At 45.2% G+C, this 71,409-nt stretch overlaps 2 protein-coding genes and 1 non-coding gene across 3 annotated transcripts in view; 1 reads left to right on the forward strand and 2 right to left on the reverse strand.

The window, feature by feature from the left end:
• Positions 1 to 2,806: 2,806 nt before the first annotated feature.
• Positions 2,807 to 40,439, reverse strand: Gad1 (glutamate decarboxylase 1). The gene is made up of 16 exons (XM_051184511.1): positions 40,167 to 40,439; positions 36,945 to 37,007; positions 31,670 to 31,828; positions 30,198 to 30,440; positions 25,287 to 25,377; positions 18,637 to 18,749; positions 16,954 to 17,069; positions 16,790 to 16,869; positions 16,505 to 16,559; positions 14,558 to 14,674; positions 13,287 to 13,351; positions 10,359 to 10,437; positions 9,045 to 9,194; positions 6,303 to 6,410; positions 4,310 to 4,399; positions 2,807 to 3,557 (listed from the first exon to the last, which is right to left on the reverse strand). The coding sequence occupies exons 1-16, from the start codon at positions 40,243 to 40,245 to the stop codon at positions 3,384 to 3,386; spliced, it is 1,782 nt and encodes a 593-aa protein (XP_051040468.1). The 5' UTR covers positions 40,246 to 40,439; the 3' UTR covers positions 2,807 to 3,383.
• On the forward strand, positions 15,353 to 15,425 carry Trnas-uga (transfer RNA serine (anticodon UGA)). The gene has a single exon. It is a non-coding gene; the product is annotated as a tRNA-Ser (tRNA).
• Positions 40,440 to 56,593: 16,154 nt separating the features above from the next.
• Positions 56,594 to 71,409, reverse strand: part of Erich2 (glutamate rich 2) — a 25,663-nt gene continuing 10,847 nt past the window's right edge. The window contains exons 5-10 of the mRNA XM_051183840.1: positions 69,970 to 70,065; positions 65,358 to 65,506; positions 63,368 to 63,549; positions 60,978 to 61,035; positions 57,738 to 57,809; positions 56,594 to 56,789 (exon numbers count right to left, since the gene is read on the reverse strand). Coding sequence (XP_051039797.1) covers positions 56,665 to 56,789; positions 57,738 to 57,809; positions 60,978 to 61,035; positions 63,368 to 63,549; positions 65,358 to 65,506; positions 69,970 to 70,065 — 682 coding nt within the window. The 3' untranslated portion in view covers positions 56,594 to 56,664. The remainder of the gene's footprint in view (positions 56,790 to 57,737; positions 57,810 to 60,977; positions 61,036 to 63,367; positions 63,550 to 65,357; positions 65,507 to 69,969; positions 70,066 to 71,409) is intronic.

Genomic DNA, 71,409 nt, shown 5'->3' on the forward strand with positions numbered 1-71,409 from the left:
TAAATAAAAACAGTAAAATAAATCTTGAAAGAATTATCAAAGGAAACTTTAAGAGGCTTCCACTGAAAGTTGTGTTTGACATCCATGGGCTAAGGAGGAGCCCAGAGCTATTTCTTACAGATTTTGTTTAATTAGTTCAACAGTTCCTTTTATAGTATGTTCACAGTGTATGATCTGGGAATCCTACACCCACATAGCTATTTACCCAAATTAAATGAAATCTGTGTTTATACAAACATCTACGCGCTAATGTTTATAATAATTTTTATAATTTTATTTAATTGACCAAAACTGGAAACTCCTTACATTTCAAATAATTTGTGGTTATCCAAATAAGTGGAAAAGCATAGGGAGGTGATATGGACACTTACCAAATGCTTTAGGTAAAGCAATAGAAGCACACTTGAAAGCTACAGAGAATAGCATGAATATGCATTTGGGGGGGGGGCAGAACTCAAGGGGCCCTCATGCAGGACTCCAGAGGCTTTGAGAAGAGGAAGACACAAGGGGTGGGCTTTGGTCATGCCATCAGTGACAGACAAAATGGGTTTGTCAACAGCACACAGAACAGTGTAAAGAATGAGTTTGCCTTAATTTTAAAATGTCTCCTTAATTCCACTCCTAAATTGTCCCACTAAAAACCAAACAAAAACATCCTTTGTGGTCCAGGAGACTTAATGCCAGATGTCATTTTAACAGCTTGCTAAAATTATGGCTTTGTTGGCTCGAAGATGGCTCATTGGTTAAGAGTGAATGCTGCTTTTCTTACTAGTTGGGTGCCCAGCATTCACATACTGGGGCTGGGGGGCGGGGCTCACAGTTATCTGCAACTCCGGTTCAGAGGATTCTGTGCCTTTGACTCCCTGGTGCATGCACACTCATGTGCACAAACTCCTCCCTGCCCCCACACCTACTCATAATTCAAAATGATTTAAAAACATCTTTAAAAAAGTATTCCTTTGTCACATTAGCCCTCTCTTCCTACAGGCCTGACCTATAAGAGAAAATACACCAGCATCCCCTATCACCTTTCTGCTAGGAGCTTGCAGCCTGAAACAACGGCAGAATGGGGGAGCAGAGAGTAGCTCTATCCTGCACACCACTCTAAAGACACTTTCTTTTTATTACATTTCTGGGTGTGATAGCACACACTCTTTCCTATTTTAATTTATGTGTTTTGATGTCTTGCCTGCATATATGTTCGTGTGGGTGTGTCAGAACTAGGAGTTACAGACAGTTGTGAGTTGCCACGTGGGTGCTGGGAATTGAACCTCAGTCCTCTGGAAGAGCAGTTAGTGCTCTTAACCACTGAGCCAACCCTCTAGCCTTTTGAAGGCACTCTTCATGAAACTGGACTGTTCTTTTAAAATAAGGCCCTTCTTGTAGAAAGGCCAGAAAACCTATGGGAATGGCTTGAATTTAAGTCAGAATGCAGAGGGAGGAAACCCACAGGCAGGATTTGAAAAAAGAATAAAGTGTTTTTCTGATCACTCCCCGTGGTCCAGTTTGTTAAATCAACCTCTGTACTATGTACAAGGGTCACTTCTCTATCTCCCACATGTGCCGTAGACAAAGCCTGTGTTCTAACGAGTAAGGTACTGTTTGTAGCTTAACAGAATAGTGCAGTAATTGAACCCTTTTTCCTTATAATCCAGCAACTAAAAATACATTTTTAGGAAGTAAGTTGGAACCACTGTACAAGCACAGATAACAAGAAGCTGTGATTGTTTGACTGACAGGCAAAGATGACAGATGATCTAAGGTCCAAACTAAAAGGGATATTTGTCTGCCACACTCACCACGGCAACCTTGGGGCCCATAACTATCCCTGAGGTAGAGGATGGAAATATTAATTTACTGATGAGGCATGCAATTCCAAGAAGCAGCCAGGAGGGTGAAAGACAGGGTTTGCCTTTCCTTCTCTGGACACAAAGAACAAATCTAATCCATCTATAGACCCGGTGACTTTCTTGATGAAGGGCATAGGAAGCCAAAACAGAAGGTTAAAGGTTCAGCTTAACCAGGAGACGGAGCATCCTGTCAAAGTAGCTAGTGGGAAATGAATGGGCCATGGATGATCCCAAGCAGCGGTTCCTGGAACTCCCTTTTTTAATATTTAAAACACAGACTGGAAGAAAAAAGAAACGGTTTAAGTTTTCCATGGAGAATATTTATTTATTTGTTTGTTTGTTTGTTTATTTATTTATATTTTCTTGCATACTCTAAAACGCACAGTGTGGGTTTCATTTCTTCAAAAACACTTGTGGGACTGGCCAGTGTATCGGAGATCTTCGGAAACATTGCCTTAGGTTTCAGCTAAGCGAGTCACAGAGATTGGTCATGTCCTACTACAAAATCACAGGAGATCTAGTTATTATTATTCAACAGTTACTAGAAAAGCATTGAGAACACCTGACATACAGCCAGACAGGGGAAGAGAAGAGCGGAGGTGACTGAAGCATGATTTCATATACATGACTCTATGTACAGTATCAGAGTTCTTCCCCAGACAGTACACACAAGTTTAAATCATTATGTTAAGGGCACTCTAATATAAATGCAAGTCTCACTAATTTTCATCTTTTTTGTCTTTGGCTCACAAATGCACGAAAATACCATAAACAGTATTCAGAACTTACTTCCTTAATATATAAATAAGATACATTACAAATGGGAAGAAAATACAAGATGCCTCTTCAACATGGTATATATTTGAATATAAATAAGCAAATATTTCACTGACATACAATTAAACCATTATAAGTGCTTCCCCCCACCACCACCACCTAAGACAGACAGTGGTAGGGATACACAGTCTACACAAATTAATCTCTAAAAACAGCAACAGCACGATTGTGACAGACTCTGCTACTATTTCCCCTAGCAGGGTACTAACAGGGAGGGTGTGACACTTGTCATCTACTGGTACTTTCTGTCATTCATCATCCATCCCTTCAGGTGGGAACAGCTCTAACAGGGAGGTAGGCTCCCACCAGCAGCATACCCCTGGGTCCCTAGGACACAGCCGTGCGGGTGCCATCTGTCCTGCAGTTAGCCTCTTAATAATTTCAGGAGGTGAGGCTAATTCTCTGGGGGACGGGAAACATGCTGTGGTCTAGGACTAAGCCACGCTCACTATACATACATATACATGGAGAGAGGTATATATATATAACTGTACATATATACTGTGTTCCTAATGTGCAGTTTTTTAAAAGGACATTATTTCCTGCTAATGCTAACAAACAAGCTTGTGTGAGTTTGTGACAAATATTCTTCAAGAGATTACCATTTCCTTCAGCGAAATGGCTGGGGTGTGTCAGCTACTGAAGGGTGCCAGACGGGAAAGGGCATGGCTGAGGACCCTGGTTTGGCAAAGGGGATTACAGGTCCTGGCCCAGCCTCTCTATCTCCTCAATGAGGAAGTCAATGTCAGACTGGGTGGCGGCTGGGTTGGAGATGACCATCCGGAAGAAGTTAGCTTTGTCCCCCTGAGGCTGGTAGCCAACCATGGTTGTCCCCGACTCCATCATCAAGGCTTTGATCTTGGGAGCCACCTTGTGAAGGAGAACATAAAGCCAAACTCAGCACCACACCAATGGTGACAGTTTACTTTGTGCTATTTGGCTAAAACAGCAAAAGCACCTCTAGAACCAAGTATTTTTCACAGCTAAACCCACACAACTATGAGTTCATTTGGAAAGCCCTGGACAACTGAATCTTGAATGTCAGTCTTAGTGATAGTGAAAAAAAAAAAAAAAGATCAAAGACAGACAACACTACAAGTTATGGTTGTGCATGACCTAGAGTCCAAAATACTGTCTGGCCCACAGATTGGGTTTATCAAATATCTGTTCGATGGTTGCATGCCTAACGTGTTACATAAATATGCCAGCAACTCTGAATAGACAAAACTTGATGTAGGACTCAACAGAGATGAGTCAGCATTCGAGTAGACCTTGACTTAGTAAAAATAACAGACACAGTAGAGTGTAGAACATTCCAAGAAGGATGTTCATCGTTCCTCTACTGCACATCCAGCCTCGATGAGGAGGAACACCCTTCTAGGCGGGAATCCATGTTTGAGAGGTCCCTATCGTGTATGAATCGCAGCAAGGGGGCACTGCAGACCCCAGAAGTATAAATCAAGGTGCACCACCCCATTACACAGAAGCCCATCCTGAGGCTTTCTTTTTTTTTTTTTTTTTTTTTTGATCCTTCCCCTTTGAGAACAGCACAGGGGCAGGAGGACAGTCTGCCCAGCAAGGCAAGCAGCATGGGGCAGTTGAGACCCTAAGCTTGTCCTTACCCTGTGCAGTTTTTCTCGTCGCTCAGGGCTGTCTGGAACCCCTCGGAGGCTTTGTGGAATGTACCAGAAACAGACATTTGTGTGCTCAGGCTGTAGAAATTTCAAGAGACAATCAAGCAAACAAAAGTAAGAAGATTAGAACTTGAGCAAAAGCCAGAAGCATTTTTGGAGAAAGTTGACTTTTTCCTCAGTCCAAAAGAAAGAGGTCTAGAATGATGTCTTCAAAGCAGCTGGGTGCACAAACCCACCAGGCAGGAAGCAGAGCTCACCAGACTCACCTGTCAAGACTACTCACTCCCCAGCCCCCAACCAACCCTCTAGATCCCCAAACCTACTGCCTTTGTGCCTTGAAACGCTAAAAACAAGGGCATTTGAGTCATTCAGAGACGCGTGGTGCTTTGATGTTGGTGCAGGGGGAAGCTGCTTGCTTACTCTATTGATTCCGAGTTTTGGGGTGTGTGTGTGTGTGAAAGAGGTTTGCAGTTTTCTGCTTCAGTGTCAGCAGCACTGTGTTTGCTTCTAGGTAGCTGGTGACATCACAGTCCTCATTTCAGTCTTCCACTAGAAAGTGTAAACCCACACATAAAGGGCTAAAGGGAAGCCGGGCAGAGGAGGTGCAGGAGCCGTCCAGGTTGACCGTGCCTGCCTGGGACTCTGGTGATCTTTGGTGACTCTCATTGTTAATCTCGCCAAGTGTAAAGAGACACATGCCAGCTGTGGGTGGTGCTGGGTTACAGCGGGTTATGAACAGGCCTTTTTTTTTTTTTTTTTTAAATCAGGACTGGCACTGATTCCGTATTTCTTTATTCAACTATGAACTCGACCAGGGCAGACACAGTATTTGTTCTGGCTAGTGATGTAAGTCAGTGTCTGGCACTCAGGAAGCATTGGGCTGACAGGTACTCTACTGTGTATAAAGAGGGGAGTGTGTGAAACTAGGCAGAGGCAGTTTATCTGGCTCTCTTCATAATGAGTCCATGAACAGCAAAGCCTCATTTAGAGCCAGGCTTGAATGGTGAGGATGCACCTGACCTCCAAGCATCTTAGACCAGGGAGATACTTAGCATGGGTAGAGTCCAACTCCAGATCGAGTGGAGAACTTTGAAGGGTTAGGATCTGCTACAGGACACATTCCAGGTATGAAGGGCTGGCTGAGAGCTGTGTACTTCAGAGCTCGGCATCTTTAACTGTGCGTTGTCACAGGGTTGTATGACTGAGAGTACGGGAATTTCAAGAGACTTCTGATGATAGAACGATCAAAACTTAACTCTAAATTAAATATGTAACAGATCTGGGGCTTGCTGGTGATGCTGTGTTACATCATGTCACCCCGCTGCAGACTTGGTTTTAAGCATGCATCATTCATAACTGTGGTGCTCATGCTGTATGGTGCCACAATGTCAAGGGAGGCTGCCTGAAACAGCGCCACCCAGAGTCCAGACTGTGAACAGCAGTGTTTTCGCTGGACACATAAAGTGTTCTGTGCCTTTAGAATATGGTTCAATTACAGAAAACAAAGGCTTTTAGTATTTTCCTATTGATGTTCTGCCATTTTGTACTACATATACCATATGTTAATGCAAAGCGGGGTTCTCTGCGTTGAAGATTACAAAATCAAAAGCTTATTCAACTCTGAAAAAAAAAATGTTAAGGATCCTCTGCATCTTGCAATATCACATATTCAGCCAAAATTTAATTCTTTGTGTAAAAATACACAAAAGCACCCATCTCATTAGTATGAAATTTTACGTTAGTCTTTAATAAATAACAAAATTTTCTACCAGAGAGTTGCTTTAAAATAGTTACCTTTACTATTTATCCTCATTATGTCTACAAAAAAGTCTATGTCTGTATGTCTGCGGTTGTGTAAAGATATGTTGAGTGAAAGGGGCCATGAGTGGGGGAAGTTTAAGTGCTGTTTTGGGTGAGATGATGAGACCCCCAATCCCTAAAGCTCTGGAACTCCCCTCCTGGTTTCTCTAGGAGCACCTACCTCACCATCAAAAACCATCTCAAATTCTTCTCTGGTTTTAATCTTGGCATAGAGGTATTCGGCCAACTCCAGGCATTTGTTGATCTGGTTTTCAAATCCCACAGTACCCTGTTTCAAAGAACAAAATTGTGTTGATATCAAGTTGCACTTCCCCATGAAGTTTATTTGGGAAGGCTATGCAGTCCTTGATTATGGGTTATATAAAGAAGTGTTGTCTTGGAGACGGTTAGGCAGGACCATCTAATCAAATGTGCACAGCTTCTTCAAGCCTTGCATGCAAGAAAACGCTTTCTCTTTGAAACCTGTGCTTGGTCTGCTGGAAGATGTTCTCAGCAGGGTTTTAGCTTCCTACAAGTTAGCCACTAGCTAGTTTGCTTGTGGACCATGGCACTCGAAGTGCCATACCTGGACTGAGGCCAGTCTACAAACTGTAGCAGGTCCAGGGTGGAGTGAGTACAGAAGTTGAAATTAAGGACTTAAAAACTTCTTCATTCTGTCTGTCTGTCTCTCCCTACCCCGCCCTCTCTCTCTCTCTCTCTCTCTCTCTCTCACTCTGTGTGTGTGTGTTTGAGTATGCTCGCATCCCGGTGAGTGTCTTTTGTGTGTGCCTGTGTGTGAAGGTCAGAGGACAGCTATTGGGAGTCAGGTTTTATTTTCACCATGTTACTCCCAGAGTTCAAGCACTTGGTGGCAACACACCCCTACCTGCTGAGTCGTCTCCTGGTTCCATTAACAAACTTTAGAAACAATTACACATACCCATTGATGGTAATCGAAAATAATGACTTGGGTTTTGTATTTTACATTTCATTTTTCTAACACTTTTATGTTGGTCCATGGTAGGTCAAAGGATTTACCGACTGATTCTTCATCACAGGTATTTTGAAAGACACTGCCACAGAAGGCATCTTCCCCAGCCATATAACCTGGCTAAACCTGTCCCCAGTCCTCACAGGCAATCCACCTTTCACAGAACAGTGTTGTTCCCTTCCAGCGACAGGTCAGCAGGCAGGTGTGGAAGCCATGGGTCTCAGCCTATGCCCCAAGACTGCATTAGCTCTAACTACTGACAAACTGGCTGAGCATGAATTTCAAAAGCCAGCATGGCTGATTGGCAGAGCGGCGTGCAGGCTGCTGAGTGGGTTGGTGTTAGTGAGAACACATGCATGAGGCCGCCTGTAGATGGCTGATGAGCCTGGCGGAGTCCAGAGCTGGTGAAGCAGGAGGCCCTGTAGGTGGTGGCACTGGGGACTCTCCCTTGTGAAGGCATCCCACCCCAGGATCTGACCTCCACAACCCAGGGGCTGAGCCTCCAGGGGACAGTTCAAGAGGCCACTGTTAAACAAAATGACACTGTAATTATGGAGACAGGCCATGTGGTCATTATAGCAGTGCAAAATGACAGGGCTCTTTCTCTTACGCTGGTGAAGGCATTTATATGCTCAAAATGCCTACAATTACTTCATGGGAGAAATCAAATCCAGACTTAAGGCAAGATGACTCAGTGAGGAAGAAAACTAGTCACCTGCCAGTTTTTCCTATAGATGAAATAAATATCTGACTAGATATTACTGGAAAGCATGATTGTTTGGAGGGAAAGTTAGTGCGAACCTGTACTATGTAAATTATTAAAATTGACAAATATAAGGTAAATAGAAACAACAGGTGTGATGCAGGCTGTGAAATCCAAACCACCTTTAACGGGGCTGCATAAAAATACTTTAGAGGCAGGCATTACTTCCTTTCTCATATTTTTTTTAGCTTTATCCTAGACACAGAAATGTAACCCAAGAGGGCAATTATGTAATCTCAGTGTACTTCAGTCCAGTGACATGAGTCCCCTGAATCAAGTATCAAGTTCTAATCCCAGCAGCACCACACACACACAGTTCCGCAAACACATGAACAGACAGCACCACACACGTACAGCATCATACACATATGTACATATATACTGCCACATACAAAGCACCACATATACCCATCTACACATGCACCACACACAGTGCACACACTACACAGCTCCCAGAGTAGTGCACGGAGTGCTAGCAAGGAATAGCCATTATTTAAGAAGAACTTTAAACTGCAGTGTATGTATGTATGCAAACATATGAGTATATGAATTATGTATGCACACATATGCCGATATATTCCTTGATGTGGTGCCTCATGAAGGAATTCTGAATTCTTTCCAGACTAACATGGTAGTTTATATCTTTTTTTCTATATCTGTACTAAATAATTTTAGAATTCTTAAGAATAAATTGTGGAGGACAGGCAAGGTAGCTCAGTGGGTAAAGGTGTTTGCTGCCAAGCCTGACAGTCTGAGTTTGATCTGGGAGCCCAGACAGTGAAAGGAGGGAACCAGCTTCTGCTTGTTTCCTTCTAGCAGCCACCTGCACACCATGGCACACACACACTCACACGCATACACAAAATAGAAAAAAATACTTTTTTAATTTACAAAGAGATGTTGTGGAAGACATTATCTTGGCAAAATTTTAGTAATAAGAGAATTGTAAGAATAAGAAATGTCCATGTTAATTCAACCTAAGAGAAGAGAGGGTTGACACAGGGAAGAAGCTACTCCGTTCACAAAGAAAATATAGTTAACTCCATTTTCTAGATCCAGTTACACGTGCAGTGGATTACCTGCGAATATATCACTGTCTGCCCTTCACCAGCCAGTCTGTGCTAGCCTGTGCTAGCCATGGTTCCGGCCCCTGGGTTTCCCCCTCATACCTTTGCTTTCCACATCAGCCAGAACTTGAAGATGTCTACATGGCGGCCACACTGAATTGCCTTGTCCCCGGTATCATAGGAGACATCATATTGCTTGTCTGGCTGGAAGAGGTATCCTGCACACATCTGGTTGCATCCTTGGAGTATACCCTGTCATGGAAATCAAGACACAAGCAACTGCATTCACCAGTCAGAGGTGTGGGTGCAAAGATGGGCTTGGGGACAATGCCTGCTTTCTTCGGAGGCCTTTCATGAGTTCAGATGTCCTTTAAAGCCACTCTGGGAAAAAAAAAACCTGCATGTCTGCTCCCCACCCTGCCTGGTTAGAAAATGTCCTTTTGTGTTGGATGCCCACAAGGGCTCCACTGTTTCTAAGGGACATCTGGAGATGGGAGTGGGTGCTCTGAGGTTTGTCAGATTCCAGGAGGAATTATGTTGTATTTTGGGCAGGGAGGGCTTGGAGTACAAACTTCAGCAGGCGGGAAGGCTAGTGCTGTGAAGAACTTCCTCCACTCCCAAACACTACCCCACAACTCTTCCAATTTATGCAAGACATCCTATGAAGTTACGGTAAGTAGAGGAGAGCCTGTGTGGGTTCTGACTCCCACAGAGACAGGCTGGAGTGAGTGCCTCTACTGCAGCAGGTTTATGAAGCATCAGTGCACTGGGTGTGGGGGAGGAAGAAAATCTGTCTCCAAAGCATTTACAGAAGCTTTCTTAAAAATTACACTTATTCATTTTGCATGTGTGCACACATGTGTACAACAGCACATATGGTGGAGATCAGAAGACATTTGAGGGAATTGGTTTCTCCTTCCATCACGTGGGCCCCAGGGATAGAACTCAGAGCTTCATGCTTGTCAGCAAGCACCTTTACTCACCGAGTTGTTTTGCTGGCCTTACAGAAGCATCCTGACTAAGAGTCCCTGATGCCCTAAGCCAGGATTTGTGTTTATTGCTCCATCTAATTTTTTTTCAGCTCTTGAGACTACAAACATCCACTAAGAATTCAAAGTAGGTTCCAGTGAGCATGGTCTGTTTTCATTGATTCGGTGGCTCATGCAATCATGCTCAGGTCTGTGCAGACATGAATACTCAAAGAATTTCACTAAAGAGCCTGTCACCAACAGGGACCCAAGCACTGAACAAAGACAAAGGGCAGCCGACAACAAGAGCTGAAGAGGAAAATATAGGTTAGGTTGCTGGAAGGGCAGGCAAGGACAGTCTGCAGGCTCATAATGGGGCTACCAACCATTCCTTTCTCAAGTTTTGAGATGCGTTTGCAGCCAGCACAGCTCTGGAGGGAGTACAAACCTTTTCCTTGACCAGAATGGCCGAGCACTGTAGCAACACGCCCATCATCTTGTGAGGGTTCCAGGTGACTGAGCTGGCCCTGGAAGACACATAGGAACCTCTGAGAAGACTGGAGCAAGGGAGAGAAAAGCCTATTATCTTGAGGTAAACCCTACCCATCTCCACTGAGGCCACAGATGCTTTCCTTGCCCAGTCTTCTAAATTGACCCTCAACAAGCAATGCATGCTGGGCTGTCTCTCAAGGCACTGCACTGCTGAGTTCTATATACTGGCTATTAACAACAGCTGCACTTGCTTACTTTTTATGTGTCCTACTGTCCTCAGAGCTCTAGCTGCATATGACTGGAAATGTGGCTAAGGACTCGGGCTTTGCAAGTGTACTGTGCAATTCTGAATCCTAGTCCTGACATTTCCTAGCTTGTGTATGTTACATAACTCATTTGTGCTGCAGAATTCACATCTGCCTCATCAGAACGGAGTAAAGGATAAAACACGTTCATAAGACACGTGATGCCATCATAGAGCCCTCATCTAGCAGCTGATAGACACCCACAGCTAAACACTGAGGCAAACTGGAATCCAGATGCAGAGAGGGAGGACAAGACCAGGCTACAGAAACCCACAGAGACAGCTGACCTGAACAAGGAGGAGCCAATGGGCCCCCAGACTGATAGGTGGGAAACCAGCATTGGACCGACTCAGACCCTGAACATGGGTCTTAGTTAGAAGGCCTGGGAGAACCAGGATGTATCCCTGGTACACAAAAGGACTTTGGGAGCACATTCCTCATGGAGGGATACTCCCTTAGCCTAGAGGCAGGAGGGAGGGCCTAGACCCTACTCCAAATGACTTGACAGATTTTGTTGACTCCTTCTGGAAGGCATCACTCTCCCTATGGAGTGGGGGGGGGTATTGGTGGGATGGGAGGGTGGTCATGGGGCATGGGAAGGAGGGAGAAAGGGAGAGAGGGATAGGGAACTGGAATGAGAGCAAAAATAAAAAATAAAAATCTAAAAATTAAAACAAAAACAAACAAACAAAAAGCACGTGATGCTTATCCAGGGTCTGGTAGATGTAACTCACACAGTAACACTGTGATGCTATTGCTTCCAGTTTACACAGAGAAACTGATGCACTGATAGGTTAATCACATTGCCAAAGTCACATGGCTGGTTGGGGCTGGACCCAGGGTCCAAGCCCAGGGTTCTCTGCAGAGCCAACACTCACAACCCACACACCGGATTGCCCCTCCTTCTAGCCAATAGCCACGGACTTCTTCCTAATGTCCTGATTTAAAGAAGGGCTGGTGATGAGGAACTACCTGCTGATGGCGCTACTGAGTGCCGTGATCAGCCACACTGCCAGAGACTCGGACTAGCTAGCAGTGGCGATTAAGTGAGAAACGAGCATGGTTTTTTGCCAGTCTCGGCTGCAATGCTCACTTAACAAGTGTGGTCTCCTAGCAACTGCATCACTCTGTCAGACACAATTAGATGACTAAGAAGCACACTAGCTAGGACATTACAGAAACAGCTGAGTGTGATGTATAATGATTCAGACTCGGGAAATTTGCTCCAGTGAGTTGCAGAGCCTTTTCTTGATGGCTTTGGCCACAGCTGGACTGTGCATTTTAATACCTGAGAAGAGTGTTGCCTCTGATGACACAACTGCCTTGGAATTATACTGTCTGTGCTCTCCCGGTGCTAAGCCCTTGCTGTGGGTTTTTAACCTCTTCCTTTGGTCCTTTGTGGTGTGCGTGCGTGCGTGCGTGCGTGCGTGCGTGTGTGTGTGTGTGTGTGTGTGTGTGTGTGTACTGAGTTTCAAGAAGGGTGCAGAGGTTAAAGAACATTTCCCTTACATGCACAAAAAGGAAGCCTCATGAAATAGAGAAAGAGACCTGGGAGGAATCCCTGGTAAGGTTGGCCAAGTGCTGATATCATAGAAAAGAGTCCCTGTCAAGCCACATTTAAAAGGCATGAATGAACTTAGCCAATTTCATCATTGCTACTGCATATCAAGCCATTAAGAATTATACTTAGATCTCATAAAATGTCTTTAAAAATGATTTTCTGAATGTCCTGAAGCTGGGAAGCAAATGGTTCTCTGCTGCTGCAAGTGGAAGGAAACAGGACATGATGTAGCTTTGGGTCCCCTTGGAAGACATCTGTGCTTTAATGTAAAAAGAGAACAAGTCTCCTGTCAGTCATCTGTTCCTGGATCCAAGGATAGACTATAAGGACGCTCTGAGGAGTCTGAAGTACAGTTGGGCTGGCTCATCTACATTTAGTATATTTTCCTCTGAATTATAGGGCCCTACCTTTCATCTTTCCCAAGCCAGTCTCATGTTGACAATGGCGTTCCAAAAGAGACAGAAGGGACAGGCTCAACAGCAGCTACGACTCTGGAGCTGTTGCTAGGAGAGTGTTCTGATGAGCTTGCCTGGCCCAGTTTTCTTACTGGCCTGCTCTCCAACTCTCTTGCTTTGCTCCATGCCCATTGTCCTCCAGATTGTCAGGAGTCATGTCTCTGGGTCTCTGAATTGACCATGCCCACTGCCTGAGACATTCTTTTCTACACTCTTGCTTCCTGTCTTTTGCCATAGCTACTGAGATCAGTCAGAGGAGCTGGGTATGTCAGTCATCAGTTACCTTACTGAGGAGGAGCTGAAGGAATCAGAGGCTGCCTGTCCCCTCCCTAGGCACCTGCAATTGTGAACTGAGGACTCATTTGACTAGGAAATAAACCAGGCAGGAAACACTCAAAAGGTCCAGGCAGGCTAAAGTTTGCCTAGTCGGATTGAGTTCTACCACTGAAAAACATCAGGGCTGGGGGAATTAAGGCTGATGTCAAGGTTGGAAGTGGAGGGGCTGGACCGAGGTGGATAGTGTATCAGACGCAGATGAGGGAAGGCTACCAAGTCCACTGTACCTGTCTATGCCACTGAGTTTGTGGCGGTGCTTCCGGGACATGAGCAGTCCACCACCCCAGGCAGCCTGTAATGACAGAAAAGAGTCAAGAGGAGCTGTGATGCTGAAGAATCTAAAATCAAGCTGGGCATGGCTTTAATTCCAGCACTAAGGAAGCAGAGCAGGCAGCTCTCTGCATTTGAGGCCATTGATGCCTACATGGCAAATCCCAGGCCAGCCAAGGTTACACAAAGGATAACCTATGGAATAAGTCCACACTGACAGTTCTAGTTGCACAGATGACAGGCTCTCCATCACTTGCCATTTCTTCATATAAACTTCCTCCAGAGAATGTCTTAGTGATCTAGAAAATGTGGGTGGAGCTTGTGGTGGCTGCAGATCAAGTCCCAAATGGCTTAAAGTACTGTGGGCAGCCAGGGATTCTCTGAGCCCAATACACATCTCTCCACTGCCATGGAGGTACTGAAGGCTGTTTAAAAGGCTACCTGCTTCTTCCAAAACAACTCTGAAAAACTCAGAAAGCACCAACACCTGCTGAGTTTAGAGGGTCCACAAAGCTCCCGTCATAGCTAGACACTATTATGGGTACCACAGTATCTGTTTTACTGTATAGCCTGGCATAGCATGGGGCACAACACAGCCTTTGCCAGCCATTTGTTGAACAGTGGGACAGATTCGCCTATCATCTATTTCCAAGAAATTACATCCAGTAAGAGAAAGGACGGGGAGAAAGCAAGAAGAAAACAAAAGGTTCCCATCACATGTGTAGGAGTGCACGCTTGGCTGTTGCTTGGAAACTCTGGAGCTAACCCTCATGATTGCTCATGTCTTCTGTGTACGTCCTTATTTTCCCACATGCAGATAGGCAACCTCCTTAGAAGCGTTACAGATGGGGATGTGGGCAGGTGACTGAGTGTTCAGACTCATGGCCGCTTTCTGTATGTTATGTCTCACTGTTTTCTCTCTCTCTGAAAATCAGCTATATTTTACTTTTCATCCATTCATCCAAATAAAAAAGAAAACCAGGGGAGGCACTGCTCGTCACACCAGACAGCTATCGGCCAGTAAGGACCCGGGATGAATCCCAGAGGGTGACCAGGTTCTGTGGCGGGTACTGCTCATGAATGGCTGGCTGAGGAGTGGGGGCAAGCAGGGGCAAACGTGTGCAGAAAGAGCCAGGGAGGGTGTTCAGAGCAGCTGGAGGTAAAGTGGAAAGTGGTGCAGTTTCTGCCCCTTGACATGACAGGGCTGTGTATGAACGAGGACACTTACGTCTACATGGAGCCAAAGGTTGTATTTCTCACAAATGTCTGCAATCTCCTGTATTGGATCAAAAGCGCCATAAACGGTTGTGCCTGCAGTTGCATTGACATAGAGGGGAACATATCCCTATAGGGGAAAGAAATAGATGATTTATTTCTTAAGAAAAGTTTATTTATTTATTTATTGGTGTGTGTGTGCGTGTGCGCGCGTGCGCGCATGCGTGCGGCAGTGCCCTTAGAGCATAGAAAACGATTTCAGACACTCTCGAACTGGAGTTATAGGTGGCTATAAGCCTGGTGTGGATGCTGGGAGCAAACCCTTGTTCAGTGGAGGAGTGGTATGGTATGCCTTCTTAACCAATGAGCCGTCTCTCCAGGCCCCTTTTATGTGCTTTTTAACCTTCCTCATCTGCTCATTTCTATGGGAAGTGGAAGGCAACAATATTCATTTCTAACAGTGAGCCAAGCTGCTGTGGATCAGAGACCACAGATAGAAAATTTATTCATTCATTCAACAGGGTTACTTTGGGCCATTTTTTTTGGGGGGGGTGCTGGGAACAAAATATGGAGCAAGTAGAAAAAGAATTCTAACACAACAAACTTAAAATTAAGCAAAATATATAAAATACATCATGTGACAAAAACCAAAGGAAAAATTAGTATTTGGATTTACCCATCTACTTCACTACTGAATGTCATCTGGATGCTGTTCTCTATGGGGGCCATGTGTTGGTCTAAGTGTTTTGATATTGCAATTAAACTCGAACATTGGGTTTTTTTTTTTTTAGAGGTGGATATAAGGACTGGGGAATTAGCTCAGTTGGTAAAGTGCTTGCCTTGAAAGCATGAGGACCTGAGTTCAAGCCTCAGAATTCCCACTGAAAGAGCCAAGCATGTTGGTGCATGTTTGTAATCTCAGAACTGGTTAAGTGGAGACAGCTGGATCTGGAGGCTTGCTGGTCCGTCAACCTAGCCTTGTAGATTTCAGGCCAGGGAGAGACCTTGTCTCAGATAAACGTGTGTCTAGGAAGGACACTTGAAGATGCATGTCCTCTGGCTTCCAGACATACATGCATTCAAACCTGCTCATACATGAAGATGCACATACATCCACATAATTATAGTAGTAGTCTACAGCTGTGAATGCTGACATACTGACTTGTGCCGAGATGTTGACATGAAAAACAGGAGAGCAGAGAACTGAAGGAAAGAGCTGGGACAGGGCGAGGAGATCTATCAGTGTCAGAGAGTCTGAGAGCTCAGCTCGTGGTCAGTAAGACTCCATCTGTCTGGTTCTTTTGAGGCCTCAGGAAGCAGCTTCAATCAGACAAGAAGGTAACCAGACTTCTGTGTGGTGGTTCATGGCCTGGAAGCTGCATGGCAGGGCCCTGGGGATTCATCTATTCTAAGAAATTGCTTTCTTTAATAGAGTTTTGGGGTTTTTTGTTTGTTTGTTTGTTTGTTTTGTTTGTTTTGAGCTGGATTTGTCAAGTACTGTGAGCCATCTGTGGGGCATGGAAGCACTTCCCTAAACAGAGTCCCAAGATAAACTTGTACTTATTAAAATGAGATTATATCTAACAAGAAACAGACAAAAAGTTCAATTTGGCTGAATTTTTCTGAATCCCAGGTAGCTGATTTATTGAAGAACATCAAACTAATTGCTTGATATATGGTGATCTAATGACTGAATTCTTCATTTTACATAGACAGAAAGACAGACAGACAGACAGACAGACAGACAGACACACACACACACACACACACACACTCACTCCTTGTAGACTCGGCCTTGAGGCTAAAGGCTGGAAATAAGTTGGAAATAAGGGAATATCTGAGATAGGAGTCTTAGAAATAAAATTATCCTATTATCAATTTTTTTTCATTGTGTAGGTCAGAAACAAATCACTAAAAAAAAAAATTTATTGAAGTTTCAGATGTACCAAATCACACATACCTTTTGCTTGGCTTCAAGGATTTTGGCCTCTAAATCAGCTGGAATTATCTTCCCCCTGTAATTGTTATAAAAGGAAAGAAATTAAAATAAAGAATCAACAAGATTATACAAGAAAAAAAAATCCATTATCATCAGCAGCAAAAAGTAATTTAATTGGATATTTTCAACAGGCCATTAGCAGCTTGGCACACTGTACTGAGTCAGTCCTTAAGCACAATAAAACAAATTTAACAGATGAGCACATTTAATACATCAAAAACCCAACGCTCACTTCCCGCTGCCTACCTTTCATTGCACTTTATCAAAATTACATTGTCGGTGCCAAAGCCAAGTGCAGCCCCCGCTTTCTTTATGGAATAGTGACTCTACAACAAATAGAGACTTGAGGTTAAAAGTTAGATAGTCCCTTAAGAAACACCACATTCCCTGAGCCAGAGTCTCCAACTCACGTGTTCTGAGGTGAAGAGGACGAGTTTGGGCACAGCTGCCATGCCCTTTGTCTTAACTTCTGGAAAGTACTTGTAGCGAGCAGCCATGATGCTGTACATGTTGGATATGGCTCCACCTGTCAACAAGTAGACATAGTGTGAGGTTGCTGGGGCTCTGTTGTGGTTTTGTTTGTTTTTCGAGACAGGGTTTCTCTGGTGCTTTGGAGCCAGTCCTGGAACTCACTCTTTAGACCAGGCTGGCCTCGAACTCACAGAGATCCGCCTGCCTCTGCCTCCCAAGTGTTGGGATTAAAGGCGAGAGCTGGAGAGATGGCTCAGTGGTTAAGAGTACTGACTGCTTTTCCAGAAGACCCGGGTTCAATTTCAATTCCCAGCACCCACATGGCAGCTAACAACTGTCTGTAACTACAAATCTGATACCCTCACACGATACGCATGCCTAAAAAACACCAATGCAAATAAAATAAAACTAAATTATTTAAGCTGTCGGTGGTGGCCCATGCCTTTAGTCCCAGCACTCGGGAGGCAGAGGCAGGTGGATCTCAGTGAGTTTGAGGCCAGCCTGGTCTACAAGAGCAAGTTCCAGGACAGCCTCCAAAGCTACAGAAAAACCCTGTCTCAAAAAACAACTAAACACCAAGCTCTGTTGTGTCTTTAACACAAAGGTTGAGCTGGTATTTCAGGACATGAAGAAAGGAAAGGACGGTATCCTGAAAGTCTTGCTGGCTTCCTCACTCTTAAGGACTTCCCTCTGGCCCTTTGCCATGAGACTTGAAGTGGTTACACTTATTTCCAAAGCTATGTAGGCAGTTTTGCTGGAGATGATTCATGTATTTCAGTGCCTATCCAAAGCCTATATAGAATATCAGAGGCAGTAATAGCGCTGCAAAGACACAGTAAGTCACAGCCTCCCAGCTCCCATCTTCTGTGTAATCTGTTTACCGAACAAAGCTGAATCTGCTCCCTGAGTTCAGACAGACAGGGCAAGAGAGTAATGGAGCTCGCAGAAAGAAGAAGTGCATCTCTTGGTTACTGACTTTGGTATTCTCTTCAAAGAAAAGCCCGACTGAGTTAGTGAGTCTAGGAGAGGTCTAAGCTTATTTAAACGGACAAAAACTCACTCATGTCTTGCTGAATAAAGATACAAGAAGAAATGAGATAACTACCCAAGTCTAGACAGCACAGACTAGTCACTTTGGCATTCCCTCAGTTCCCTGAGAATGAAATAGGCAAATCAGTGGTCTGCTTGAATTGCCTGGACAACTGAATTCTTTTTTCTTCTGCCCTACTCCCCATATGCCTTCAACACTATTTATAACTGCTCCTTGCCTCCCAAAATAGCTGTCTTTATCCTAAAGATTTTTATTATATCTACCTGGAGTTAGAGACTAAAGTAGATACAATATTTGGGCTTAAGTCAGTTAATTGATAATCAGACTCACTGGTCCCTAGTTTTGCTATTGTCAGAACAGCAGCATTTTAGCATGACTCAGACACAGTCTTGGTTAGCTGGTTCACAGGCAGAGGCAGAGTGTTACAATCTATTGTAATATAAGCATATATGCAAATGTCATAATGAAACCCATTAATTTCTATAGTTGACCTATGTTAGTAATTTTAATAAAGAAGAAAGGATCCACATTGACAGTATTGAGGGCAATCAGTTACAGAAAAGAAACCTACCAGGAGAAAATATCCCATCACCATCTTTACTTGACCATCCAATGATCTCTCTCATCTTCTTAAGTGTTATCTGTTCCATGAGAACAAACACAGGTGCAATTTCATATGTAAACCTGGAGTGGTGATGAAAGGAAGAAGGAAAACAAAGAAATAAACTTACTTATTTGATGAATACAAACCACTGGTTCAGCAGTTGTAGTTGGGTCCTACCAATGGATGCTCAAAACCACTGAAATGATTTGTTTCCTGAAATCACATGTTGTCAGTCCTAAAGTGTCAAAAACCAGCTTGGGTTACCAAGAGAGGTGGTGGAAAGTCTTCATGAGCTATTTTACCAGCAAAAGAGTCACACCTGTCTCGGATATGGTTCGCCCAGAGGAGAGGCTTTGCCATTACTATTAGTAGGGCGGTGCAAATGTTAATTTGAAAAAAAAAAAAAAACTGCATTTTAGCTTCTACTTACAATTGGTTGAACCATTTTTATTTTTATTAAAGGACTGCCAGCTTCATGCTCATAGGCAGGGCTAATGTCTATCTTTCAGAAACAATGTAAACATCTGAAAGCTGGCTGTGAAGATAATTGGGAATATTGACCCGTGTTTTAAAGATCTCAATGTAATTATCTACATGTTCTTTCTTCTAATAACCCCTAAGGACAACTATGTATCTATAACTCTCTGGAGTCAATATCTGTCAAAAATACTTAGTAGTGGTGATTTTTGTAATGACAAATTATAAATAATAAGAAGACAGCCAACTTGCATACATATCTGACTGTGAGTATCAGATCTTTTGGCAGGTTGCATTTGTCTTCCAACAAACAGATGTAAATGAAGTGATCCTTGTTCTTAAAAAAAAAAAGTTCAAAGCAGTGGCTCTGTCTGGTAGGACAGTCAGACAGTCATGGCAGCAAGATCAGGGTACTAAACAGGGTCCAAGACAAGTCAAGGAAGACCATTCACAGAAAATTGAGCCTGAAGACAGAATATGTTTACTAAACTCTGAGGCTCTTTTTCTTGCTTTGGCTTGAACTTCTTTGATGTCTGCAGGCTGAGCCAAGACCATCCTAGCTGAAAAGAGATGCCTAGGCTAACCTAGCCAAGTGATACAGGAGGCATTGCCACCATTTAGGGGTTTGGGGTTGAATACCAATGCCAAAGATTAATGGGAATCTTGCTTCATGATTTAGAAAAGCTATTTGCAAGAATGAGATAACCATTGCTATACGTAAAACACAGGTGAAGCCACTAAGCTTTAATCAGGAGGAAATAAAAGCAGTCACTTTAATCACGTGACTGTACAAGAGGACAAAAAAGACCCAACAGGATCCTCGGGGGATGTGTCTGGTGGGAGGAGAAGGATTTTGTTTCAAAAGGAGTACGTCCATTTTTCTTGATGGGGAGTCCCCTGAAAACTCGGGAGGAAGACCCTTGGAAAACATGTGTTCAGTTACCATCACCTCTGGAGGTCACACTCATGCTTTGGTTCTGCTCTGAGCCCCATCACCGTAGCAACCAACACTCCCTCATGTCTGATGGCCTGATAAAGGAAGAAGAAGAGAAGGGTTCCTGGTTTAGCCTGGGATGCTGAGTGTAAGAGGCAAACTCATGGGTTGCACCTCCACATTGTTGAACAAATGTATTATCTATGGTTCCAGTGACTTTTGAAAATGCTGGGATGGTCAAAATGTTTGCATGGTGAAGAGGTACTGGTGGTAGTTTGTGTGCTCAGATTTCACAATATCAAATACCATCAAGAAATCTCCCTAGGTCAAGGAAAGGAACAGTGGAGTCACACACTACAATAGCAAAATCATCTCAAGGACTGGATGAAAGTTGAGTTAAAGACAAGTCAGCATTAGATGGTCAAGTAGGAACCATATTGGGGAAGAAGAATGTGTGGGACCTAAAACCAAGGAGTTGATGTGACGTGTGTTCCAGGATAGAATCAACTCAGCCCTCACATTTGTATGAATCATCAGTCTTCCTTGCTAAGGACCAAGAACATGGCCATTGCTTTCAGGACAGGTAAGAGTCTAGAGCTCCGTCAGGAGACCAACTTGTCTCATGTAATTCGGAGTCCTTATCTATGTTGGGCATGTGATTCCTAAGCTTTTGTTCAGCTATAGAGTTCTGTGCTTCACAGTCCCCTAGGGTTGGAGGAGACAAAGATGATATGAAACACCATTCTCAAGCCTGAGATGGACACTTACTAGGGTGAATCCAGCAATCGGACCTTGCTTTGAGATGCATCTTGTTTGAGGGTCTCTGCCTTGGCCTGGGGGACCAGTTATCTCACAGCTAATATTATACTGACTATCAAATTTTTGCTTATTTCTTTTCTTTCTCAGAAGTTGAGAGAAACCTTTTGAAGGACAAATGTAGTATATGCCAGGAAAACTATACATTTGCAAAGTTTACTGGTCATGGATGTTGATTCATAATCTGAGAAATGAACAAATGAGATGGTTTGTTCCAGATACTTCTGAGCTTGCTTTCCATTTTGGGTCATATTTGTAATTAGAGTGAGAGGAGTCTCCCTGTATCTGTACTCTTATGAAAGGCTTTGAGGGTTACCCTAGATCTTGACTTAATTGGATCAGAGACCCCTTTAGGAATCCTAGGGAAAGCTATAGTCCCGCTCTCCAGGTAAAAGGTGTAGATATACACATTATTTTGTATACAATTGTAAGAAATTCTTCCCCTTACAACTTGTACCCTAGATTACAAGTCCCTTCCCTAAATGCCACATGAAAGATGAAGTCAAGAGATCAAAGGTCAGTGCAGATCCAGAAGAAGTGGGGGGGGGATGCTAAAGTCACAGTACATGGTTATAGTTTGGGATCCAAGATCAGTATAGTAGCTCCGCAAAAGGCCTGGAGCTACAGCATAAGAACGTGGATTGGAAGTAAGGGTTTAAACCAGCAAGATTCAAGGATGCTAAGGGAGGGTTCTGAGTAGGGAGGCAGGTCGGCCACTTGGCTGTCCACCTCTCCTTGCTGGTGTGATGTACTCAGAATTAAAGTAAACTGATTGTCAAGATGCTGTTGTCAGTCATTAAGCACACCAGTTGTCTTTTCCTTCACTATAATCTGTTTAGAGTTGTGCTTCACCAAGACCAGAGACTGTCTTTACTAGATCTTTACACATAATCATGGGACTAGCTATGGCCCAATAATAGCTATGGGAAGTATTTTGTGTGGCTTCTGAGAATTTTTCTAAGATGTAACACTATGTCCCTGCTTTGCCTGCCTCTGTTGTGTCTGCTAGTCCTGCTTCCTTCCCTTCCTTTCTTTCTCAGCCCCTCAGTCCATCATGCTCTCCTGCTTCCCTGGGTTTTGAAACAGAAAGTAATGTCTAGGACTTCAGCAATCAGCATGCAATGAGAAGTAACTTTGTAGCTGAGAGCTTTATGGTATAACACGAAGCAGAAAGGCACAGAAGAACCTGGAGTTCTGGTGACTTCCAGGCCAAGAACTTTAATGACTTCCACACTGGCAGTTGTCACCATCCTCTTAGACCTCCTCTCTCTGCAGATGTGGCAGGTGCCATAAGTAAGATACTTCAGGGGACCGTGGGGAGATGTTCTTTTGTCCAGAGATGACAAGAGTTAGAAACAAGAGCCAGGAGGCTGTGTGTGCCTACCTAGCCTGAGGGTATGGGTGTCTTGTATACCATAGGCACTTAGAACTAAGCCATTGTTAAATCTTCAGAACCACTCTGTAGGGAAGACATCATTATCCCTGCTTTCCTGATGAAAGACAGAAACTCAGAGAAACGCTTTGGTTTGTGTGAGGTCTCAGTTATTGGTTTCAGCGTCAGAAATCCCCCGTCCTTCATGCCATAGCTGTTGCTTCATGACAAATGGGAACTGCTCATTGCAGTTCTAACAACTTGCCCCCCACCCCCAGTGTATGATGACTGATGGCTCCACTGGAAATTTCTCCCGTGTAACTTCCATGAAAACAAAACAGTAGATGTGTGAGACACTCAAGTTCATAGCAAAAAAGCGAGGCAGATCTTGCTGTAGCAATTACATATTACACCAGGTGCTGTGGCTTACACAACCTGCATAGTCATTCTTGGCTGACTTGGAGGGGTACGTGCCAAGAACAGCTACACATTCACAAAGTTTTTGTTGTATCCTCATTGACCCTTGCTTGGGAGAACAGGTCCCAGAGCTGCATGCAGGAGCTGATATAAAAGCATGGTCATGAACAATGTTCTTTCTTTGCTAACCAGTCAGATGCCCTGTACTTTTGTCTGAATGAGGATATGGAATCATTCTCTGAAAGGACTTTCCAGAGATAGTAATTATGCTCCCTCACCAGTGCTATCCAAACTCAATGGATGTGGGAGGGAGGGGATGTGTGAGCATATCAGTAATTAAATCACAACTGGCTAGAATAAAGCTCTTCTGCCAGTCTCTCCCAGGCTTACTGGGAACAGTGTTCCCAGCTGTAGAAGGGAATTGTCACAAGGAAACAAATGTATCTGAGTGCCCCTGATACTGCCACATGTCATGATCTTCCAGGGCACCTGACTGAGGAGACCTAGAGAATAGTTATCATTTACTCACACAACGCCGGTCTCTAGAGCTGGCAGGAGATCTTTCACTATTCTAAATAACCGTCTCTATCGATCTGTTGGAATCGAATCATATTTTACAGATACCTCCTGTTCAGCAGAGAGGCAATTACTATGTGTCATTTAGCTGGCTTGGCCTTGACCTCAGGTGGCTGGGACATATTTTAGTGTTTCATGGCTGAGCTGAGCTAAGAGTCAAGGACTTTGATTTTATGAATATAGACCAAAGAAGGGGGGGGGAATCCATGAGAGTTTTATGGTTCAAGAAAAGCTTTAAGGATTTAAATATAAGTGCTTCAAAGGGTGAACTCTTTTTATTTACCTTGATATTGGCTACATATCAGAGGCCTGTAGAACACATACTTAAAGATTGGTGAATACAGTGCCTATGTCACTGTGGATATTTGGATCTTGCTGAACGTGTACTTTTGGAGAGGAGGGTCAGGAAGGATCAGACCTATGGCCTTGAAGACACTTAGTAAGTGATCTACCTCTGAGCCACACCCCGGCCCAGATGCATGCATGCCCTTTACTCAGCTTTTCTCACTATTTCCTAAATTGCTGGGTTCAAACAAACATTTTCTAATTTAAGTTGTTCCTTCCCATTAGATGCTACAATTATGCATTAGTGCTTTTTCTTCAAGTTATAATTAGTATGTTATGATGTTTGCACTCGATGATAAATATTTTAGTCTACAAACCATAATAGGGCAAAGATGGCAAGAGGGGGACTTTGTGTTTGAGGAGATCCTGGAGGCAATAGCATCTCTGAGCCGAATTCAAGCCGTGGAGATGCCGTGACCTGCGAGCAGGTGTGAAGCCACTTTTATTTTCGAATCAGTTGAACTTTTTAGTCTTTTAGCATGTAAGGCTCCACTTCCCTATTTACTTTTAAATTTTTTGTATGAATTGCTGAATGCAGTTTTCGCATTAGGCAGCCTTGGGATATGCAAGAGCAATTCATACTTTAAAGATGCTCTTCTGGCTTTGTAGCTGCTGTGGTTTAAGAAAAACAGATTGTCTTGAACTGTAATAAGCAGATATCTGCCTGCTCTCAAGTGTCACTCCTCACAATCCCACTCATTCCCCCAAGTTCACTTCTCAGAAACTGTTTTACAACAAACTTACCAAGTGAGTCTAATCCTGAAGGGGAACGCAATGGCAGAATGCATGCTAAGCATGCAGTGGGCTTGGGTTTGCTCCCCAGCACCACAGAATAACTGTCAAATAACGAATACATAGCTTCTCAACAAAGCAGTAGTGACAGGCACCACCACCAAGGTTCTTGTGCAGTTATTAAATTATTGTAGTAAATTTGTTTCATTAATTTCCTCTGGATACTTTAATTGAATGCTATGCCACTGTCTGGATGCATCGATGGTGGTAAAACACTGTGATTAGTGGGGAGGAAAGAGATAATTATCCTGAAGCTATGGTAATCCCCCTCCCCCATATCGTGTAATAATTTTTACCCCCAAAGATGACACACATGTGTAAAGGAAACTTTGGAGTGATTGCTGAGACTACCTTGCTTGTACTTGAACCTCTAAAATCTTGGAATAAGTTTCATATAAATTTAAAAGACTGTAGAACTAAGTGAAAATGCTGTCTGCATAAGCAAGTTGAAGTTCCCAAAGCGTTAAATTCAGCAAAAGCTATCAGTTATTTTGAAATGAATACATGCTGTATCTGCTGTCAATGAATGTTGCTGTGGGGTTTTTAGTTAATCAATAGGTTGATCAAACTGATTTGTGGCTAATAATAGCTTAATTATGGAGTAAATACAGCCTAAGTGGTAAAGTACCAAAATCACAGCTCAAAGTATGTGCATTCAGAGAAATGGGCTGTTATGAAGGTGCACATAGAGATTTCAAAGCTAGCTATCATTTTCTACAAGCATGTTCTTATTACATTATTCAAGAATAATTTTTCACCTTGTGAAAAACCTAAAAGGTGTTGTGGGAAAAAAAAACTAAAAAATAACAGAGCCATCAGCGTTGAACATTTTAACAATAAGCCATATGCATCATATATACTTGTAGGAAAAGAATACACAAGACTTACATATTGGTATTGGCAGTTGATGTCAGCCATTCGCCAGCTAAACCAATGATATCCAAACCAGTAGAGAGCTGGTTGAAAAATCTAGGATGACCTAGAATGGCAACAGGCAAGCATTAAGGCAAAGCCAGGCTTTTCAAACTATCTTCAGAGCAAAAGAGCTGGGTCACACAGATGCAATCTCCATCTTGTGGTCTGATAGAGTTCTCCAAGGATACTGGAGAAAGAATTAACACCAATGATACCCTCAGATGTCTATGTTTCTAAGGCAGCGTGCTTTTTAAATTGAAAATTGGGTCTGGGATGATGGCTCAGTGATTAAGAATGTTAACTGCTCTTTCAGAGGTCCCAGCACCCACATGGTGGTTTATAACCATCTGTAACTCCAATCCCAGGTGATCTGATGCCCTCTACTGGCTTTTGTAAACACTGCATACACATGGTATACAGGCATACATATACAGTGTACCATATGCAGCAAAATACCACCCCCCCCACACACAAATAAAACAAAAAGCACACACCCCAAAACTGAGACTCATGAAATGAACTATGCTTTCCAATATCTTATTTATTGACTTTCAGCTGAGCTCTTCTGTCACACAGATTTCTTCAATTATGTGGTCACACCCTGCAAGGTGATTTATATCTGTGATCTTGGCACTTGGGGGTTTGTGAGCTTGAATTACAAACTAAGATCCTTTCCTAACTACCCACTGAAGGGTGTGCTAGTTCTTACTCTTTTTCATATCTATTGCAACTGTCACTTCACTATCCCAAGGATTTTAAGTGCCAGGTTGAGATTGGCTAATGGATAGGAGGCTGTGGGCCTCAGAGTTCTGTGGCTCAAACCAAGCCTGAGGCGGAGACCACTCACCACTCTCTGGTCTCTTGGACAAAAGTGATGGCAAGCATCAGTGTTCTTTGCCCACCTAGAGTTAGGTGTCCATTAAAGTGATGGAGTTAAATGGATTAAGAGCTGAGCTGACCCAGCATCTCCTCTGTGAGTAGGCAGCTACTGAGCACAGAAACCCTTACATTCTGCGACTCAAAGTCCCATGCAGCCACAGCCCTCAGCGAACTTATGACTATTGCCAAGGTTTTGCTAACTTGATGTTTACCAAAAACTCAAGTCCACGTCAGCAAGCTTGGCTCAGCTGTCATGAAGGAGGCACCACTATAGATTATCTAGGGAATATGTGACAGAAGACAGTGTTGGGGAGATTTTGCTGACTGCTGTGTTTCCAGTGGAAACTGCCTTTGTCTGTGAGTAACTGTCTGAGAGCTAGTGGCTGAATGTTCCTGGTCTAAGTCTCCTCCCTGAGAATCTGCTCTTCCCTCAGTGTCCTGGGAGAGGAGGGGCCCTTTCCTCAGGAACATGGCTGCTGGTACCCAAAGTCAGGTGATAGGTCCCGCACCCAGGCACAACTAATTAGATTCAACAGTTTATAAAAAATAAAAAAGATGCTGTGTGGTGGTGGCACATACATTTAATCCTGGCACTCAGGGAGGCAGAGGCAGGTGGATCTCTGTGAGTTTGAGGTCAACCTGGTCAACAGTGGGAGTTCCAGGACAGCCACGACTACACAGAAAAACCCTGTCTTGAAACAATAAATAAATAAAAAGACAACTTGAAGGTAGGAGAAGGACTTTTAGGGGAGCCAGGGAGAGTGGGAGGGGGAGTTGGGCGGTTGTAATCAAGACACATTTTTTATATGTATGAAACTGTCAGATAATAAAAAGATTCTAAAGAAATACTTCTGTTGAAATCCATTAAAGTATATACAGTACCCACTTGAAAACTTTAAAAAACAATTATTTCATCCCGAGTTAGTACTGGATTGTAAATAAAGTCAATCACACTTTATTTGATAGGGCATCAAAGCCACACAGCATGACAGAGACTGGTACAAAGTGAGGCAGTCTGTCCCCCCAACACCCTTTATCAGATGGCCACAGCCTCTGCCTGCAGAATCCTCCAACAGTTTCTACTGAGTAGACCCTATTGAGATTCAGTTCCTTCTTCCCTCACTTCCTCTCTTCTCATCTTTTGCTCCATATTTTACTTTATAGCTAGGTCTTGTTATGTAGCCCAGATGACTGTCCTCAAACTGGGGGTCTTCTTAACTTCACCTTCTAAGTACTGGCTTTATAGGCACATGCTGCCAGGTCCAACCTCAGATTTTGATTTCAGTTGACAAGACTGGATAATGCATGGTTTGATTTCAAGTAAGGGAAGAAAGTCATTTTCAAGTAAGATTTTCTAACAAACTGCAAAGAAGAAAGAGATGCAGGGAGAAATCTATTGAATGGGATGTGTATAAACCAACTGCAGTATGCAGAGATTTAACCGGATCCTGATTCAAGAGAACTGAAACAACATGCAACAAAAGCTCTGATATATTCATGAGGCAATTGAAATATTTCATAGTATGAAGGAATTTGGGTTTTGTTTTTTGTTTTTTTTGTTTTGTTTTGTTTTCAGCCGGAACACTGACATAATTTTTAAACGAAATTCTTGAAGGTGCAGATAGGTGTTGATACAATAATATTTTGTTGGGGACTTGCTTCCATACAATGCAGAGAAGGGGTCAGGTGAAGTGACACCAGCAGGAGCTGGCGATAGTTAAAGCTGGGTGTTGGGTGCATGGGTTCATTATTCAATTCTACTTTGGTATAAATTCAAAATTTCCATAATGAGAAGTTAAAAAAAGAACAAGCCAGCAATCCCTAAGTGGCTGCTCTGATTGAAGGCTGCCTCATCCCTGCAGCAGTCCTTGGAAAAGCGTGTGCTGAGTCCTTTGTTAATTCCTAGAACAATGCCAAATGCCCCATATCCTTCTTAGACTGTACTTGGAGCAGTTAAGAGTCATCATGAGAACCCAGTTCATTATTTTGGCACTAATATCCTTCAAAATGTTTCTGATGTGTGTCAGGGGTTTAGTCTATCATTTGAATGTACACTCAAAATTATCAGCCAGCAATCAGGAGCTGGCATTTGATACAGCAGCAATGGTGTCCTTTAGCCAGTGCCAACACTGTGAAGGGCAGCAGAAAGTTCCATGTGGTGTGGAAGATTATGTACTCTGTAAATGCAAATGTCTGCCTCTGGAAGCTGCTGTGCCCATCAGAAGTGACACAGACTAAACATCTCAGTGGATTCATACAGTGATCTGATGATATGCAATGGGATAATCATATGCTTTCTCTGACCACAGGCATGGTTCTGTGTTTTCTATGATAGATAGATAGATGATAGATAATAGATAGATGAGATAGATTATAGATAGGTAATAGTTAGATGATAGATAGATGATAGGTAGGCAATAGCTAGATGATAGGTAGACAATAGATAGATGATAGATAGATAATAGATAGATGATAAATAGATAGATGATAGATAGATAGATTGCCTAACACAAAGAAAGTGTGTAGAACAAACGGACCAGATGCAAGCATTGGACAAAGCGAGTCAAGCTGAAACAGGGAGCTGTGATTCTCTTGTGAGCCAGCCAAGCAGCACTTCTTCCCCTCAGGAATGGGCTGGCCGTCAGACCAAAGGGGGGGAGTGGAGCTGAACCGATGAGTGCTTTTCCTCAACAAACAAGACAGACTTTGTGCGTGTGATCGAGTCTGGTCTATCCAGTAATTACAAAATGAGACTATACTTAGGCCAGAGGTGTTGGCTGACCTCAAAAGCTACTTGGGATTCCTGATTTAAACAGCTTCTTTGGTTGGCCTCATTAGTTCATTACAACAGTTTGTGCCCCACACCCAGTCATCTTACTCAGCTTTATTGCCACCAGCCTCCCTGATCTTGATGTCAATCTAACGCCTAGGGATTTAGATGAGAGGAAATAGAGGCAGAGAGAGACAGACAGACAGAACATGCCTCACCCCCAGGCTTCTCCCTGTGGTGGTGACTGTGCCCAGGACCCTTAAGTCCTGAAGATCTGTCTGCCTAAGGCCCCTCTAGAGCCAGGCAGGGTGGGGAAGAGAGTCTCCAGGCAGAGAAGCTGTTCTTCATTTCAGGACTAAGAAACAGCTCCTACAGAGGTTGAAAATGTCTTTGGACTTGGTGTGATTTTAAAGTAACCACTTGAGCCAGGGTCGCTGATTAGAGAGGACCTGGGAAAGGTGAAAAGGGGGCGAAAGGACAATCTCTAAGTAGGAAATAGGACACGGTGACTCATTTGGAATATGATGTAATTGGGGGAGGGGGAGGGGAAGGAAGAGGGGCTTTGGATTGAATTGCGTTCCTCATAAAGGTGAATTCAAGGCCCGATCCCTTGCTCCTGTGGCTGTGACTCTACTTAGCAACAGGGTTTTTGCAGATGCAAACAAGAGGCCACAGTGAGGCAACTACAAGCCAAGGAATGCCAAGGAAAATGCCCAGGAGCACGAGAAGCCACAAAGGCAAGGGTGGGTCTTTTCTGAGAGCCTTCGAAGAAACCATGGCCCTGCCGACACCTTGATTTGGAAGGCTCTGGCCTCAACAACTGAGAAAGAATAAATCCCCATCATTTGTGATCATCTGTAATGACAGCCCTTAGAAACTGACACCAAAGGAGAGGGAAACGGGCCAGTGCCCCAGTGCCAGTGCCAGGTAAGGGAGGTTAGGGCTCCCCAGAATGAGGTGGACCTGAGAAAAGACAAAAGGAATGCGCCTCTCTATCTCTGTAGACTATGAACGGTGTGAAACAAAAATAAGCAATAGAATGACCTATTACCATGTACCTGTACCTTTTAGTTCTAAAAGAAATGGGCTATTGCCAGGGTTACTGCTCCAACCACTGTGGCCCAGCATGGCCTAGTGGTCACTGAGCGCTGGGTCACTGAGCTCATAAGGACACAGCTCTTCAACCTGATTTGGCTATGCTCCTGACCAGCTAGGTGAGATGTCCTCACGCTTACCTGTACGAACCCCGTACTTTAGGGTGTCTCTACAGTCAACCAGGATCTGCTCCAGAGACTCAGGGTGGTCAGACAGCTCCAAATTAAAGCCCTCCATGCCTTCAAGCAACTGGTGTGGGTGGTGGAAGTCCAGCACCTTGGTGGAACGATCAAACGTCTTGCGGACGTAGTTGAGGAGTATGTCCACCACCTCCAGCAGGAACTGCACAGTTTGTTCCTCCCCATTCTTAGCCGGAAGCAGATCTAACCAGAGAAGGGAAGCCAAAGAGTGATTGATTACCTCCTGCCTAGTACCCGTGTCTCCCCGGTCAGCCTCCAGAGGGGCTCAGTTGCTTTCCAGGATAGGGATCTAGTCTCCAGATGCACTTCTGCTCACAGAGTCATTAATGCATTCCTGGGGCGTTGTACACTTCCTGATAGTCAGGACTGCTCCTATGGGGGAAGAGTGGAGTGCTTAGAGAAACCTTGAGCAGCTGACCCTGGCAGCTGTCCATTTGCTGAATGGACACCTGGGAGGAACACGGTGTAAAGTACTTCTGTGGCCTCCTAGGGACCAGGTGTCCCTGTGCATCTGGTTTGGTATTAATAATTTGCTTGATCTGGGATAGCAGAAGGTGGGGCTGCTGTGGATATGGGCTCTAGAAGGGGACAGAGGGACCACCACCTTTCTGTTGACTTCATCCTTTGGGGACTATATATATATACACACATACATACATACATATATACATATATGTATACATACATGTATACATATATATGTGTATGTATATATATTTTTTTTAAGTGTCTGGAGGTGACTTGGGCTCTCAGCTTTGTAGATCAGAATTAGAAAGAGGGGTAAGCAGGAAAGAGAAGAGCTCTTGGGGCCCCTGAGTGATGTTTCCAGGATTGCACAAGTGCAGGTTGTGTGGCCATCCACTGCATGACTGTCTCAGAGGTTTAGAAGCTGTGCTTTCTGTGGTTGTATAGGAGCTAATGGAGGGAGGAGTACCTGTGAGCTGCCAAGGAGCCTGGTAAAGCACCCCCAAGGCCTGCATTGTAGGGCCAGCAGGGGGCGCTAGCAAAGGAGCTTCAAGAGAAAATGAGTCTCCCATCCTGAGCCCCAAAGTACATGTTTGGGGGTTGGTAATCTTGGAGGATAAATGCTATTAAGAGAATCATTCGATTTTCTGATTGTAAGGTTCCTTTAGAGTCTGAGATTCTTTGTGCCCCCATTTGTCTCTGAGAGTGTTTTTAGAATTGAATGATTTACAGACTTCCATCATCTACCTTTCAAAACAGCAGGGACCTGGGCAGTAGGGAAGGAGGGAGTCTGGCCCTCACAAAGGTCAGAAAGGAGGTTTCATGGAGGTTCACAGAATAATGGCATTTCTTAGTCAAAGAAGTAAAATTTCGGGGGGGGGGGTGAATCAAGACACTCAAATGAGGCACCCACTGGCAAGGCTGGGTGGGGGTTGGGGAGGGACCACCTTGAGCAAACAGGTTGGAGAAGTCAGTCTCTGTGCGACGAAAGCGTGCACCCGGGTCACTGTTTTCACAGGAAAGCAGGTTCTTGGAGGACTGCCTCTCCCTGAAAGCGCTCACAAGGCGACTCTTCTCTTCCAGGCTATTGGTCCTTTGCAAGAAACCTAAAGCACGAGAAGGTAGGTCAGAGAGACTGGGAACTACCCAGCCACCAAAGGGCAGCTGCCAGACCTGGCTGACCCGCCAAGCGGAGCTCTCGCTTTTGCTGAGAAGAGAAGCCACTGAGTGTCCGTGGTTTATACCCGGTGACTCTGCACGGTTTGCCTTCAGGCGGGGAGGGGCTCTGTCAAGTGTCATCAGTGGCACAGACCCAGTCATGCAGGAGAGAAAAGCAGCAAGTGAGCCCCATATCCTCTCTGAATGTGTCAACAAACTGAATTAAGTTGACTGGACAGCTTCCACTCCAGTGGAAGCCAGCCCCAGGATGAGGTTTGGGAAGAAGGGATCCAGAGAGGATGCTGACAACATTGGGTTTGTGGTCTGTGGAACCAATGGACAGGAGAGGGAGGAGGGTGATGACCAATGGAAGATGGAAGAGGACAGTAGAGTGGAGGGTGAGGGCAGCAGAGAGAAGAGGGTGAGGGCAGCAGAGGGAGGAGGGTAAGGACAGCAGAGGGAGGAAGGTAAGGACAGCAGAGGGAGGAGGGTAAGGACAGCAGAGGGAGGGGTGAGGACAGCAGAGGGAGGGGTGAGGGCAGCAGAGGGAGGAGGGTGAGGACAGCAGAGGGAGGAGGGTGATGGCAGCAGAGGGAGGAGGGTGAGAGCAGCAGAGGGAAGGGTGAGGACAGCAGAGGGAGGAGGGTGAGGACAGCAGAGGGAAGGGTGAGGACAGTGAGGGAGGAGGGTGAGGGCAGCAGAGGGAGGAGGGTGAGAGCAGCAGAGGGAAGGGTGAGGACAGCAGAGGGAGGAGGGTGAGGACAGCAGAGGGAGGAGGGTGAGGACAGCAGAGGGAAGGGTGAGGACAGTGAGGGAGGAGGGTGAGGACAGTAGAGGGAGGGTGAGGACAGCAGAGGGAGGAGGGTGAGAGCAGCAGAGGGAGGAGGGTGAGGGCAGCAGAGGGAGGAGGGTGAGGGCAGCAGAGGGAGGAGAGTGAGAGCAGCAGAGGGAGGAGGGTGAGGACAGCAGAGGGAAGAAGGATGAGGTCCTGGAAGTTAAGTAAGATGTCTTTTTTCCCCCCTGGCATCAGGTATATATCGGAGGCATAATATTTTTTACTCAGATATGAAGTGCAGCTCTTCCTGAGCTACCCATCTCCACTGATGAAAGCATTAGAGAAAAGACAAGAAAGCCTCAGCATCTTCCAGCCTTGACATGGGCTTAGCTAAGCTCTATGTACTTATGGAGCACTCGTAGAAGAGAAGTTTGTTATTTATTTAGAATGAGGCAGATGAAGTGAGACCAATCTCCAATCCTCTGGAAGCCAGTCTGGCATCTGGCCACCTCTGTCACAGTACTTCCAGGAAGCTATCCAAGAAGCATACTGAAATGAACTCTGAGCTCAGGCTGGGGTTCACAGCACCCCATCACTTCCCCTAAGAAGGAGAAGAGATCTCACCCATGGTAGACAGTGCAAATACCCCCTGCAGCACTCCAGGAAGCAGGGGTGAACCCAACAGACTGAGTACCTGCTAACCTGGAGCATGCCCCCCCACCCCCGATCAAACGGTGTACCCTGTTCTCAAAGCTGTCTTTGTAGACACTAAGATTCTTAAGACATAATCAAGAGTCCAGAGCCAGGAGGCAACACTCGTTCACTAGAGGGTTGTAGGGTCCTGGCCCCTGGCACTGTTTCTCTTTGTCCAGAGCAGTGATTTAGATAGAGTATGTCTGGCTGGAGAAACCAAATCCACGTGGCTCAGTGAAGGGTGGTCCTGTCCAACTGTAGTCTCTACCATCTGATCCAAGCTCCTCTTGGCCCTGCAAGGAGCCCTGCAAGGAGCAGTCTGCTTCTCCAAGAATGGCGAGGGGGGCGGTGATAAATTAAATGGAGGATGATACTGACATGAATGCTTTAACAGTGGTCTGACTAACAAGGGGTCCTGGCTAGGGGGTCCCTGAAACTTCCCAGAAGCACCCTATATTCTCTCTTGCTCTGTACCCCAGCTACCAGGATTTAGTCCTGGCCTGTGAGTAACTGGCACAGGAGAGAAAGCTTGCAGCTTGTGTTGGTTCAAGCTATAGATGGCCATCACTCCCGCTCAAATGAAGATGAACAGCAGCAGCCTGGGAGGACATCCCCCTCTGGGATGCTGGGTGTTCTTCATTCTCATTCTCCAACTCAAAGGCCAGGGCTCCAGAGAGCTGCGTGGAATCAGAGAGCACCATGTTCCAGACAGGTGTTTGCAAGTGAAGCTCCAAGCTAGGTGTGGCAAAAAGACACATGCTCACCAGGCACAGGGAATGCTGAAACCCAGCACCAAGCCGCTTCGGGAAAGGAGCTCCTTTTTTGTTTTTATGGACACAGGGCATATTAACAGATGCCCTATGCTTGTCACAAGAAACCAGAGATATGGAGTGTTTGAGGCATCTCTATCCTTAAAAAAGGAAATTGATTAAAAACTTAAAACACGAGCGTGGAGGGACTGTCTGGGCAGCGAGTTTTGGACCTCTCCACTGATAAGTGATGGATGACCAAGGACATGATGAAGAACTGGCAGAGCTTAGGCATGCTAGCCACTTACTCTATCTAGGTCATGCCACCATGCCTGCAGCCACTCTCCAGCTCTTGGCAGAACCTTGGGTTTCTTCCATCTGATTACTCTCCCAGGGGGTTCTGCCTCTAGAGCTGAGGATATGACTAGGGACTCCTTACAGCTTCGTTCCCTGGAGTAAGAAGGAGGGGGTAAGGGGTGGGTGAGAGCTGAATCTCAACAAGTCGTGAAGATGCTTAGGAGCCCATCCAGGGTGATGGGTTTGAAGGTAGAAAGAGACCATTAGATCCTTGGCTGTTAAGCCAATCTTGTTGGTCTTAGGTCAATAAGGTGCAAACCTGGGGTTGCTAAGGTCTGGAGAGGAGTTTGGGAATGGGCTGGAGTCTGGGCTGCAGATTCAGGGTCAACACTAGTTGACTAGTGCATTCTACCTTCCACTAGCTTACAATGGAAAGCCAGAGGTGGCCCAAAATATGGGAAATGAATCCTTACATTGTTTTTGTCTTCTTTCAGCATCAAGCCTGGTGGGAAGCCCTGTGCCCCCCCAAAGGGACAGCATTTTAGTAAAGGGTAATTTTCCAACAGTACTGTCCTCTGCTCCCCTCCTGTCACTTAGTTTACAACTTCTCTCAAAGTAAGTGTGTGTGTGTGTGTGTGTGTGTGTGTGTGTACAGAGAGGAATCTCTTTATGGATGACAGCCACCGCCCCAATGTCCCAAACTCTCTCTCATCGCATGGGTTTTCAGAGGAGGCAAAAATGTTAAGACAACTTAGAGCCCTGATACTGGTCTCAAAGGAGTCCTGACTTTATCCTGGTCCCTTTCCCTTCAGGACATCGGGTCTGTCTCAGCAGCGAACATTTGGACCTTTCTTTCCAAGGACCAGTATCAAGAGCGGGAGGAGGCAGCATAGAGACTGTGCCTTCAAACCCTAGCCCCCACGGGGGGGGGGGGGAAGTGGCCTTCACCTGGACCCTGTCCCTACCCGCGGCATCTCACCTCCCAGGCTCTTTCGTTCTGCTTGCTGCCGGATTGCATGACAATGACAGCAGCAGAAGGCGAGAACCATGACGCCAAAAGGGACCAGGCAGAAACGGACCATTAAGCCAGCAATGGCTGGGTGGGGGTGGGAAGGGGGCTATTAATAGAACAAAGCTCTGGGCTGTTGATTGCTTCAGCATACCGCTTCTGGTGTGGCCCACCAGTTTTGCCTGCTGGGGACTGGGTTTCTAAGCCGCTGGGTCCTATGGCCGCAGGGCTGGGCTTTTCCTGCATATGTTGTAGCTCTTGCAACTGAGCTTGTTTCCGGCTCCGTTAATAGTGGATCCAGGGATCCAGGGCCCCCATGCAAGGAGGACGATGTGCGGCCAAACATCGCTGTTTTCCCAAGGCCCTAAATGACCACTCTCTCCACCGAGTCTAAACATCTACAACCTGAGGGCCAGAGGGAGGAGGAGCTGGAGAGGCGGGAAGGTCAGGCCTAGACAGCACCCATTCCCCTCCGGGTCCCTGCGCTCCCCAGGATGGGGGCGGAGCTCAGGGCTGCTCCGCTGCTATCTCGCGCAGCAGCTGATTGATGGCTCTTTAATAAGCCCCTCGTTAATCTTCCCCCGCCTCTCTATCCCCTGCCCGGGGACACCCGTATTTTCTGGCCCGATAAGGCTAGAGAATTTTAGACGGTGAAATGTGGTCAGGAAAGCAAATCCTCATTGTTCAGACGGAGCCACTCATCTGTGTCCCTTCGCGCAAATCTCCTGGGTTTTTTTTTTTTTTTTCCTTTAAAAAAAATTACATCCCTTGGGCGTTTTTCATTTCAGACCCTCTCGCTCCTTTTCCTCTCCCCTACTCAGATCTGCTTTCCTTCCCTGCTGGCAAATTCTGTCAGACAGCCGCCCCCCACCCCCACCGTCCTCTCCTTCACTGCAGCTCCCTTCCTTCCTTCTGCCGTCGAAGACCTGCAGAACAAACCGTCCGTCCCTCGCTTCTCGCATTTCGCCTAAGCAGGCAATCCTTTTCCTTTCTTGCCACACTCCCCACAAGCCCCAAGAACGAAATTTGAATCAAGGTGACAATTCGGTGCAAAACCCTCAAGCTGGGGAACCTTTCAGCCAGGGATCAATAGCAGCCTTGACAAATATTGCTTCTTTGGTCTGTTTGCCCGGAAATTCAGACTAGTTCGCATTTGTGTGTGAGTGTGTGTGTGTGTGCGCGTGCGTGCGTGAGATTTTTACAGACTGAGGGCAGAAAGGCACTAATACAAGCAGCCCGGCGTCGGCGAGAACAGCCTGGCTGCCGCTTGGGGGTGCTGTATCCCTGCTTCCGAGAGGCCTTACTGGGCGAAATGAGTGCCCATATCTAAGCGTTTTCTGGTTATTGGGTCACCAAAAGGGGAAGACCTCTGCTGCTGAGTGAGGTCCCAGATCCTCCAAGTGACCGCCTCCATTGGGCGCCAGGACTGTAAAACGGAACACCAGCCCAGGGTTTCAGGATCCCCCTACGGATGCCGGACAATCCTACAAACCCCCTGGCACATGAGAGGAGACCCACCCCCTGAGGGCCTGTTCACTTACCACAGATCTTCAGGCCCAGTTTTCTGGTGCATCCATGGGCTACACCACACCAAGTATCATATGCTAGGGGCAGAGACAGGAAAAACAAATTAGCAAGGTTTAGGCCGGCGAGAAACTGGGTAGAGCGCAAAGGTTTTGCAAAGGTTTCTGCGAGGGTTGTGGGGGTCCTTTCCAGCGCATCTGTGGTGTTCCCGAGGAACGCGGAGCTACCTATTCTACATCTTTGGTTCACTGACCGAGCTCCCAGCTCTTACCATGCCTGCTCACTTCTGGTACTGAACTGTGTTTTGGAGAAATGGAGCTCTCAGCCACGGATCCCACCCTCAAGCGGTCTTCACCAGGCAGAGGCTAACTATACACACGAAGATGGCCTTGGCGCTTGCATGGCTCAGCACCCACCAGCAGGCCCAGCCCCAGATCTCAGTCCCCGGGACTTGAAGGGGACAATATAGCAGCTCAGATAGGGAACATAGAGGCATCTGGGACCCAAACGTCTCATAATTTCTTGGCGGGTCTCCAGCTGAGTGGCAGCTTAAAATAAACTGGCATGAAATGGGGTCGCGGAAGAGTTCAGAAATTAATTGGGTGAAAAATAGTATTTGACTAGATGATCGGACTCGCATGGCTGCTCCAGCCAGACTGGGGAGTAGAAAAGACAATGGTGCCCCAGTCGTCCTGCCCTCAGCCCACTCCCAACCCCCTTTGCAACCTGCCCCTCTTTAACCCTTCTTTCTGACTTCTAGAGATTGGAGCAGGCAGATGCGGACACCTCTTCCCGGTGTGAACCAACCTCGGGCTGCAGGAGTGTTAACTCCCAGCAAAGAATGCAAGGAGGCAGCCTGCTGCCCTGAGAAGCCCTCGTGTAGGGTGGGCCCAAGGAGAAATCCCCTTCCCATCCCCCACCCGGGCCGCTCCTCCAGCGGTGCCCGAGTGTTGGCTGAGATAAGCCGAGTGACATCCATTAAACCCTAGGCACAACAGAGCCCCAGAGGGTAGAAGAAACAGGCTGACGGTCTGACGTCGTGAGACAGTATGTCACAGATGGAATTCCACTGACAGACAGGAAATCCATGCAACAGCAAAACCCTAATAATAGTACCCGGAGCATAGAACTCCTTTTTCTCGACATCTGTGCTTTCTCTTTAAACATCATCTCATCTAACCATCAAAAAACAAAACAAAACAAACAAAAAAACCACACACGAAACACTCAGGAGTGTGGGTCTAAGACTCAGGTGACAAAAACATTTCTGCTCAGAGAGGTTAGAGTTTCCCAAGGTCACTTGGCCTGAGGTTGGCGGTCAGAAACATTCCAGTTTTGTTTCGTTTCTCCTTCAAGTTAGGCGTTAATAAAAACAGGAAAACAGGAAGAGAGGTGAGCGAGAGCCCCTTTGTTGTGGCAGTTGAGAATACCTTTTCTGATAGGCGGGAGAGCTCCTGCCTGCTAGGGGATTGCTGGAATTAGGTGTGTAAGGTTAATACAAGAGCGGAAGGGACGCTTTACAGAGGATCCAGCAGAGGCTGAGACCCACAGCAAGCTGGGCGGGTGGGGGTGTGTCTTCCGGGAAGGTGGAAAGTGGACTGAGCAAGGGACCCGCGTTCCCGGGCTTCCCAGTTAAGGGTAGGTGTTCCTAGGGAAGGAATATTCTCCCCGGAGGGGGTCCTACAATCTCTGGCCACCATTTAGGTGGTTTTCAGAGGCACCACGCCTCGTGTGGACTCAGTCCATCGCCTCGCCTTTGATGAGGTTGGACATCTGAGGATTGGGGTGATCTACATGTAGGATGTAGGGGTATCCAGTGTGGTGGTTTGCCCCAAACCCTGAAGGAGAGGGAATAAAAGTCTGTGTTGTGGGGATGAGAACTGGAATAAGGTGGGGAGGACTGGGAAAGAGATCCGTGCAGGCCCAATCAACAGACAAAAGGGGCGCGGGCCTCGGAGTTCTGCCAGGCCAGCTCCCACCGCTGGCTCCGCTACCAATCAGTGCAGCCAGCCCTGATGATTCTCCAGAGCCGCGCTTTGTTGTGTGTAATTGTAGCCTGCCTATGTGAGGGAAGAGGAGGCTGTTAAGGGAACTGCAAGGTGGCCTGAGGAATTAGGGCCTCCTGCCCCTGAGTCTGCACCAAGAGATTGGGGGGGGGGGTCCTGCCTTCTTGCCACTTGCGTTGATGGGAACAATTGTTTTCATAGGCTTACAGTAAGTGCCCTTAAAAACGCAGCACTGAGTACTCTGGACCACACCGATTCCCCTCAGCTGCTCCCCTCTAGAGATTCTGGGGCCAGAGCTATCTGGAGCTTGACAGGTTTGTGAAAGAGGGGTTGGGAAAGGCTTCACCCCAATATGGATAAAAGACAAACAAATCCCGCTCTCCTTTCCTCTATATGGAGTCAGAAAGTCACTCTGAATTAGAGACAGATAGAGTGGAGAAGCATAAATGCCCCTTTATCTGGTTTCTCTGTTCTCCCCCAGACTGTCACCTGCTGACAGGAAGAAACACGGGGTGCTGTTGCCTCGGGTTTAGCAAGCCATTTCTCCTCCCAGTTAGCACCCTCTATACATCTTGCCACTCCGGATGATGCCTAATACCCCCGCCTTCGCCCTTTTTGTCTCTAAGATGTAATTAATTGAACCTAAGCAATTTTGTGCACCTTTCACGCCCCTGGCTTCGCCCTTACTCGTCAATAGCTAGACACAAATTTGGAGCAATTAGGGACCCTGAGTTTTCTAAAAGCTGCAATTAACGTCGAAATTTCCCCTGATTATGGACTGTGAGTACAGCGCTGGGGGGCGGGGAAGGGAGAGGAGAGGAGGAGGTCAGGTCTTAGCTCAAAGCTAGAGGGGAAAAAAAAAAACCAACAAAAAAAACAAAAAACATCTGTTCTTGCTGGGACTCTGGGTTCCTCACACCGCCCCCTTGTTCTGACCCCTGTTGTCCCATCAGACAAAACAACAACAACACAACGCCTTGTGCGCAGCCAAGACCCCAAGGATCTATGCTGCGGGCCCTGTGAAGTCCTTGCCCCTCGGTGCCCTGGGAGTAACCTCGTGTCCTGGGCAGCCAAATGACCTCTAAGCTGGAACCTGGGGTAGCGCCCCATTTGTTTCCCAGACTCCATCATTTCCACTCTCTCCTTTAGCGTTCGGAGAGCGCAGCCTCCCGCGGTCCCAGCGCCCCCACCCCCGCTGCAGTCCATTTAATAGGAAACTGGGGCAGGACCTACTTGTAGGGCGCAGGTTGGTAGTATTAGGATCTGCTCCCGCGTTCGAGGAGGTTGCAGACGAAGGAGCGGAAGATGCCATCAGCTCGGTGGTCCCGGGGTCTCTACGGTTCAAGGGTCCCAGCGGGTTAGATGCAGGAACAGGCTGCAAACAGAAGGGAGAGCTGTTCTGTGGAGAGCTTCTGGGTCCTGTGGTCCGGGTCACAGAAGTCTCGGAGACGGAAGGGAGACCAAGGGCAACGAGCTGGCTGGGTCCTGGTGCGCTGTCGGTGGGAGGGGGTGGGGAGGCACTAGCTAGCTCCGAGACTGGGGCGCAGGCACAGTAGCCCAGAGCGACTCTCAAGTCTGGAGGCTCAAAGGGGTGACCCCGAGTGAGGCTCAGAGCTAAGGGGCTCCCGAGGCGGGTGCAGGACGCGGGGGTTGGGGTGGGGACGGAGCTAGGAGCACTCTTCGAGTGAATTCCAGCCTAGTCGAGACAAGCCCCATTGGGCTCCAAGCAGCTCGGCAGACCCGCAGACAAGGGGAGGGCGCGCGGGGCGGGTACGTCTGGGTCGGTGTCTGGTTCCCGTTGTTGTGTCTGGCTAATTCCTTGGAAAGAAGGAGGTCCACAGCGCCGGGGACAGAGACTTTGATGAGACAAGGTGAGAGGGGAAAGGGATTCATATTTTGTTTTCATTTTTCCCTAGGACTTGACCCGTCATGAAAACAGTCACCTTGTACTCCAGACAGCCGAAAGGCAGCGGGTCGGAACCTTACTGGCCGGCTTCTTGTCTCACCTCGTTTCTAGCTATCCCCAGCCTAGGGCAAGGCAGCGTCCCAGATTCGCCGTTTCTACTCTATCTAGTCCTCAGAGTTCACCTCCCTGCGCCAGAGAAGGTGGCCGAGGGTACAAAGGGGAGGTGAACTTGCGCCCTGGGCGCTAGAGACCTCGGATAGAGTTGAAGAGCTGAATGAATGCTCAGAGTCTCTACTTGGTACTTGCTTGCGGACAGAGAGAGGAAGGGAGAGAGAGGAAGAGAGGAAGGGAGAAAGAGAGAGAGAGAGAGAGCGAGAGAGAGAGGGGGGGGGGAATCTGGATAAATCTAAGACCCCGCAGAGCGCAGCCCACCAGCCGCCTCTTGCGCGTCGACCCTCTGGCTGAGCTTCTGTCCCCGCGCGCGCTCTCGAAGCTCCGCGGACGACGGTGGAACGCGGGTGCTGGGGAAGTAACAGGTTATCGCTCCTCGCACCTTCTGCCGCTGCTACCCAGGCGCGTATCCGAGAGCCGTGAGCTTCGGTCCCCGAAGCCCAGAGAAAATGGCTCTGGTGTCACTTCAGCTCCTATGTGTCCTCCGGAAGAAACCATTGATAAGGATCGCAAGAGTGAGGAGGACCCGGGGGGGCGTCAAAAGACAGCTGCGACCGGACTGGCGGGAAGCAGGCTGTGGAAGGTGGGCGCCAGGCTCGCGCGCGGGGTAGGGTGCGGTGGGGTAGGGCTTGACAAGAAGCCTCAGGCTGAGAGGACCTGGTTGAATAACCACTGCCAGTCAGGGAGATCCCGTATTTACCCACCTTGGTTCAGCGATCTCGCCGGTGGCTCCTCTGCGAAGAGTCCCTGGCTTGTCTCAGGCTCAGCCTTTGGCGTACGTGCTGTGCTGGGTGTCACCCCAGGCTGCTTCCTTGCTCGCACGATCCCTGGTCCGGCACGCGAGAGCCTGGAGAAGACAGAGATCCGGAGAGGCGGCCTCTGGGCTTGGGGGAGGCGGGGGCGGAGTGGGGAGGCGGGGACCCGCTCGGCGGGGGGAATCACGAGGCTGCTGCTCGCGGGGGCAGCTGGTCCGCTGAGCGGTGGGGCTCCTTTGCAGGTGTCCGACCGCCTCTGGAGCTTTATAGGGCGATCATAAATCCAGCTCATGGGTTTTCGATCAGAAGGGGGAAAACAAAGTCCTATGAGTAATCCAAAACCTACTCAGCACACTTTTTTTTTTTTTTTTTTTTTTTTTTTTGAGATGGGCAATGTTGGGTGAGAGCAGGGGAAGGATAATTCCTACCAAGGATTCTGTCTCACTGGGCGCTTCTTGTCCTCTTTGCCTACGCCCCCTTACCGTTTCTTGAAGACTAGCATAGTCTTTGCTGATGCTGGGCGGCTGGAGCTAAGAAATTAGTGGTGATTAAGAAGAGATCAACATCCCCTTAATCCTTTTCCTGTGCTTGCCCCAGGATCTACGACCCTCCACGGGTTTTTTTTATGAGTGATGTTCTGTGGAGGGCGCTCTACTGAGTCAGGGTTACTGTAAGGGCAAAACAGAGACCGAGAGGAGGGGACCACCCAGGTCCTCACTCCAGTTTCTTCATCCAGTTAGAGGCATCCCCAAAACTACCTCGTTCGAACTGGTACCTGGTGCCATCAGAGGAAAGGGGTCCCCTCACTCTTTCTCTGAGCCCTTCCCTTGAGGAAGGGAAACGAGATCTTCGTGATTGATCATGTCTGAAGGTTAATAACACGCACGAGTGCCACTCCACACGCCTGGGGAACTCGAGCGTGGAGTGGAGGTGGCTCCTGGAAGCAGGCCAGCACTGCTTGCCTTGGCCCACTCTCCTCACTCCTTTTCAATTTCAGTTTCAAGGCGTTTAAAGATCCTCTCAGCAATATTTAAGCATCTTGCTGAGCTGGGTGAAGTCCCCCGGCTTAAAAAGGCGGTAACTGGAAAATATCCACCAGAGGGCGCCAAACACTTAGAGACTCTGTGCTGGCTGCGGGTTTTTCCTGGTGCGCCCCAGACGACACCTGGAGATGCCCGCCTAGCTCTGTAACTCAGTGGCCTTTACAAGCCTTCCTGCAGCTACCTCCTGGCTATACTTTGCTCTCCCTCCGTTTCTTACTCTTTGAGGGTAAAACAAACTTGATCTTTGGGTTTGTCTGGGTGATAGATAGGAAATACTCCGTGGTCGCTTTTCATAGTGATTTCTCTCACATTGTGGTGCAGCAGACAGGGTTTATTTATGCTTTTGCGCACGTCTGGGTTACCTCAGGCCTATCCCCTTTCTTTGACTGTCTTACCAATTTTCATCACCAAGCAACGGAAAAAATGTATGAATTACTAATATTTCCATGAGGAAGTTCTAAGTTTTAGGGCTGGAAAATACCGTGTGTTCACCAAAAGAGACTGAAATAATAGCATTGCTCCTGCTACCAAAGAAAATACTGCTGCTTTCTCTCTGCCTGATATAAAAAGAGAAAAGAAAAGCTCCTGCACTTTATAAAAATAAAACGCATCCGAAGGGTGAATTGAGCCATAACGAAGTCCCACCATACCACAGCTCCCAGGTGTGTGTGTGTGTGTGTGTGTGTGTGTGTGTGTGTGTGTTTCCTGAAGGAGATGTCCTCTCAAACCGCGCACCTCATGGTTGTTCGGAATATCTTGAAACTGTTTATGAGGAGGTGAACTTCCACGCCCCCTGCTCGGGCCTTCGTTAAAAGATACAGTGACACCAATCAGGACGCTGGGTGCCACTGCTTAATCACTCAAGACCCACTGGCCCGAAGGGAGGAAGCAGCAAATCCTCCTGAGCCTAAATGCCTACAGTTCTGCTGAGGTCCCTGCCTTCTTCTGTTTTCCTAACCTTCCCCCAAGAGTCCCCGTAAAAGAATGTGCCTTCGCTTCACCTGTGGCACTAGATGGAGAAATTTTTAGCCATGTCTGTCTTTGACCACAGGATTCAAAGACCTCACTCCTAGCGCTTTAGCAAAAACAACCATGTTGGAAAGAATATATATATATGTATATGTATATGTATATATATATATATTACAACAGTGGACATCTCAAATTAAACCAGTCTGGGTCCATCTTTGAGGTGCCCCCTCTTCCTCTGCTCCCTTCTTTGTAATGGGGAGGAAAAGAATGAAGGCTCCCGCTTATCTTTAGTGTGAAAGTGTATGAATGAATAGTAGTGATCAATTGAACGGGTGTTAGTGACCTTTCGATTTGTATTATCTTTACACTCGTGAGGATGGTATCCGGTGAGTCAGGGAGAAAGGTAGACCGAGGAACTTACGATTGAGTTAATCTCCGATTTTCTCCTGCTGCAACTCAAGATTCGTAAAAACGGAGGGCCCTGAGACCCACTTAGTTCTGGAGCATCGAGTTTTGAGTCAAGGGACAGGCTTCAGCACCGAGGACAGCGCCCGTCGTTAGGGCCTTGCCTGGGTCCTCCCGTGCTTGGCTGCCCCTTGCCTCGGGCCCGGGCTGGGTCCCCTTCATCCCTCTTGGCAGTCACCGTTGTTTTGCCTGGCGGGGGGATTGTGTGGTGGCGGATTTCTCCCACTCCTTTCTTCTCCTAAGAATTTGGACGGATGATAGCTGCCCTTTTAACTTGGCTTTTCAGAAGCAATATTTGATTATTTTTCATTTGTGGTTTTCACTCTTTTTATCTTAATACTCCCAGGGGGTGATGTTTACAAGAATGGGGGTGGAGGGAAAAAAAAAAGACTTCCTCTCCAGGGACTTGAACCGGTGGTGAGGGGTGGTCCAAAAGGGTGTAGTGTCCGGCCAGCTGTTTTGTTCGCATTTTGACCTAAGAACAAGCGCTTTGAAGGAATGGGAAAGCAACGCTCTAAGGCACAAAAGGGCTGCGAATGCCTTCGCTGGCTGCGTTCTTTCTCCCTCCTCCGGGCGCTGGGGGTGGCGGTTCGCTGATCACCTCATTCTGTCTATGGAGGACGACATTCCCTAGGTCAACAGTGACGGACACTGACATTCTCCGCCCACAGAGCCCTTTTCCCGGGACATTTAAAGACACTCAGAACGTGTTTGCAGCCCTAGCTTTTCCGGGGAGAAGCGGGGGGGGGGGGATCAGATGGGAGGCATGAAAGGGCCTCCTCAACCCGCTTTCGGGGAGATTCCCACCCCCTTTTGCTTAAAATATTTTCTGTCAAGGTGAATAGACGAGAAACGTCAACTGATTTTGACGCACTTCGAATGATTAGCTTCCAGGAACGGTAATTTAGAGCTGTGAGTTTTGCTTCATTTTAGCTGGGTCATAAGGTCTATTTAAAAGATTTAAGTTATGATTTAAAAAGAAGAATGAGAATGGAAAGGAAAAATGGCAGTGCTCGAGTTTAAACGTGTCTTCCAGGAAGACTAGGGAGGCGGCTTTAAGTCAGACCGCAGATCCCTTCGGGGTGTGTCCATACTTTAAATATAAATTCCTGAGTCTTTCTGGACTTTCTTTGGAGGGTCCTAACGCACGCCCCAACTACTGGTTCCTGGTAGGCTGAAAAAGGGTTAAAAGAGTGGCAGGGGCTGGGGGGGGAGGGGAGGCAGAGCTCTGGCTGGGGCGATTCTAGAAATTGCAATGATTTCTTGTGGAGATCTGGAGTCTTCAGATAATTGTCATATAGCTGTTTCCTTTTGATAGTCCGAAGCCGAAAATACTCTGGTATAAATCGAGCAAGCAAGCAGTACCGATGTGTATTTGTGTAAATCTGGAAACGCCCAGTTCTGGCTACCCCAAACACGAACACAGTGACCAGCAGGGGGCGATACATTACAATTCCTGAGGAGAACAAACACAGCTGATCTTCAAGGAAGCCTGCCAGGATGTTTCCATTTTACTTAGGTCTCTGCATATATGTATGTATGTATGTATGTATGTATGTATGTATGTATGTATTTTAAACAAAGCAGAACCTTTTTAAACTCTAAGAAATGCCCAAGATGAGACCTCTAACACATCTAGTGTCGCGTGTCCCTTTGATGGGAGGGACAGGCAGCACAGCATCTGTTTCCTTTCCTTTCCTTGCTGCTGGATCCCAAAGGTGGTCTTGAGGAACCTTTGGTTGTAAGCTAGAAAGAGCTTCGCTCTAAAGCGGTTAGCACAGACATCACAGACCTGAATCCAAATGTATGAGACAGAATTTTATTACAAAACTGAATTGGTGTAAGAGTATCTCGGGAACTAAGTAATATTTTATCCATTTCTTTTCAGGTTTAAAGCACCAGGCACTAAATATCTATTTCCAGACTTGTGTCTGTTAGTGCTTGTAAGGAGGTTCTGGAATGTTCTGTATTGGTCAGGGAGAATCTGGTTAAACTTGTTGGGTCAGGTCTGGCTCCTTCTCAGGAATTGTCAGAGAAGAACACTGGGACCTTAAATGAGGGGAGTCATTCCAAGTCCCAAGGTTATCCAAACATTTCATGTGACGGGATTAGTTTTAACATACTGTAGGTTTTCCTAACATAGTAATGGTAGATCCATCATAGTTCCAGTTGGGAGGCCCAAGTCTGGTTTTGTTTTGTTTTTGTTGTTGTTGTTTTGGTTTTTTGAGACAGTGTTTCTCTGTGGTTTTGGAGCCTGTCCTGGAACTCGCTCTTGTAGACCAGGCTGGTCTTGAACTCACAGAGATCTACCTACCTCTGCCTCCAGAGTGCTGGGATTGAAGGCGTGCACCACCACTGTCTGGCTGAACTGAAAATTTTAAATGTGAGGATTAAAAGGGAATCATTATCTTCCTACTGGGGTTATAGACTTATATCAACTCTAGAGGCAGGGACCAAGCCCCAGACAAGACCCAGAGTGGGAAGAGCTGTCAAAGTCCCTCACCTCTCTACCTTCTTCTCTGTGTTGAGTTTGTCCATGGTTTGGATGTTGGCATAAAACTGCTCTTCAAACTCGAGTTTTGCGGTGATGTAGATACATCAGTATTACGGCTACAGCAGATCACTGTAGTCTTTACAACAAGAAGGGTAAGAGGAGCCAAGGTGGGAACTCTGTTGAGTTTTGGCATCTGTTGAGACAGGAAGAGAATTCCACCCTCCCTGAGTGTGTTGGCTAGAGGTCAATTGTTATTGAAGTTTCTCGAAGAAAATGTTAATTTCATGGCAAATCCTCATCAGCACATTTTAACATTTTTTGCATTTTAAAATGACTAAAGCTAGGCTGCCCATGTTCCAGTGGATGGTTCTACACCCAGGCTCATGTGGACAATACTAAGTGGGTTTAGCAGATTTAAGAGTACCAGAGGTTAGGAAGGAAAAGTGGATCTTGGGGGTATTGGAGGAGTCAGAGGGAAGACAATGGGGAGGTGGATTTAATCAAAATGTATTCTATTTACGTACATAATTCTTAAACACAATGGCTGAAGATGCCAAGCTGGAGCAGTGAGGCTGTCTATGGGGAGTTGTGGGTCTCTTCTCCCTCCACCAGAGGGCAGCTGGAGCAGAAGCAGTGTCTACTGAGGTTGGATGGAACCTTTGATTGACTCCACCGTTCCAAAGTCCAGCAGGACTGTGAAGGATTTTGTTGCCACTGCCCTTGGAAAACAGGGCAACAGCAACCCCAGCCTCAAGCATCATTATGGTAGGGGGAGGAGCCGCTTGGGAGAGTCCCCAAAATATCATGTTGACAGTCTCCACCTCTGTTTGTGCCTCTCAAGCCTGAGCAGAGAAACTGATGCCCCCCCCCACCTTCGTCTCCACCCCCATGCCCCCCACCCTGTTAGGTAGCAGATTTCACATGACTGAAGGAGACTGTGAAACCAGTAGCAGGCAATTCAAGAGACTTCGGTGCACTTGGAAGCACCAAGGTCTTCATCAAAGCCGCGAAACTTTGGGAGTTTTTGCTTCGGTCACTGAGGCCATCTCAGGGACCCCGAAGGGACTCTGGGAGGCTTTACTTTACCACAACAACTTCTGATGACCCTCAGACCATTCTGCCCACAGGTACAATGGGGTCCTCAATCTGGTCAGGGAGGAACACCTCATACACCAGGACACCTGGGGCGGATGGGTTGAGAATTTCTGCTCTAGACTGTATGACTGAGCAGAAAGGTTGTGGTTCGTAGAAGTTATTTCAGTAGCCCTCTCCTTGCTCTTCTCTGAGTAGGCGGGGGCATGGGGGAGCCCTCTGGCCTTTATTCCAGTGCAGTGTTCACCTTGTGCAGCCTGGACGCCCCCCCCCGTGATTTTACTGTCTATAGTCTTTACCTTAGGTGGGTCAGAGTCTTAGTTAGGGTTTCTATTGCTGTGAAGAGACAATGTGACCACCGCAACACTTATAAAGGAAACATTTAATTGGGGTGGCTCACATTTTCAGAGTTTAGTCTGTTATCTTCATGGTGGCATGCAGGCGGCTATGGTGCTGAAGTTCATACAGACAACAGGAATGGTCTGTGTCACAGCATAGTTTGAGCATAGAAGACCTCAAAGCCTACCCCCACTTTAACGCACTTCCTCCAACAAGGCCATACCTCCTAATAGATCCACTCCCTGTGAGCTATGGGGGCTAATTCCATTCAAACTACCAGTCAGGTTGGAGCTGGTAACTGCAGGAATGAATTACCCCTCCCCCAGCACACTCCCAGCACAGTGAAGTGGATGGGAGCTAAAGCCTCAGAGAGTGGGCCACAGCAGAGACTGGAGGGCTGACACTGGGGAAGGTCAAGACAGCAGACACCAGTGTTGGAAAGATGATCAAGCTTCAAGGGCAGATGGCGAGAGGCTGGGAGGAGCCAGGTCTACAAGACCCTAGCACCTAAGTTCCAGAAGGCTAGCTGTAGCTCTAAGAGCAGTGGGTCCCAAAACCCTTAGTCCAGAGATGTCACACCAGCGCTGGGTGCTGGCCCACTGGCACTTAAAGCCTAGAGCCAGAAGGTTCTAGATCCCAACACGGAGGAGAATGTCTTATTGTTTGTAGCTTCCATCAGAATAGAGCAAAAGATCCCTTGGCTGATTGGTAATAGAGTTCCAGAATTGCTTACTGTTTGCCTAGTAGAGGCGAGTGTTTAACAGGAGGGTGTTTAGAGACCCCTGCTTCTGTGTCTCTGTCCCTCAATCTTTCTCTCTTTCTATTAGCATGACTAAGAGAAATAGCAGCCTTTATATTATAAGGGATAAATCCAATAGAAATCATATTTTTTAAAAAAGACTTATTTTAAAGAATATGAATGTTTTACCTACGTGTATGTATGTATGTGGACCACATGCTTCCCTAGTGCCCACAGGGGTCAGAAAAGGGCATTTAATGTAAGGGAACTGGAATCACAGGCAGTTGTAAGCCATCCTGTGAGTGTTGGGAGCTGAACCTGGGTCTCTGTGAGAGCAGCCAGTGAGCCTAATGGCTGAGCCATCTCTCCAGCCCCACTTGAGTTCCTGTGTGTTTTATGTATTCTCATTTAGTTACCGCATGTTCTCTGCTTTATACAGGAGGCAGTTTAGGCATGAGAGGTCCCAGGGCTTAGCAGACCACGTGCTGGGAGAGAAGTGGCAAGCAGGTCTCCTTTTCCTGCATCCCCTGTGCTCTGCTCTGTGACCATATTCCAGTTCTGTCGCTAACAACAATTTGGCTTGGAAAAATGATTCTCTCAGGGGCTCAGTGAGACAAGGATTATGGTTTCAGAAGAACCTAGACAAGGCTCCATCTGAAATAATGTTATATTTTTATATCCCTTCTCCCCGGGGAATCTCCTCATGCTATAAATGTTACAGTCTCCAAGACATGTGGGGGTCTTAAGGGAAAGTTGTTTCATCTGGAACAAAAGCACAAAAAAAAAAAAAAAAAAAGTTGAAATCAATCAGACTTGAAGTTAACACATTTTTAAAATCTCTTTTTAGTATCATTATATATATATATATATATATTTGTGTGTGTATGTGTACTAGTGGATGCCTATGCCTATGTTATACTACATTCATAAAGGTCAGGTGACAGGGGACAGCTTTTTCCTTGAGGCAGAGTCTCTGTATACACTCCTGGCTGTCCTCAAACTCTCTATGTGGGCCTAGCTGGCCTTTCACAGAGGTCCTCCTTCCTCTGCCTCCTGAGTCCTGGGATCAAAGGTGTGTACCACCACCTCCCAGCCAGAGGCCAGCTTTAAATAGTTGGTTCTTTCCTTCATACCTGTGGGTCCTGTGGATTGAACTCAGGTCTTCAGCCTTTGTGGCAAGTGTCTTTACCTTTTAAGCCATTGAATCGGCTCTTGCTAATCTTTCTGGGGCGGGTCAGGGCTTCTGCTCTTAGTGACATAAAGATTGTCCGACTCACAGAGATTTAATTCCTGGAGAAGACAATGCTCTGGTGGGGGGTTCAGACTCCCCTGGGAGGGGATGGAGTCCCTATGATAAAGAAACACTGTGTGCAGTTGTGGGTTGCTACAGGGTTTGCAGTTTGGATCTTTTCCTACCTTCCTTCTCTCCATGATCACATCTAGTCATGTGACTTTAAATGCTATTTTTATTTATGAGAATCATATCACCACCCAACATTTACAGATTCATATAGTTTTTGGAGTTTTTCCACTTAGATTTTTTAATAGTTGGCCCTCTCGAGTCTTCCCCCAGATGTGTGCCGGTTGTGACCTTTTCCATCTCAGTGAATGCCCAGCAGTGACATCTCAACCCTTCCAGCTGGCTTACTAAAACATCTTGGAGTTTTCCAGGGCCCAGCCACTTCAATCTTGGTAAACTACTGGGCCTGCTTTCAAACTTCAACATTTCGGTTTCTGCTCTCACTCACTGCCCCCCCCCCCCCATTCTCCTTGCCATGGGGTGAAACATTGAGCTCTAGGATGGATTTCCCCTACACAAAGCTCTCTGGAATCTTTACCTGACACTGCCAGACTCAAAGCACCCAAGGGCCCCGTCTCAGTGAAGCCCAGGTCTTCCACCAAAGGCCACTCAGACACATGTCCAAGCCAATAGATGTCTTTATTAGCCAGCCAGTGACTGGAGGACAGACCTCAATGCAGTCCCATGCCTTTCTCAGTGAGCTCTTAATCACAAAACCACAGCCTAGGTTGGCACACCCCGGTTAGCAAGAACAGTTAGCCAGAGGCAGAAACACAGACGTTAAAAGTACATTTCGGGACTTTCCCAGAACTGTGGACTTTGATGGATTAGGTCTTTGTTTCCATTGCGGGCAGGCGGTGCTGCCCACATGCTGGATCCCTAGGTCTGAGGAACTTCAGTCATGGAGTCAGTCATGCTAAGGTCTGGGGCCCTGTTATACTACCACTACTCGGACCCCCAGTATTCTGGACTTTAAAAAATCTGGCAATGCTCTTTCATTATCCCTCTTCCCAGCACACTGTTCCTTTCGCTAGTCTCCTGAATATTCCAGGCATCCTCCCATCTCTGGGGGCTTTGTAATTATCACTTATTTGTAGAGTTCTTCCCCTGGGTGTGTACCACAAGGTTTGTTCCTCCACATTCCAATCTCTGCTTTAGTCTTCTTTTCTCAGTGAGACCGTCCTTCACCCTTCTTTTTAACACGGTGATTCCCTAGGACATCTCTTTCCCCAACACTTTTTATAACTTAAAAATGGTTTACCTCATTTAATATTTATTCCTCCCACCAAGATGAGACAACTCAGCTGGTAAAATTCCAGTCACGAAATTGTAAGGCCCTGAATTCAGATCCCTAAACTCCACACAGAAAGCGAGCCATGGTGGTGCGCAGCTGGAACTCTGCTACTTGCTTATATGAGGAAGTTTTGTCCTGCAAGCTGCTCCCAAATAACCAGCACAGAGACTTAATATTAGTTAAAGATGCTTGGCCAAACCTCAGGCTTGCTACTCTTAGACTTAAATTAACCCATATTTCTTATCTGCTCGTGGCCACTTGGGCAGAGACCCTTCTTTCAACACAGCACATTCATCTTGCTTCTCCCTGCCAGTCTTGAAGCTCCTCCAACTCTGCCCTTCTTCCTCCCAGCATTCTGAGTTTGGTTGTTTGTCCTGCCTATACTTCCTGCCTGGCTGCCGGCCAATCAGTTTTTTATTAAACCAATCTGAGTGACAAATCTTGACAGTGTACAACAGGATTATTCCATAGCACCTGCTCATTTCTGGACCAGTCTAACCAATTGGTGGCCATGGGTTCAGTGGGATCCTGTCTCAAAGAACAAGGCAGAAAACAGTATCAGAAGACAACTAATGTCAACCTCTGGCCTACACACATTCATGCATGAGCCCCCACCCCTGGCTCTGATACATGTACACAAACACAAACAAGTTCTGTGAAACCAAGTTATTACTGTCTTACCATCGTGTCCCAGCACAGAATGTTTCTTAATTGCTGTAATCTCAATTCATGATTTGTTGGTTTTATTTTGTACAGCTGAATAGATACATTCCAAAAATCTCCCAGTGGACACCTGGGATTTTGATCAGGGAGGGAAGGCACCTAGCAGCGGCAGTATGAGTATGGCTGGTCCCTGTTGGTTTTTTTGATCCTCTGAATCCAGGTGAGAAAGCAGAGGAAGGGCAAAGAGCTGCCCTCCTTCCCCAGATCTAAGCCTTTCTAAACAGCGTTAAGTGGCACAGTGGATGAAACAATATGTAAGCATTGCCTTGGCAAGTTAGAGAACAAGGCTAGCAAATTTTAGTTTGACACAAATCTGTCAGTGTTCTCTTAATTTTGCATAGTGACTTTTTTTTTTTTTTAATTCAGAGATCTGCCTGCCTCTGCCTCTCAAGTGCTGGGATCAAAGGCAGGCCCCACCCCTACCCCACCAGCTGCAATATTTGATTTTAAGGCAGGTTTTGAGTTAAAACAAAATCCTCTTGGGGATGATAAAGTCAGTTGGTTTGTTCTGTTCCACCTTGGCTAAATTCTCCCCACACCAGTGGGAAGAAATGATGTTGGTACCTCTTAGGATGGGCAAGACTCCTTGGAGCACACTGTATAGCGGTAGGCAAGTTAATGGTAATTTCCAAGTGATCTGCTTCTTGCCAAGACATTTACATTTTGTTGTTCCTTTGTTTTGGCTTTTGGAAACAGGGTTTCTCTTTGGAACAAGTCTTGGCTGCCCTGGAACTGGCTTTGCAGACCTGCCTGGCTTAGAATAATTTTTATTACAAAGATGCACTGAGGGACCTGAGGCCCAAAACCTTGTTACAAAGAAGCTGAGATGTTAAAAGGGTTAAGGTATGGAGTTCATGAAAGTTAACAAAATATATACTGGTGTGGTGGCTCAGGAGGTAAAGGGAGGAGGAATGATGTAAGTTCAAGACCAGCCTGGGCTACAGACTGAGCCCTTGCTTCAAGAACCAAAACATACATGCACGATCACACACAGTTGACTTTTATGTTTGTGTGGTTTGTAATGTGTGTGCATATGTGAAAGTGTGTAATGTGTGTGTGTATATGTCTGTATGCATATGTGCCTGTATGTTTCTTGGTTTTCATTGCAGAGGTCTTTTACTTCCCTGGCTATGTACATTTCTAAGCATCTTATTTTTTTTTTGACATGGTCTCATGTAGTTGAGGCTGTCCTCAAACTCCTCATCCCCTGCCTTTACCTCCTATGTACTGGGATTGTGTGCCACAATGCCAGCTAACACCCAGTGGGCTTTTTTAATTTTTAAAAATGTATTTATAAGCAATTTTGCCTTCATATATGTATCTGTACCATGTGGGTGCCTGCTGTTTGCAGAAGTCAGACCCCGTCTTTGTCAGGGTTACTACTGAGATGAAACACCATGACCAAAAGCAACTTGGAGAGGAAAGTGTTTATTTTGCTTACATGTCCACAATACAGTTCATAATCAACGAATGTCAGCTGGAGGTAGGAGCTGAAACAGAGGCCACTAAGGAGTGTAGCTAATTGGCTTGTTATGGCTTGCTCAACCTATAGGACTCAGGACCACAAGCCCAGAAGTGTTTCCATTCACAATGGGCTGGGCCCTCCATATCACTAAGAAGATGCCCTACAGGCCTGCCTCCAGCCCAAACTTATGGAGGCATTTTTCCAATTGACATAAAAACAGCCAGTATAGATCCCAGGAGACAGAAGTTATAGTTGTAAGATACAATGTGGGTGCTGGGTACTAAGCCTGGCTCATCCATTGTTTTTGATTGCTAACACCTCTTTCCAGTCTCCACTTAAAAAATAATTTGAAATATATTTTAAATTTAGGACAATTTTTAAATTGAAATATAATTACTAGTTCACTTTTCCCCTTTCTATTTCTCCCTATAATCCCTCCCATGTACCCTGCTGTCTTAGTTAGGGTTTCTATTGCTGTGAAGAGACCCATGGCAATTCTTATAAAGGACAACATCTAATTGGAATGGCTCACTTATGTTTCAGAGGTTCAGTTCATTATCATCATGATGGGGAGCATGGAGGCATGCAGACAGATGTGGTGCTGGAGGAACAGATGAGAATCCTACATCTTGTAGGCAACAGGAAGTCTCCTGAGACACTGGGTGGTATCTTGAGCATAGGAAACCTCAAAATACACCTCCACAGTGACACACTTCTTTCAACAAGGCCATACCCACTCCAACAAAGTCACACCTCCTTATAGTGCCAGTCCCTGTGAGCTTATGGGGGCCAATAACATTCAAACTACCACACCTTATTCCCTCAAAATCATGGCCTCTTTTTCACACACACACACACACACACACACACACACACACACACACACACACACACACACGTCTAATATGTAAATACATTTACCAAACCCAAGTATAGCTAGCTACTCCTCTTTGCTTTTGGTTTCTGTTTTCTTGAAATACTATCCATTCTTTCATTTTTATTGTGATGGCTTCCATTTGTAAAGAGTAAGGTTTTTCCTGCCGCCGGTCTGGACCCACAGCGGTGCCAGCCCCCCAATAACACACTGAGACATCGTATTAGATATAAAGCTGTTGCCAGTTACTTGTTTATCGGCTAGCTCTGTCTTAATTATTAACCCATTTCTATTCATCTAAGTGTTTCCACATGGTCTCATCTTATCGGAGAGTGGGGCCGGTGGTTCTGCTTTCTCCAGTCTCTCCATGCTGACTCCTCCCTACTACTTCCTCTTTCCTCCTTGTCTCCAGTCCCACCTATCTTGCTTTCCTATTGGCCAACAGTGCTTTATTCATTAACCAGTACGAGAAACATATTTACAGAATAACATCTCCCATCATCCACTAAGTGAATTTCTTGCAGACAGCAAATAGTTGTTTGTTTGTTTTTTTAAACCCATTCAATTGGTCTGTATTGTTTAATTGGAGAATTAAGACCACTTATATTTAGGGATGCTGGGTTAGGGATATAGCTCAGATGGCAGAATGCTTGCCCAGAATGTACAAAGCCCTAGGTTTGACCACCAGAGCTATATAAAGCTGAACGTGGTGGTTCATGTCTGTAATTGCAACACTTAGAAAGATCATAAATTCAAGGCCATGGTCTGCTACATAATGTGCACTTTGAAGCTAGCCTGGGCTACACGAAACCTTGCTTCAAAACATACATACATACATACATACATACATACATACATACATACATACTTAAGGCTATTTAAAGGTATGTGTCTTTTCCCCTTATTCATTTTATAGGATTGCTGGTTTTTTGGTAATAATACTTGATTCTCTAATTTTCATTATCTAATCTTCCATTGAGCTCTCTGACTACCCTTTTTAATGTGTGTAGTAGATCCTTAAGTATCTTTTGGCGATGCTGCCTTGGTGTTGAACTGTGCATGTCTGTGGCCCAGTAAAGTGGCTTAGTGGGTAAAGACACTTACTGTCAAACCTGACAACATATGTTCCATGCATGGGGGGGGGGGAGAGAAGTGACTCTGTATGTTGTCCTCTGACCTCCATATGTACACTGTGGTATAAATATGTATGCATGTGCACACATACATATACATAAATAAATACATGTTAAAAAATACCCTAGTCTTCAGTAATAATTTTAGTGTACTTTGTAAACTAGGCTGTATTTTTAGATATGCCATGACACTGTGAAATCAGAAAAAAAAATATAAAAATTCTTGCCCTCAATTCAATTGATATTCATAAAGAAATTATTGAGGAATGAAAAAAATTTTTACCTTAACTACCTCACAACCAACTTAAATGTGGCAGAGATTTATCTAAGAATTGCACTTTGGTTAAGAACACTGGCTATTCTTGCACAGGACCCCAGTTTGGTTCCCCCCAACACATCAGATGGCTCATAGCCACCTGTAACTCAAGTTTCAGGGGCCTCAATGTCCCCTCTGGCCTTCAGAGGCACATGCATCTATATGGTGCACATATATACTCAGACACACACACATTTACACACGATAAAATAAGTCTTAAAAAGTACAGAATCAGAAAAAAAATCTATTGATACATCAGTAAAAAGCCTTTCTAGTGTTGCATAAAAACACAAACATTTATCTTTCATTTCATTTATTCACTAGGGAAACTACTTACCCCCCCCCCCCATGACTCGCTTGTCTCAACTGTGAAATGGGGACAGTGACACACTACTTAGGGCTGTCACATTAAATAAAGTAAGTAGAGCACTCGCTGTGTTCCCAGCACATGACATCCCCTCCCTTCTTCCCTCTCTACGCGACCTGCCTGGGCCTAAGCATAAACAGGAGTGAGGGACTCCAACTAAGAATGCAGATCATTTGAACTCTGCACGGAAGAAAGCACAGTTACACTACACAGTAGCTCTCTTCTTTATATTTGCATTTGCACGGCATACACTCTTGAAAATAACTCTGCACAGCAGCGACCTTCAGGACCCGTCTTCACATTCGTCGGAGCTGTCATCACTGGCATCCTCACTGCTCTCTGCTTCACTCTCGCTACTAGTGTCTTCCTCGCTATCCTCTTCATCTTCCTCATGCTTCTGAGATTTCTCTGTCACGGGAAGGAGACAGGTGCTAATTATGGTTCCCGGTGTTCCCGCTCTCCAAAAACCCTTACACCTCAACTCTCTTTTCCATGAAGTACATGTTTGGAGGAATAGAAAAATTGAACCTAACTTGGTGTAGGATCAAGATAGAACAAGAAAGTCAACAGATTTATGTTGGCCAGCAGATAAATGTTTGTGGGTTCAAAATTAACTTGCAACACAGGTCTAAAAATAACGTTTACTATTGTCAGTGAAATCCTTAAATAGCCATGCATGATCCCAGAACTCAAAAAGATGAGGCAGGGAGATTATGAATCAGGGTTATTCTTCAGACTCTGTCTAAAAAAACGAACCAACCAAACTTTGTAAAAAGTTACAGAAATTCTGAAATAAGAATACGTAGGGCAATTTAGAGCGTCCTGACATCACTGGAAATCTCGAGACACACAGAACACTAACACATGGGCATGGTTCCATGTTCTGCCTTTTCCATGTTCAAGGGAGCTGGATTTATTTGGCCAGTTCCACTCCGTGTAGGGAATGGGGGATTCATCTCTTCCATTCTCAGAGACAAGCTGGTTTTACACCACTCAAGAGAGTCATTAAGACTAGTGGTTCTCAACCTGTGGGCCACAACACATCAGAGGGTTGAACAACCTTTCACAGGGGCTGCATATCAGATAGTTCTCATATATCAGATATTTACATTACAATTCATAACAGTAACAAAATTACAGTTAGGAAGTATCAATGAGAATAATCTCATGGTTGGCAGGATCACCACAACAAGAATTGTATTAAAGGGTGAAAGCATCAGAAAGGTTGAGAGCCACTGATTCAGACATTCCTTAATATTTCCTGAAGAAATATTTTCACAATCTCTCATAACAGTCTTTAAAAAAAACACTGTTTACAGTTCTTTGAGGAAAAAAAATGTCAAATTTTAAAATTACCCTTTAGTAGTATTTCTTCAATAAGTGAGAAAAATTCCTTGGCCACAGGATTTTCTGGTTCATAGATTAGGACTGAAAACAGAATACATGTTATTTGTTAGTATGTACTAGCCTGCCTTTGGAGTTCTGACAGGATCCACCCTCAGCTGCTGCCATCTGTGCAATTCACCGTGTCCCCTTTTACAAGGGCCCTGCTCACCTTCTCCCTCCCTCCCTTTCTCCCTCCCTCCCTCCCTCCTTCCCTTCCTCTCTCTTCCTCTCTCCCTCCTTCCCTTCCTCTCTTCCTCTCTCCCTCCCTCCCTCCTTCCCTCTGTCTGTTACTCTTTCTGTCTCTCTCCCTGCTGCTCCTGTTCCAGAGGCCATTCTTCCCATTCCCTTCCCCATTTTTATGATCCCTATTCCCTAATTAAAAAAAAAAAAATCTTCTGTCACTTGGCATCTTTCTCTCTCTAGCCACTTTTTTTTTTTAAAAATTGCATCATTATTAATATCTAGTGTTGGAGCGAACAGCCTTTTAGAGTAAAACTGACTGAAACTGTCAATCAGAGCAGGCAAAAATAAAACAAACAAACAAACAAAACTAAAATACCAAAAACAAAAACCTTCCACAATTCTATTGCAGGTACATCTAAGCACAAAGAAAACTCTCCACCTACATGTGGTGTTTTATAAGATAAATGATGCTCTCTGTACTTTCCACCTCCTATCCAAAGAACACAGTCTCCTCCTTTCCCAGGCCAGTGATGGAAGGATTTGTGAGAATCAAGTTCTCCAAAGGGCAATAGTTTCCAAACTTGGAGACTTGGGTGATGAGAAGAAAACGTCCCTAGAGGTCTGCTATCTCCTCCCAATCTCATCTACCCATTGTCTGTGTGGCAGTGTCTACATCAAGGTCCCATCTGTCCCCAGCCACTGCCTTTTGCTGATCCTTGCTGTAACTGTGTTGCTTCCTTTGGACTACTTTTTTGGGGGGAGGGGGAGGCTTGTTGATATGCTACCAATATTCTAGAGGTCAGAGTTTCCTTTCAGTCACCTATTTTTTTTTTTTCAAAACCCCTACTGACCACCCTCTTCTTTTTCCACCTGCCTTGAGGAGTACTCCGTGTTCTGGCCACACACCCACTCCACTCTCCACAGTATCCCGGTGACCCCCAGGGGGCGCAAAAACACCAAGCGTGCTAACTGTGGATGTTCAAGGCTCCCTAGGAAATGGTCCCTTGGCCTTTGCCTCCATTCACCACACCAGGGACTACTTCTGACTCCACTAAATGTGATGAGCATTTATCATCAGTCTGAGTTGGACTATGTGTCTGCTCAAAAGTCCCTTTCAAGGACTTTAGGTGTCTTCAGAACCAACATGTTGTTGTAAAAGTACTTTTTTCTATACTTTAAGTTAGACTAAAATATGCTTATCATTAGTCTAAATGTGTGAAGCAAGCCTCTTTGAAGAACAGTTCCTCTGATTTGCTCCTTTACACACCCATTTGCCAAACAAGGTCAAATACAGTTATCAAGGTAAAATTTACATGGAATAGCAGCCACAGGGATCAGTGGACTGGCTAACAATTCTTAGAAGCCTTTAGAAAATTTCCCGTCAGAACTAGGATTATCTCACGGGATCAGATATGAGGTTAACTATTCCTGTGGTTCAGCCTGGCTGCCCCAGCTGTCAGTCTTCAGAGAGTGGCAGCAGCTTTAATGCTTGGCCAGCAATGCCTAGTTTAGTGTTCTAGCTATCAGCATTGCCTAGTTTAGTGTTCTAGCTATCTTTACTCTGAGAGTGACTAAAAGGGTCTGTGAAGAGTTGAGGGAATTTCTAGTATTTGTATTAGAGGTTGTTTACTAACATGGACCTCTGTAAGGGAAACAGAGCCCATTTGAGCCCCTGGGAAAGAAAGAGCCCCACAGGGAATGCTTCAGGGTCCTGGGTTTTTTTAGATTTATTTATTTATTATGTATACAGTTGTTCAGGAATGTATGTATTATGTATACTGTGTTCTGCCTGCATGTATCCCTGCAGGCCAGAAGAGGGCACCAGATCTCATTACAGATGGTTGTGAGCCACCTTGTGGTTGCTGGGAATTGAATTCAGGACCTCTGGAAGAGCAGCTGTACTCTTAACCTCTGAGTCATCTCTCCAGGCCCTCCCTGGATAGTTTTAACAGCAGACTGGACATAGGGAAGAAGGGTAAGTAAGTTTAAAAAACAAATGCGTCAATAGAAAGGTGCCTAAGACAAAGCACAGAAGTAAAATCTTAAACTTCGAGCTGAGTGTAAAAGGCATGTCAGGCACCATTTAAACAGTTTGTTGTTGTTTGCCTCTAACTAGAGACCCAGGAAAAGGGGCTCAAGCAACTAGGGCAGAAGTGGAATGTGAAAAGGTAACAACCAAGCAAATCTGAACTTGATGAAACTGTCAAATACAGATTTAAGAAACTCAACAAAGCACCCACTGCTTAAACACAAAGAAAACCACAAATAATTCTAACCACCTAACACCAGATAGAAAGATAAGGTCAACCAGCTAGCTATCTCCTCTGATCAAAAGCCTCCCGCCTACCACAGGGCAAAACAAGGCCCTTCAGCTGGGGAAAGGCCTGTGCCGCCCACCCAGTCCTGTGCCATGTCATGTCTCCAGCCTCATAGGCTAGCACCTGCCTCTGGCCCTGTCTGATCCACACAGGTTTCTGATGGCTGCCTTCAGGCACCTTCCCTCTCAGTACACCTGTACTTCAGCCTGCTCTGCACCCTATTCCTCCAGATGCCCACAGGCTGCCTCCCTACAGTTCAGTTCTGTCCTAAAGTGAGTCCTTCCAGGTCATTCTATGGAGACTGCCGACCACCTAGTATCTTCCCGTCCTCTTTCCTACTTCCGTTTTCTCCATAGCACGCACCCATCATTCATGACACAACAATCACTTATCAGTTTATTTTCTGTCCAATGCCAGACCCGACTGTGGGAGTGCTGAAACTTGGCAGCACAAGGGACTTTGTACTTCCTATGTCATGATGATTCTGTTTTCCGGGACAGTGACCAGCCTATTAATCTACTTTGCTTTAACACATAAAATGGAGCCCCAGTGAGTCCATAGATACCTGAACTCATTTACCCTATGGGATCCCTGAGACAGCAGCAGAGACTTCACTGGACTAGGACAGTCAACCTACATTCATATTATGGGATCTGTTTCTATATACAAAGGGAAAGCTGGAGGTTGTGAGTGTTTGCTTGGTACTTACTCATCTGACATAACTTTTTTGCCAGCTGGTAGTCTCGGCCCATTTCTGCCCTCAGGAACTGGAAAGCAAACTCTTCAGATAAGTGGTTTCAAGACAGAATTTAAATGTCAATTACAATAAACTCCCTAAAAATACTGATTAATGATGAGTTAGTCTGATTTGGGGGAGGAAGACAGGGTTTCTCTGTGTAGCCCTGGCTTGTCCTCGAACTCACAGAGTGCTGGGGTTAAAGGTGTATGTGTGCCATACATTCTGTATTTAACACACATTTCTCCATGAGTTAGTCTGCAGTCAGTCAACTAACCACACATTTTGCTTGTGCATGCTTACCAAGTAGGAATTTTATAAACTAAATAAATATATTCTGTCCATAACTGAAAATACTTCTAATATATAGCGATTTAATTATTTTTTTTAAACATTTCCATATATTTTTTAAAAAGCATTTTATTTTATGTGCACAACATTTTGTCTGCACGTATATATGTGTACCGCATGCTTGCCCATGGAGGTTAGAAGAGGGCATCACCCTAGGACTGGAGTTACAGATGGGTGTGAGCAGCCATGTGGGTGCTGGGAACCAAACTCAGATCGTCTATAAGTGCAGCCAGTGCTTTTAACCCATCAGCCAACAATTCAGGAATTTTAAAAATAAATGATCCTTTATGTACATATGTATTGACATTATCCAGAAACCTTAAAAAAAAAAGTTCCACAATTTGTGATCACTCCCCCCTAGGGCACCAAATAGTCTATTTGCTGGGAATTTGGAGCAGGGGGTTGACTCAGGGCCTTGTATACACTAAGCACATGCTCTACGACTGAGCTGACATGCCATCCCTGAATAGTGTCTTGGAAGTTTTACTTAGAGTATATTTTTCTTGAACATTATTGTATTGTTATATCTTTAGATCGTTTCCAATAAACGAAACACCTAATATTTGACGGCTATCTGTATGAGGCAGCTTTTGAATTATACCAGTCCAGGTATCTGGTCTACAAGAGCCAGGTCCCTCGAGAAACGATGAGACACTTTTCACTTCCAGACTTGGGAAAAAGAACTACTTACCAATTTAAGAAGCAGTTCTTTAGCATTTTTCTCAATCCCACCCTACAACTTTTAAACATTTTTTTCCCCCTAGGCTGGTAATATGGCTCAGTTGGTAAAGGTGCTTGTTGCCAAGCCTGATGGTCTAAATTGGATCTCCAGGACCCACACGGTAGTAAAAGGTAGGGAACTGACTCCACATTCCTCATTTCCTTACATGTCAACAAATACCCTGTCTACTCATGCAATAGAATTCTTACTTTAAAAATCTCTATTCTTATCCAAGGTTTTGATTAATTTAATTTTGCTTTTATTGTATGGGGATATGTAAGTGTCTGCATGTATGTGTGCCCACAGAGGCCAGAACTGGGTATCAGAACCCCTGGAAGTTACAGGCAGTTGTGAGCTGCCAGGTGGGTATACACACATAGGAACCAAACTCAGATCTTCAGCAGAATCAATAAGTGCTCTTAACTGCTGAGCCATCTCTCCAGCCCCAACATTTTTATTGTATATGTAGCTATATTTTATTTTTTAACTTCTTTTTTGAGATGAGATCTCAAGTACCCAGGCTAGCCCCACACTCTGTAACAGGATAAGTGAATCCTTACTCTTAACTATGATATGCATTGGTTTATCTGTACATTTTCAAATATATGCAGAATTTTGATATACTTTTAACTAGCTTCTTCAGCTCTGGTTTTGTAATTTTTCCAGGTTCTGATGTTAATGTCTAGTTTTCTTCCTTGAATCTTCATATACTTTTAACTGCCATTGAAGCATCTGTAACTAAGTTCTGGGGGGTGTCACAGAGGGCTCAGTGGTTACTTGTGCTTGTGTCACAAGCATAAGGGCCAGGGTTCTCATCCAAGCACTTATGAAAGAAGCCATGAGTTCTGTGCACACCTGTGACCTTGGCTTTGGGTGTGAATGGGGTGAGAGGGAGAAGAGAGGATCTCTGGGGCTTTCTGGCTTCCAGCCTAGTCAAGAAGATGCAAGCTCTAGGTCTAGGGAGATTGGTACCTCAAAGAAATAAGCTAATTTAAAATAATTAATATATACTAATTAAACAATTGATTTAAACTTGTTAATAAATTACTAAATATATTAATAATTAATTTACTCTACCTAATAACATAATATCCTGTTTAATTACTTTGGTATTTATAGGCTTCTTCCTTTTTTTGGATTTTTTGAGACAGGGTTTCTCTCTGTAACAGTCTTAGCTGTCCTGGATCTCATGCTGTAGACCAGCCTGGTCTCTAACTTGCAGAGATCCACCTGCCTCTGCCTCCCAAGTGTTGTATGCTTCTTTAGTTATAAGACACACGCAAGAACTTACTTCTGCCATTAACTCTAGTGGGGCGCGAGTCTCCTTTTTAGTGGGAACTTCATCATCTTCATCGTTGGTGTCATCATCACCATCGTCGTCTGTCGAATCCGACAGCTTCTCCTCAAGGTCCTGAAGACAATGCTCACTATTTCTCTCTTGCTTGGCAAGGACTGCATCCTTGACTGCTTCACCTTAAACAGAGCACACGTAACCAATAAACAATGTAAAGCTTAATTAGATGTTAGATCAGACCAGATCCTATTAGCATCTATGAAGCCAATAAATCAATAAAAGCAATCAGCTACAAAGACTGCTCCCATCTGTGCACACATTAGTTCATTTATTTCTGTCAACATCCCATCTTCCCAGTGAGATGGGTAGTGTTTCTTTCCTTTCCTTCTTTATAATTTTCCTTGTTATTGTTCTTTAAAATGGTTCCTTTTATTTTATGTGCACTGGTGTTTTGTCTGCATTCATGTCTGTGTGAGGATGTTGGATCCCCTAGAACTGTAGTTATAGACAGTTAAGAGCTGCTATGTGGATGCTGGGAATTGAACCTGGGTCCTCTGGAAAAGCAGCCAGTGTTCTTACCCACTGAGCCATCTCTCCAGCTGGGTAGTATTTCTATTCCGATTTACTAATGAACAAAGAGGGCAAAAAGATGAAACAACCCCTATTCAAGTTCATGTAGCAATCCCACTTTGGGAGTCAGTCTGACTAGAACTGATACTTTAAATTACATTCTATATTATTCTTTCCTAAAATACATCAAAATGTACCATTAGGGCAATTAAAAAGAGTATTTACTTTGCTTTTATCTAATGTGCCCCTGTGGGTAGCACTATGTAGTATCCCTTTGGCTTTGTGTGGTCTTTCATATTTTCAGACTGAACTAATTAGACTCAGCCCCTTGTCAAAGGATTGTATCTGTGGAGTCTCTTCATCAATGAGACCATGGCTGTGAGGTACTCTAGACAATGTATAAACACTTATTTAGAAGAGAAGAAGATGACTTTCAGGAAAGAGCACCAAAGAAAGGCTGTAAAGACACAGACCAGAAACAAAGTATAAAACCAACTCTAAACCAAACATGCCAGCCTGAAACATGTCGCTAGCTCTTCTGGAGTACCCATCTACCTGCTTTTTTCTCATCCACAGTCTCCATGGAATCGAAACCTCCTGCCTCTCCAGAGCACACCTGGTCTCTGCACCACCTCACCATACTGATGTCATCAAAGGAAGGTCATAATGGGTGGGCAAGAACATCCTGCGACATCACAGGGATGGACCCATTCAACTCACAGACACTCAGCATTGTGAAGAGGTTCCCTAATCTCTTGGTCCAAAGTATTCTCTCCTGGGTGCTGTTCATTTCACTGTGGCCTCTCTTATAGCCTCAAATTACCTTTCATGTTGGTGTTTCATATTGGTGTTTCAAATTTTTATTTTTGAAGTGATTGATAAAAATTGCATTCAGTTGAGCATGGTGGTGTACATCTTTAATCCCTGCACTCAGGAGGCAGATCTCCAGTTCCACCCACATGGTAAATGACAGAATGTTATTTCATTTCAGTGTCTAAACTATTCCTTTCTGTAAGTAAGCCACATCTTATGTATCCATTCTTCAACAGATGGGCACTTTCTTTTAAAGAACTGGCCAACTATCTCCCTGTAGAACGTGAACTTCCTAAGGAAAGGTCAGTGTCTGCTTTGTCAACTGTATCCGGATTTTAAGCTGGTACCAGCACTCTGGCTTGGAAAGCTGTGCTAGTGTTTTAATCCGTTCTAGGATTTATAATACCCTGTAATGACCATCTTATATAATGTTTATTCACAGATGCCTATCTGGCTGCATATCAAATAACCCAGTATACTGAGTTTGAACAATTGCTGCTTCCTTTGACCCACCTTAGAGTGACAGTGAGGTCAACTTATGTCCAAAAGGTCATGTACAGTCAGGCCATCATTATTTAGTCCAGTAAGACGTGCTATTTGTTACCTGCACTTTCTTTTAGGAAGGAAGACAACCACAGGTCAGACTGCCGATTTGTTAAGACATCCTTATTTTCAATACTCCTGGAAGATGGTCTGTTTTCAATACTTTTTGAAGAGACTTTATCTTCTATCTTCTTTGAAGAGGCTTCTTTTCTAACCATTAAAGCAGACAGTGAAACATCTGGTCAGGCATAGTGCTGTTCAGTGTTCAAATGTTAATAAAACACACCCATGCCTACCATATTTCAAAGAAAACCATAATATACCAAACATGGACTTAAATAGAATGTTGTCTCTTTGGAAAATATAATTTTCATTGCTCATGAAAATCTATTTCTGCTTGGCACTTATTATTGTACAACAATTTATAGGATCTTTTCAGAGTACCAATGAAGAGCATGGAAGAGAATCACTTTCAGAAATGCTTTCCGTTCATCTCGATGTGTAGCGACATAAAACCACTTAAGGAAGTAGGCCTTGAATGGTTTAAAAGAAAAATGTAAATAGATGCCTGCTCTTGCCAAGTGCTATGCTTTTAGTGAGGTTTCAGCACTAATAGTAACCCCACAGTCATAAAACAGCCTCTTTAGCTTTTACATCTGAAACTTCATGCCAAAAAAACAGCACATGGAGACAAGGCATTCTGAATACAGCACTCTAGTCACCGAGAAGCACACCTGTGCTTGTGAGAAAATCACCCAATCCCTTTTCAGAGGGGTTAAGAATCTTCCAGTCTGTCTCTTTTGCAAACTTTAAAATAAAATTTGCATGGAAAAATACAAAGATAAAGTATAATTTTGCCCTCTAAAATCATGCCCCTTAAGGACTTAAGTCTAAGAGTCATCTATCTTGGGTCCTATTCTCCTCTCTCTCTCTCTCTCTCTCTCTCTCCCTCTCTGTCTCTCTCTCTCCCCGTCTCTCTCTCTCTCCCTCTCCCTCCCTCTCTCTCTCCTCTCCACTTCTTTCTTTGCACGTGTTATATGTGTGGGCATATATTATGGCATGTCAGAGGACAACTTGTAGGAACTGGTTTTCTCCTTCTACCAGGAGGGTCCTGGGGATCAAAATCAAGAAATCAGGCTGTGTGCTAGGCTCCTTTTTACCCTCTTGCTAGCCCTAGGGTTATGACTTTACAACTGGTTTGATTGGCTTGTTATATTCCTTAGAAGAGGCAAGAATGGAGCCTTTACTTCCCCAGGACTAAGCTATCTCATTCTTGGCTGTTTACCCAGATGATTCTAAGCCATCAAACCCCAGAGATACTCAAAGTCCATGTTGATTTGTCACTCCCTGCACTATTGACCATAGTCAAGGAGTGGAACCAATACTCATCAATGGATGTGTGATGGTTTGAATGAGAATGGCCCCTATGGACAGAAACAACAACATTGCTAAAATGAAAGTCATTGTTGTTTCTGTCCATAGGGGTCATTCTCATTCAAACCATCACACATCACTTCCTCTTTCCTCCTTGTCTCCTAGTCCCTCCTATCTTGCTTTCCTATTGGCCAACAGTGCTTTATTCATTAACCAGTATGAGAAACATATATACATAATGGCATCTCCCATCAATGGACTCATATGCTTGAATGTTTGGTTCCCAGTTAGAGGAATTGTTTGAGAAGGATTAGGAGTTGTGGCCCTGTTTGGGTTGTGCCATTGAAGACAGACTCTACGGTTTCTATAGCCCATGCTAAGCCCAGTCTTGCTTTCTCTCTCTGCCTGCAACTTGTGGATCAGATATGAGCTCTAGCTCCAGCTCCAGTGCCATTCTGGCCTGCCTGCTGCTATGCTACCCCTATAATGTGGTCATGGGCTCACCCTCTTACATTGTAAGCAAGCCTCCAACGAAGTGCTTTCTTTCCTAAGTTGCCATGGTCATGGTGTTTCATCATAGCAATTGTAAACCTAACTAAGACAGGATGAACAGATAAAGGAAATACATGGTGCATATACACAATGAAATCTTATGCACCATCAAGCCTGGCATGGTGGCATGTATACCTTTAATCTTAGCATTTGAGAGACAGAGGCAGACGAAGGCCAGCCTGGTATACAGAGTGAGTTCCAAGACAGGTAGGACTACACAGAGAAACCCTGTCTCAAAAAACAAAACAAAAGTTATGTAGCAGCTGAGAGGTAGTGGCACATGCCTTTAATCCCAGTACTCGAGAGGTAGAGGCAGGCAAATCTCTGAGTTTGAGGCCAGCTTGGTCTCCAAAGCAAGTTCTAGGATAGCCAAGGCTACGCAGAGAAACTCTGTCTCAAAAAACTAAAGCAAGTTAGTAAATAAATAGGTAAGTTATGTCATTCAAGAAAAATGAAATCATAACATTTGTAGGAGAATGGTTGCATTGAAAGTCATTGTGTTAACGGAAATAAGCCAGAATCAGAAAGACAGATACTGCATGTTTTCTCTCAGATGCAGAACCCAAGTTTAAAATGTGTGTGTGTGTGTGTGTATGTGTGTGCATGTGTGTGTGTGTATTTGTGTGCATGTGTGTATGCATGTGTGTGTGTATTTGTGTGCATGTGTGTGCATGTGGGTGTATGTGTGCATGTGTATGTATGTATGTGTGTGTATATGTATGTGCGTGTGCATGTGTGTACATGTGTATGTGTGTGTGCATGTGTGTGTTTATTCATGTATTTATAGATTATGAAATTAGAAGGGGAAGAAAGCAACCTCAAGAGTAGTAGGAAATAGAGTAATAAAACGTACCGCAAATTCTAGCTGGTCTTAATAGTAAAAACTCAGAGTTAGATATTGGGGTTCAAGCTGAAGATGAGAGAAGCAAAGCAGCCAGCTACTAGACAGTTCTCACTGCTACCAATGCTCAGACTGAAGGGCCAGGTGGTCCACCAACCCTCACACTGTTCCCAACTGCACTGATGCTCCGAGACTGCCATGAGCTCCCGTCTCCTCCCGACTTATACTCCTCTCTCCACCCAATCCTATCACTCCTGTCTCCACCTCCCTAGTGCCGGAATTAAAGATGTGAGCTGTTTCTCTTTTAGATGGATTCACTCTCCTGCAGCCCTGCGTGGCCTTGAACTCACAGAGATCCATCTGTCTCTGTGTCCTGAGTGCTGGGATTAAAGGTGTGCACCACCACTGCCCAGCTTCTGTGGCTGTGGCTACCTTTGCATTCTGATCTCCAGGCAAGCTTTATTTGTTATATCATAAACAATGTATCACCACAAAAATTCATGGAAAAGAACAGCAGAAAGGGAGGCTGACTGGGGGAAAGAAAGGGAATTAAGTGAGAGGTGGCCATGAGAAAGGGGAACAAACTATGACACATGCAAGAAGACGCCATGACAAAACCTCATACTTTGTGCACTAACTAAAAAATTCCTCCAAAAAGAGATAAAAATGACAGCAGAGACCAACGAACACACACTCTTCTCTAGACATGAAGAAGGCAAGGGAAGGTGGATTTATGTTTGTTCAGCTTCTGACCCTTTAGCCTTCTAATTATATCGGAGCATCCATCAAGAAACTTGATAGTGAGAACTTACTTGAAGCCCTCCCTTTCCTGGGATAACAGGAGTGTTGCTAAGATGCCATAACACTGATCACGAGAATTTAGTCTAGGAAAAGGGCTTTCATGCCCTTTTCTTTACTAAATGAGAGTATTTTGTTGACTCTTAGATGCCATTATTATAAGACACTGTTTTATGTACCATCAAGAAAAGAAAGACATTGCTAAAGCTGGTGTTAACTGAAATCAACAAGTCAGTCTGATTCTGTGCAGCAGGATGCTGGCACATCCACGGATTTACATACCTGAGGAGGGGCGTTAACCAGCACAGCTCTGAGGACTGAGTAGTTCAAAGTGCTCTCATTAACCCTAAACACTTATGGAGGCAGGTGACAAGTTCACTGTCCTGTGCCTGCATGGAATGCTACTGTTGCAAGCAGCAACCATGCTAACAACACTCAAGACCAAACCGACCTGAGAACTGACCCAACCAGGAGTTTGTCAGTAAAGCACGAAGCCCCGTTCTTCTCACTTCCTGTGGGGTCCACAGTGCAGACATTCAAAGAATCAGGTGCCAGAAATGCAACCTTTTCTCCAATTGAACTTACTGACTTTAGCCAGGTGTGATGGCTCATGCCACAAGGGAGGCAGAGGCAGATGGATTTCTATGAGTTGGAGGACAGCCTGGTCTACAGAGTGAGTTCCAGGACAACCTGTCTCAAAAACAAAGAACCAAACAAGCAAACAACACCCCCTCAAAAACAACACCCCCTACTGACTTCGTTTTGAGAAGAAAATGATGTTCATGGTAATAAGGACTCTAATTACTTAAGAAAACAGTTGATAATCTCATTGGCTTCAAAACAGCAATAACAAAGTAAAGATTCCAAATTTTACTAAAGGAAAGATTTCAAATTTTACTGTATGTACACAGAAGTTATTTAATTAAGTAGTTTTGAAAGCTTGGGGGGGGTAGAAATTCTAAGTTTTAGCATTTTCCTTAATTTATAAGGACTATTCTGCATATTCAGGAGATGTTCCACAATTGTTACTAGTTGTGCCTTCAGAAAACTTACAATTTAAATTTTGTCTTAAGTGGTTTATAATAATCAACCATGGTTTAAATCTTACTTTGCTGAGAATGTATTAGCCACACCCAGGGAGATCTGTGTTGGGGAACTATAAAGGTTGCTCGCCAATCTCGGTCTTCGTACAAAGCAGCATTTTCTTAAAAGTGAGGCAGAAAGGAAAAACAAAACAAACAAACAAAACAAAAACAAAAAAACAGCTTAGCATTCATTTTATAAAAGGTTATATAGCATACGGCCATTATATAACAAACACCCACAGATACCGTTTCTTCAACTGTGGGTTTGCTGCAGCCATGTCCCCTGTATCTGGGACAGGAGTGAAGACTGGGAACAAGGGTAGGAAGAGAGACAGTCTCTAACCTAGCACAAGTGGGGCCTTTACTTAACCAAATCTGTCCTGCCAGTCAGTGGGAAGAGCCAACAATGGGATGAAAGTGGCTGGAAAGCCCCACTGAGAAATTCACACAGTTTGCAGGAGTCAATTCTCTGAGCCATGGTCAGTTTTCTATTTTACTATGACTTGTCTTCAAACACTAACCCCCTTTACCTTCACCTTTGTTAAGGGGCCTGGGAGGTAACATCACCCATCTGTGAAGCTCACAGGCTGAATTTACCCAGCCTTGCTCTTGTCCCTCAATGAGCACAGGGAAACCTGGCCAGACTGTTCTTACAAAAGGTAGTTTCATAGTCAAATGCAATGGGGACCGAGAGACATGTCCTTCCGCTTTTCTTTCTGGGTCCAAGCTGCAGTGACCTGGGCTGCACCTCCCTCCGGGTTTGGATCGCCTCTGCTGGATTTCACCCCTGCTCAGCACCGCTCAGCTATGAACATTGGCTGTGATGGTTAGGGCCTTCTACAGCACTAAGGCAACAAACTCCGGAGTGTCAATTTGACAGGCTCTATATCACCTAGGAGACAATCTTCTGGGCTCACTTAGGAGGGAGTTAACAGATTGAGTTACCTGAGGTAAAAAGAGCTATTATATATGAGCAGCACCATTACATGGGCTGGATCTCAGGCCTTAATAAAAAGGAGAAAGCAAGCTAGCACCGCATTCATCGTCTGGCTGCATGAAGTTCGACTAGCCACCTCACGTTCCTGCTGCCACGCCTCCTCCTTAGCCATGATGCAATGTATTTAACTGTGGTACAGAATAAACCCTCTCTTACTTAAGTTGCTTTGTCAGGTATTTATTTTGTCACAGCAACCAGAAAAGCAACCAATGCAGCAGGGCTCATGGACACAACACTCACTTATTTCCACCAATGAATGACCTGTTAACCACCATTACCACTGAACATCACATCCCATGCTTTTTGAGTATGCTTTCAGCTATGTGATACAGGAAAATATAGAATTATGTTTATGTAGATGTAAATACTTTATACGGATTTTTCCCCTGGTGTACTGTAACTTTAATTTGAAACAAATGTAAGTCTTCTGACATTGTTCTGTTACATAATACTTTCTCTTTGATAC

The sequence above is a fragment of the Phodopus roborovskii genome, unplaced genomic scaffold (genome assembly GCF_943737965.1).
Source record: "Phodopus roborovskii unplaced genomic scaffold, PHOROB, whole genome shotgun sequence".
In the NCBI taxonomy this organism is placed as follows: Eukaryota; Metazoa; Chordata; class Mammalia; order Rodentia; family Cricetidae; genus Phodopus; species Phodopus roborovskii.

What these genes read in the sequence shown, in the direction of transcription:
- Gad1 (XM_051184511.1), bottom strand. Translation starts at nt 40,245, where the DNA reads ATGGCATCTTCCGCTCCTTCGTCTGCAACCTCCTCGAACGCGGGAGCA. An exon ending in TACCAACCTGCGCCCTACAA is followed by an intron (nt 37,008 to 40,166) that starts GTAGGTCCTGCC and finishes CTCTGCCCCTAG; the next exon opens with CATATGATACTTGGTGTGGT. An exon ending in TCCTTGAAGCCAAGCAAAAG is followed by an intron (nt 14,675 to 16,504) that starts GTATGTGTGATT and finishes TTTCCCCTATAG; the next exon opens with GGATATGTTCCCCTCTATGT.